Consider the following 60413-nt stretch of genomic DNA (forward strand, 5'->3'; position numbering starts at 1 on the left):
TTAGCAGCTGAAAAGGTGAGCATGACATTTTCCCCTTTTGGTTATCTCTTTGCCCATAGGCAAAGATTCTCTTCTACTCAGGCAGGGCTCTTTGTTTTCCTGTAGTTGCTGAAGTGTTTTGTTTTGGTTTTTACTGGGTCAGGGATTCTTTTCACTGGTAGGTTTCCATTGTGCTTTTTGTTTTAAATTTATGTTTATTTTTTCCCTTTTTAATTAGACATGCATTTTATCTTTATTCAGATTCTAATGAGCCTGTCTTGCCGGCTGTTTCTGACAGAAAGGTGAGATCTACACCATGAATAAATTGGCAAACCCAGCTGAGATGGAGCTGCTCCAGGCTGTTGTTTTGAAAACCTGAAAGGGGAGAAGAAAAACAGGGCTGAATCACTGGCAACTGAAAGCAGTGGGTGAGTCAGTATTTGGAGCTGAGTCAAACCTAAGTATCGAGGAACCAAATTCATATGATGACATGTTTGTTCGCAGAGTCACCAGAAGCTTGACAAATTATGGAAAGGCTGGCTGGCATACCCCGTCATGCAACATGGATACTATTTTGTCTGTGACGGAAACCGCAAACAAGGAACGTATCAGAATCTGAGACAGTTCCAGAGTGAAGAAAGGAGAGGTGATTGACTTCATCTCAGGTACCTTTGGGCAAAATGTGTGACAGCAAGAGATTGCTTAAACCATTGATCCTGGCCATTTTTCTTCCCAATATGACCCCAGCTATTTTTTCCTCATCCAATGTGGAACTAGACTACTAGTCGAAAGATGCTAAGATATGTATCTTTGTGTGCTGGTTGACCTTGACTGGATTCACAAAACACACTCTACTACAGTGCAGGTTGTTTGAGGTCCCTTTCACACAGCCACTGGCCTTGCCCCTCACATCCTCAGCAGTAATTCAGTAATGCTGTGTTAGCGGTCCACTGCCCCCTCTCCACTCATGGAGCTGCTAGTAGGAATGGACAAAACTGGCGGCCGATCAACACTCCAATCTTGTTCTTCAAAAACTGCTTTTACTTTCTGTGAGCAAGAATGAATTACTGTATTTCATACTTATTAAATTATGCAAAATTACTGCTTGGTGTAATTTTTTTTTTAGTATTTATGTATAGGGTTGTTTTATAGTCTGATTTTGATTGATTAATTAATTTTAACTATTTATATGATATCATTTTTTAATGGTTCTTGGGTCTTTGGTTTTAATTGTGAGCTGCCCAGAGTCACCCGTTGGGGGAGATGGGCGACATACAAATTTAATAAATAAATAAATAAATAAATAAATAAATAAATAAATTTGGGAGGATGGTGGGAAGATGGCAAGGCACCATGGCATTGTTGGAAACATGAGAAGGGAAGACCCAAGGCCAAGTGGGGGCTCTCACTTATGGGGAGCAGCTCATCCTGCAACTATAGAGGAAATGCTGGAAAACTGTCTTTGGGTATTTCCTTGGGAGCAGGAATTTAGTCAATAGTGAATTGTCTCAGCTTCCTGAACACCACACAGGATTCATGGTGTTGAGGGAATGCAGAGGGCACCAGTGATCTGCACTGATCAGTGCCTCCCTTCTGCATGTAAAGGGACTGGTTTTGGCTTTGTGAAATCCCTGTGGCCTGTCAGCTCTACTTTACAGCTTAGATATAAATGTGTTGTGCAAACCCAACCAATTGTGAGTGGGCCGTAGCATACTGTGACATGTGAACTCAGTCCAAACATGTGTAAAGGGAGAGGTTGCCCAAACATCAGTTGGCCTTCAGCAACTGCTGTAGTTTATCTTGCAATGCCTAACATCTGACCCTGGACTCTCATGGTTATATTATAGGATTAAAACAGGTTGGCTGACCAGTACTAATCAGTGTTTGTCCAGAGTCGGTCCCTCTAGGGGAAAGGGGGAATAAGGAGGCTAATTCTGGCAAGGTTAGAACCAATCATCCTGGTGGCCACTGTTTCTCCTCCTGTTTCCAGTGAGACCTCCAATCTAGTCTGCTGTGGGCAAAAAAAAGAAGAAAAAGGCACAAAATTTGAACCTCTCTACTATAAATAGGGTCTGCATGTTGATAGTTGCTAGAATTCTTCTTAACACTTTTAGTTCTTGCAATAAAGCATACTTACCAGACAGCTGTGTCTTTGAAACATAGCTTTTAAGACTTCTAGTACCAATATGGCTGAGTGAAGCCTGAAGGGGTGAACCCCTGACCGTAAGGATACAAATAATGCGGGCACCCAAGCAAACTCTTGGACCCGAAGCATGAGTGAGTGTGCCTCAGCAATTCCATATGCTGGATACTAATGCTAGATCTTCCAGTTCCTTTGCATGTAGGTGGTAGGTTGAGTTCGCACATTTCATAATGCCATAACAAGGCAGTATATGACTGGTTTTGTCCTATATTGAGACTCATAAGACATACATAGCCCAATCTTATTCTATGGGGTTCAAACCCTCTATAGGTAGTCCTCATTTAACAACCACAACTGGAACCGGCATCTCCATCATTAAGCGACATGGTCATTAAGTGAGACATTATGTGACCGTGACAGACGTACAACCTCACTTCCATTGTGGTTGTTAAGTGAATCACCAGCAGTTGTTAAGCAAGACATTACATGACCACAATTTGTGATTTTACTGTGGGCTTCTCCATTGACTCTGCTTGTTGGAAGCTGGCTGTGAAGCATGCAAATGGTGATCACGTGACCACAGGATGCTGCGATGGTCGTTAACACCCGCCAGTTGTGAAATGCCCAAATCTCAATCACATGACCATGGGGGGGGGGCGCTACGATAGTTGTAAGTGTAAGGACCGGTTGTAAAGTTATTTTTTCAGTGCTGTGTAATTTCAGATGGTTGCTAAACAGGACAGTCATTAAGCAAGGACTACCTGCATTGGGAATTGAATTAATGGACCATCGCACATTAGATGACTATATATACTTGCAGGAAGGGATCTATAGGACCTATCAGAATGATATATACAGTCCACCCTCCCTTAGGCTCTCAGAGAAATAGATCTATAAAATATATGTTACAGAGATGTAAAACCTCATACTCGGGAACATTACATAATGCAACATCTTTCTCTCTCTCTGAGAGCTTTAAGGGAAGGCGGATGTATATACCGTTCTAAGAGATTCTAGGTGTAGCATGTCTGTGTGAATTCAGCTATTGTGGCTTATAAATTATGGCTTATGATTTAGTGTGTTAAGTGAACCAGCCAACTGTCCTTTACCAAACCATGGCTAGTGCAATATGGGAATTCAGCAGTAGTTTGCCTTCTGTACGCACCCAATATGTTCCTTGAGTCATTTAGCTGAGAATTACTCTTCTGGGGAGATAGTTGTATGTGTTCGTGGATGTTTGATCTATACTAATTTTTCCACTGGAGCATATTATCTTGGAATGAAATCTGCATCCAGGAACTGCTTGTTCCTTGGCTGGAATCCTTCAAAGAACCTCAGTGCAGCTTTGTGTTTGGTCAGCAGTGCTGACAAGCGAGTATTCGCAGCCCCCTTGTGCCAATGGCTTCTTCCACAGCATTTCTGAGTGCGTGGTGGGGGTCTTACAGAGAGGTTAGAAAGCCCCTCTTCTAAGGAGGAGTGCTTGCTAGTGCTACAATTGCACTGGAATAAAGTTGTCACTCCCTCTTGTCCTTTTTTCACACAAAGTAAACAGCATGCATTCTGTGCAAATATGTTAGCACTGTTGTTAATGTGGCACCAGAGAACAATAGGGCTGGCAATCCTCTTCCTCTTCCTCCTCCTCCATTTATTTGGACACACTACATAGACAAAAAAAATCCTCCTCCTAAAAAGTGGTGACTAGCAGAGAAATAGTTTTATTGGTCTGTCCCTGAAAAAAAACAAAAGGATCTTGTGGCACCTTAAAGACCAACAATTTTGTCATGGTGTGAACTCTTGTGGTCCAGCTGCCCCCAACTGCTGGATTCACATACACTATGCTATATTGAATAAACCACATTATGGCTTAGAGCATGTGGGAATCCAGCCTGAGTGGGGTTTGTGTGTGCGTGCGTGTGTGTGTGTGTGTGTGTGTGAAGAATCTGGATAAAGAGGGAGTGCATGAGGGAATGTAATAAGCAACCCAACTTAATATACCCCAGTTATATTGGACTTCAACTTTGATGAGCCTTTAGTGAACATTCAGCAGTGGGAATTTATTGAAGTTGAATTCTAGTACAAGGGCACCAGACTGAGGAAGGCTGAAGTAGGTTGTATCCTGGTACAAAGCATGATTGATTGGCTAGCAGGTACTTGGAAGAAGGTGCACCCTGTGCTCCAGGATTTTGTTGCAAATGTTTCTGGCTTTGTTACAATGACATGTCTATCCATGGAGCACTTAACAATACAGGTAGTCCTTGACTTACGACCATTCAACTGTTTAAAGTTGTGACAGCACTGAAAAAAGTGACTTATGACTGGTCCTCAGGCTTACAACCATCACAGTGTCCCCATGGTCACGTGATCACGATTTGGGTGCTTGGCAAACTGTTATGATGGTTGCAGCATCCTGCGGTCATATGATTGCCATTTGTGACCTTCCCAATTAGCTTCTGACAAGCAAAGTCAATGGGGAAGTCGACAGGGAAGATCGCAAGTCGTGGTCACATGATGTCTTGCTTAACGACCTCACCGCTTAATTACAATGTTCCTGTCCCTATTGTGGACATAAGTTGAGAACTGTAGTTTACTCTAGGACCAGGCAAACTTTTGCTGTTGGGGATGCAGGGTAGGGGGGGACAGACCCCAAGAATTAAAATGAGTGAGGCCAGGATATCAAATGGATGGAGCAGATATTTGGTCTGGTGGAGGTGTAGGGTTTTTTATTTTATTAAGCTTGCATTTGTTTCTAAATTACATTTTATTAAGCTTTAATATGTTTCCTGTCTCAGAATGGTGAGCAGTCGTGCCACTGATTTCTAGTAATAGTGGTTGAGGAGATCCAGGGGGTGGGGGTGGACATAAAGCAGGGCCTTTGGGGACATCAGTTGCCCATCCTGGTTTATTCAACCTAGGTGTTTGGTGTCACACAACAGACTGAAATATAAACTGATAAAGCACAGTGGCTGGATATTTGGTTAATTTATGGTTTGGTATGTCCTGCCAACTCATCTGCCAAATACAGGTTGTTCAGAAGCAATAGTTAGGACTTACAAACTTCCTGCAAGTGTCTGGTTGGCTTCTCTGAGAAGTTCAGTTCTGCACTAAGGGAGACTTTAATCTGATCTTACACCTTGAAGGACAGCCCATGCCAGGAACTGAGAATTGAAGTTGGCAGAATTTGGCATGGCAAGGGACTGACAGGGTAAGTTTCACCCTTTTAAGTCCTAGGTTTCAGGCTGCTCTTGAAAGCATCAAGGAAACAGCTGCTGGAAACAATTGCCTATTTCAAGGAAGGATATGGTGATGCCATTCCTGTTTTTTGGCACGGAAGCAACATAAAGACTGGTGCTAATTATGGGATGGCAGACCTGTAAAACTGAGGAGACTTCTATTTTTGTTCTATCATGCCCCCTTCTGGATTTGAGACTGTTACACAGCTCCATAACGCTTGCCCTGAAGCAATCCGGTAGAGTGCTTAGATACTGAAGAGGTATCAACATGAATTGTGTATAGATAGGAGTTCTGTAAAAGTTAAAAGATAAAACAGACGCTCAGCATGAAGAACTTTAGGTCTGTCAGACAATGGTGATTGTGTGGCTGTGTATGCGTGTGTGTCTCTCCATGCTATTTTGAATTGAGCCAGAATGTGGCATAAGAAAGGAGTTTCTTTTTATTCTTCTTGCTATTGATTGTTCCACTGAAGCTAAATACTTAAAATCTGATGAGCTGACTGGTGTTTTAGGAAATATCCTGAGCCTTGCAGAGTATGCTGTTGGAAATTAAGACCAACATATGCCTAACCTTCCTATAAGGAAGATGAATTCTGGGCACCCTATCTCAGAAGAATATTCGCAGGTTCAGGGGAGGGACTGAGGGAGAGATGAGATGATACAGAACTGAGGGAAGACATGATATTGGCATTCAGGTACATAGATGGGTTCAGTAGGAAAGATAGTCAGATAATATTTTCCACTGCCACAGAAACTATAAACTAGAAATAATGGGTAGGTACAAGTTGGACCTTCCCATCTTTTGCTTAAATGAAATAAAAACATCCTAACAATCTACAGTACCTATGGAAACTGTGGGTCCTCAATCTATGGAGGACTTTAAGAAGAGGTTGTATAGCCACCTCTCAAGGAGCGTTTAATTGTTCTTCCTGCACATTCCAGAGGGTTGGATTGGATAGTCCAGGTAGTCCCTTCCAACTCCACAATTCTCTGATTCTATGAATTTAGAGCCCATCTGTTAACTTTTTATCTATCTATCTATCTATCTATCTATCTATCTATCTATCTATCTATCTATCTATCTACCTACCTACCTACCTACCTACCTACCTACCTACCTACCTACCTACCTACCTACCTATATATCTGGGAATAACAAGAATCTTTTCTAATTTAATTTAGGAATCCAAACTCAGTATCTAATATTGTGGGTTGCAAAGTAGCAGGACCTTCCTAAGGTCACAGTGGGAATGGAAATGGAGGAACCACACAAAGATTATTTTTTGTCAACAGCATATATCAAGGCATATCATTTTGGAGAGGATGAAGGTGAACGTTTAGGCTTGTTTTAATTGGATTGGTGGCTATGTTTGCATTAACAATGGCCAGGCAGTTCTGCTGAAGTTGTTCAGACTTCAAGAGCTCCTTGATTTGAGAGTTCAAATAAGAAGGCTGTTAACCCAGATGTTAGTGAAAAATCATTATATTACTCACATTCCTCCGTGTAGGAAGGCCATGTTCTGTATAATCATAGGAGGTTATGCAAAGTTATTTTCTTGTTTTCTAGAACCGCTTCCAAGATTTTGGTAACTACATTTCCCAGTCAAGAGCAACTATTTGTCATTAGTTACTGCTTCCTTGTCTGACTTCTTATGATAGCTTGATTCTCACAGGAAATATCTTAAATCTTATATGAAAATATGTTTCTGTGAAAAAGCATCTCCCCTTCAGACTGTTTATGGGCATCACATAGACACACACTTAACCATGCTGGAAAGTGTGCAGTAGACTACTGTATATAAAGACTGCATTCTCATATCTTGCTAAACTATGCTTTGCCCAGCAATAGTTCATTAAACCACTTGTTCAGCACTGAGCAGGAAGTAAGAAGATGTGTGATGTCCCTTGGTTGATTAATATGTTTATGTATAAATGTATTGGAAATGCTTGTAGTGAGATAAGAGGTGCATTGCCTGAGAACATGAATGTCCACGTACTTTTATATTCAAACAATGCCTTATTGGCTGAGGACCCAAAAGATTTGCAGTAAATGTCTGATAGATTGTATCATGCAACATAGACCTGAAAATTAATGTATCAAAATCAGGATTGCTGATAGGAAACACAAGTGAACAGTTGCAAGTTGTACATAAGTGGCAATAAATTAGAACATGTAGATGAATTTGTATATGGTAAAATGTTTCTTTAAAATATATGGAGAAATTTTATAACCTTCAACTGTTGGTGGAAAGGTAGTAGATAATATGTGGCCTGGTGCAAGAAATAATGTGAAAACGAGAAAAATGTGCATAATGCTGTGGAAGTGAGAGCTGTGTATGTACGGAGAAACATAAAATTAAGTTGAATGTAGTGGGAATGGTTTACTTAAGTGTGTATGGTAAAACAAGAAGAAACAGAGTCAGAAACAGGTAATGAATATAAAAGTGAGTGGCCAACATGAAAGAAGTACATTGAAGTTTTTGGTCATATAGAAAGAATAAAAGGGGATCAAATCACAAAACAAATACATGAAGAAAGAATGAATGGATCAAGACGAAAGGGGAGATGGTATGGAGTTGATAATATCCTCAAAAAGAGACAGGGGAGTTTTTAAGAATAGAAAGCAATGTATTAATCAGCACATTGATATGATGGATAGAAAGGCATGGAGAGCTGTAGTGAATGGTGTTGACATAAACTAGATTTTATTAGATTTTCTTTCTTTTTTTCTTACCGCATGGTTTTTCTTCTGCTTACTATCAATTGCTTACTCCAAAGAGAAATGTGGAAAAGCATACCTAGATGAATGGTTTGTGAAATAATTTTTGTTACACACCAGGCCATAAACCACAATAATTTTATTTATTATTAAATGTGTATGCTGCCTGACTTCCAAGGACTAATATAGATTGTAATGGCTTGATTCACAAAATATGCTAAGTTTTTTTTGAGCCCCAAAGCCTCCCATCAAGATGAGACTCAAGAAACTGGGCTATTTTAATTTCTCAATTCAGAGATAATATTAAGGAGCAAAATGAATACCTTAAGGCTTACAGAGTTAAGCTATTGAGTGCCTTAACTTATTCAGACTGTCCAACCCCTTTATAAAGCCATCCAAGTTGGTAGCTTGGAGTAGCTGGGCCTTTGATTCTGTAGAGTTCTTATCTGAGACCTTAACCTGTCCCCATTTGGTTCTCAACAGATGAATGGGACTACAGTTCCCAGCAATTTTAGCTTTATGGCCAATGGACTGGGATGAGAAGATTGTCCAAACTAGAACAAAATATAGATGTCTGAGAATGGGACAAATTAAAATCCATGATGCAATGCAAATGGTACATACTGTCCCTGCAATTTAAGCCTCACTGGACTCAGTGGAGTTGATTTCAAGGTATAGAATCAGCTGCCAGAATAAATACACTTGAGTGCACCTATGCATTTATGCAACATTAAGCACACAAACCCCACACCAATGCACAAATGGACTGGTTGTCGTTCAGTTAAAAAGGTCTTGGGTTTTTGTGTAGAAATATGAATTAGAAATGGAAGTCCCCACTAACTTCCGTATATTTTCTTCAGTTTTTACTTTTCAATCTCATCATCTTAACCATTTCTTCACTGGCTCAATATGACAATGCTTCCTGTGTTTCTTCTTGCATTATGCATTCCAAACTGTTGGAAATGTCACTTCTGAGGAATGACAGTGGAGGTTTCATTTCCACACAAAAGCACTTTTCTCCAGAACCTATCAGTCTATGACTTGGTTCACAATTTATTTTGATTAATGGTAATTCAGTTGATTCAGTCCAGTGCTAACTGGGTGATATTAAGTGAGACAGACATCACCCTAAATCATAATAAGGTTTCTCTGATTTTGATTTAGCATGTTATCGGAATCCTGCCAACTGTGTGTTTTTTACCCCATATATCATAGTTAAGGAAACCATAGTTTAATATGATGTGTGAACTCAGTCACTGAAAGAATAGCCATTTACTCTTCTTCTCTTATTCAAAATCCAGGTATAAACACAAATATAGTACCAAATTGCCTGGTGGAAATGTGCAAAATAGTAGATAAATTCATTCAGGGAAGTGGCTTGTAGGATGTTTTATATTAAAGTGGAGAAGTTGCCTCTGGGACCCTACTTGCCTTGAATGTCCTAGAAATACCTTCACAATTATCTGTTTTATACCAAAGGAACCTTTTAAAACAATCTGCAGATCTGTTACTTGGAAGATAGCCAATCAGCTGATTTGTGAGATTTTAACTTGCTGGTATGTTTCTGGAATGCATTCAATCCTTCCTCCTATTGTATAATTGGGTTTCAATTATACCTATTTAGTTTCAGCAAGTTTAATATGTGGCCAATTTTAGTAGATATAGGAATGTGTTTATAAGAGCACCTCAAACATGACCTGCAATTAATCTTATCCCCCTCCTCCTCAGTACAGTTCTCCATTGCCACATTGTTCAGCCCTGATGAGTCATTAATTTGCATTGGAGCTGTGCCTTCCCAGAGGGCAGATTTTACAGGGATTGTTCTTTTTTCTATGCATGCCCCATAAGGTCTAATTTCCCCCCCCCCTTTTTGGGGGGGATTTTTTTATCCCACCTTTCTTATTTTTATAAATAACTCAAGGCAGCGAACATACCTAATACTCCTTCCTCCTCTTATTTTCCCCACAACAACCCTGTGAGGTGAGTTGGGCCGAAAGAGTGACTGGCCCACAGTCATCCAGCCGGCTTTCAGGCCTAAGGCGGGACTAGAACTCACCATCTTCCACTTTCTAGCCTGGTGCCTTGGCCACTAGACCAAACTGGCTTCCTATGAATATCTACTGAAACTGCCGAAGACAGTGTCTTGGAGATACCAACTTTTTCCTTTTCTTCAAGTATGATATTCACTTTCCCGGGTGAGTGCCTGACATCAGTTTGTTTGTAAATAAATAGAAACAAATTCTCACAACTGGGTGTATTTGCATGATAAACCAATCACAAAGGAGCCACACATGATAACGGGGCATGTAAACATGGCCTGTGTGGTTTGTTAATAGTTCAGCGTACCACACAATTCCATAAAATTGAGCAAACCATGAGCCAGGCTAAGCATGTCAGTTTAATTATGGTTGGGTCAGTATTACATTATGCCATAAATTGATTTTGTTTGGTGATAGCAGGTAGTATCAACACAGTAGCTTGAAAATGGTGGTTTATTCAGTAAATCATGAGTTAGCACGCATGAATTATTGTGGTGTGACTGAACTACTGTCCCACTTTTGGACTTATTTCTAGTTCCACCATTCAGATTTTTCATTTGGCCTGACAACTCTTGGGTGGCTTGGAGCATTTCGATGTGCTAAAGTTGAGGGGTATGTGGGAGCTCAGGAAAGCCTAAATTAATTTTCTATCAACAGAGGAAATTAAATTTTACAGGAGGTCAACTTGCATTTTGCCCATTCTGAGTAATGCAGTTTTTAAAAATGAATCCTGCCACCTTCTTCCGTTGAAGCCAACGCACCACGTCGTGAAACAGAAGATAGCAGGCTTTCACAAAATGGCAGGCACGTGCATGACGGGAAAGCATAAGCAGCGCGGCTATCACTTAATCCGCCCTCTGCAGTGCTACGGCAGATTCTTAAAAAGTTTTCCATTGGGCTTTCCGGGGAAGTCTCTCTAGGAAAACAATTTACTGCCTTTTCATTTACTGAGGAGGGAAGTTCGCAATACCAACTGGAACGTGTAGTCCGCCTCTAAAAGATATTGGTGCGACAGCTACGACAGAAAAGTCATGCCTGAACTACAATTCCCAGCATCTTCGAAAACACATGATTACAGGAACAGCGTTTGAGGAACGTAGACACGATGCACATGTCCTCCGGCCTAAAGTTCTCGCGAGATTTACTCTCCCCTTCAACACTAATTTGGGAGAACGCGGTGGCTGACGGGAGGGACGGATATTTACAACCCTTTTTCCCTCCTCCAACCCCCGCGACTGGAGCTGTATTTCCCGAAGTGTACTGCGCGTTCGTCTGATGGTGGTGAAAAAAAGACAGAGAGAGAGGCTGAAAGGGAAGTGAGGAGAAACCGAGAAAATTCGGTCCAGAGACACCCTTCTCGCCTCCCCCAGAACGCTTTAGGAAATGGCGGCCGACCTTCGTGCTGCCTGCGAGGCATCTCGGGACGGGTAGTCTTTATTCTCGTCCTCTGTGGGCAGGGAGCCCCTGGCAGCCGGCGCGCGAACTCCACTTCCCATAAGCCAACGGGCGGAGGGGGTACCAGGCGAGAGCGAATTGGAGGGGACGGGGGGAGGTTCCAGGCTACCTCCTCCCCCCCTCCCCTTCCCCTCACCCTCCGCCTGCGCCGCGGCGGCTGCTGCTGCGTCGGGTGAGGGAGCGCGAGCGAACGGCGCAGGCAGAAGCAAGAGGCGGGGGCGGGGAGCGCGGGGCTGCGTGGGGAGAGGGAGGCGGAGGAGCAGTAGCTTGGAGGCGGGGGTGGCGCGGCAGGCCTGGGGAGGTGGGGGGCTGGACGGCGCCACGGGCTCGGTGTGTATGTACGTGGGGTGGCCTTTGGGGGTGCTGAGGTAAGAGGCAAGCGAGATTTGCCCTTCGTGTGTTGGGAGGATAGGGAGGACCTCGAAGCGAGTGCAAGGGTGGATCGCAGGCTTCAGCAGGCCTTGAGGGAGGAGGCCTAATGGGCTGGGGTGATTTCCAGGGAGGGAGGTTGGGCCTAAGGTGGCAGGGGATTGGAATAGGGGGCTGCCCAGGCCTTACTGGTCGGTAGGGTGGGGGCTTTTTTGGAAGGGTAGGTAAGGAGTATATGTCACAGCAGATGGCAGCACCTACCCAACCTTGGCTGATGTCAAAAAAAAAAAAAAAAAAAAAGCAAAGCAGGTTTGGGCCTGATTAATGTGTGTAGATGGGGGACCACCATGCAAGTCCCAGACGGTAGGTTAGGCTAGGAAATTTTTTAAAAAGCCAGACACTGAGCAAGCTATTTCAGCTATGCTGTTGCTAGAGAACATGATATGGAAATGTTTGTGTAGTTATCAGTTTATTTATTTATGTACTTTGTGGGTTGAGCTGGACTTGAGGAAATCTTGCTTTTAAGGAGGAGAAGGCATAGAGTGGCAGTGGGCCTATTTGGTTCTTGAAAAGGGAGCCTGTAAAGGAAGGAGGATAAGACAGTATAAATCAGTACTATTAAAGGGTAGGGATCTAGTGGGTAGGTGGTAGCTATGTAGAGATGTTCAGCCTTGTAAAGGAAAGGGTACAGTGATAGATAAGCTTGTAAAAAGGTAAGAGGACGGGTTGTGCAGGCCAATCCTTACTCAAAAATAAGTCCCAGTAAGTTTCCATGTTAATGTATGTAGGATTGCCCCCTCATTGGGAAGGAGATTTTAAACTGGGACCATGGGGAAGAAACCAGAAGTGTATATAATATAAAAAAAGAGGGGGCTTAATAGATCTGTGCTTGGAGCACAGGATGTATATTAAGGTAAAACAACTCTGAATGCAAGTGTTGAAATCTTGAGAATTGAGGCAAGAACTGTGGACTGAATAATTTTGATAATGGATTACAGCTTTTGGTTGGGTTTTGGTTGGGTTGGAAGAATGAGTAGCTGGGACTGGTTGCAGTAGTGTGGAGAATAAAAATTTATGCAGTAGTAGAGTTCCTCTAGAGAGCATGTACTTGGGCCCAATAGATTCTGATCCACTGTCAAGAGAAAAAATAGACACTGTTCAGGAAAAATAGGGAATGATAAAATGTGTAGTTGTCTGGGACAAGGGATGGATTTAAGAATAAGGAGCTTTTAACAAAAAGGGAAAGTAGTCAGTTCATGGAAAAAATACTGTAGCCATTTTCTTGATTGCAGGCAGTGGAAGATATACCCATCTGGGGATATGGAAAATGTTTGGTAAAACTGCAGCTGTTCTTGTTGCTTTTGCCTCTTCTCATACTGTCTTTAGGTATCAGAGGCACCAGAGGTGCTAGTCTGTGAGAGCCATGTACAATGGGATAGGACTCCCCACTCCCCGGGGCAGTGGCACCAACGGTTACGTGCAACGGAACCTCTCGGCTGTGCGCCACAAGAAGGATCGGACTGACTACAAGTCAGAAGAGGAGCTGAGGAAACTGGAGTCATCTCTGGTTAAAAAGCCCAACCAGGACATCCTGGATCACGAGCGCAAGAGGAAGGTTGAACTGAAATGCTTAGAACTGGCTGAGCTCATGGAAGAGCAAGGGTGAGTTGTTACAGGATGGTCGAGGCTAAGATGTTTTCAAGATGTAATGGTGATTGAGAAGACTAGTGAGAATAGTAATGGGCAGCTGAAAGGAGCAGATAAACCCAACACTGTTAATTAGAGAATATATAGATTTGGGAATGAGATGATCAGTATGTTTTGCATCCATAATTTCTCATTTCAGGTCCTTGGCACTCAGATTTTGCAAAAGGTCTCCTTTATTTTTTGTTTGGAATGATTAGCAGGCAAATCTTTTAAGTATAACATCTATATCCTGGGTAAATGAACACAATGAGTGTTCAGTATTAGCTGTGTGCTTTTTCCATGCTGAGTTGTCAGTTTGAGTTACTTTCAGTGGAACTTGTTCAGAAGCATTTCTTTAATAATCACCTAAACTTAAGAATAAGATTTTTATATACTTAGTAGAACTTTGGTTATTCTTGCAAGATTTTTAAAATTGGGTAACCATATTTGGGATACTAGAAATGAAAGTGGTTAAAAATAATATCTTCTATAGCACCAATAATGCCTAGGCATTTTTGAATATTATATAGAAATTATCTTGGTAGTAATATACAATAATAATACATATAATCTGGTAAGGTAGGCTAGTATTTCAGAGTAGCTTTCAGAGAATAATGGCCGGCTGCTTAAGAGACTAAATGGTTTGTGAAGATGTAAAACATTTATAGTAGAAGCAGAATTTGAACTAAAACTCTTTTTGTTTACATTTTGGTTTTAGCCAGTATACTGTGCTAAGGAAAAGTTATATACTTTCTGTAGGGTGAATTCTTGGATCTCTTACAATCCATGCATTTTGTTACCTTATTTGAGTGAAATAGTTTTTATATGGGATGCCTCTTGCAAGTCCACTAAACTCCATTCTGATGCATACAATAGGTATGGCGAAGGAGAGATTCAGGAGAAAGTAGCCACTTTTCGGATGATGCTCCTAGAAAAAGATGTAGCTGTTGTCAAAGAGGGGGAACAGCAGCAGAAGTCAACGTAAGTAAGGCATTGGTGGATTTTGTGTTGATGTTTTGGTAGGACAGCTACTTTTCATCTCTAAGAGAGGCTGTTGTTCCATAAAATGTGCCATGCTTCAATCTGTTTACTGGCTAGATCCTCTTTGTGATATTTTTCCTGTTCTGTTAACTATTCCTTTTCTTCTCCAGTATTACAGAGACCCATCAGCTGGCTGAGGCCAATGAGAAGAAGAATGAGAGGCTGCGAGCTGCTTTTGGGATCAGTGATAGTTATGTGGATGGCAGTTCTTTTGACCCCAACCGCAGAGCCAAGGAAGCAGCAACAGCTGCAGTGGCCAAACAACAACAGGAGCAGCAAAAGCAGTACAGGTATGAGGGGATCCCTACTGGAAGGAAATAAACAGGAATTGATGAAGAAGTAACTAGTTATGTCTACCTCAGTAAAGAAATGGAGTGAGATTTTCAGTTGTACTAGGAGACTTAAAAAAAAAAAAGACATTCAAATTAAAGTACCTGAAATGTAGGAAATATTAAGCAAGCATTGCATATGGGCAGTAAGATTTCATCTTAATGAGACCCCTGTAACATGTATTATTTTATGAGATACTTCACGATTGTTATCCATTCTTGATTAGAATTTGTGCATAATTGACTTTATTGCCTGTACCCTTGAGAGAGGTTATTTTTTGTAAGGAAAAGTTACTGAAAGATAGGGTTCTTAGTAGGCAGTGGCTTATGTAGAGGATTGTGGATTGAATTCAGGAAGAGACTGTATTTATGATCCTGTTTGGGATTTGGCTTATTATTTGGTCTTTGTCTCCTCAGTCTTGTCAAAGAGTCCAGCAGCTCCCGCTCACCATCCCCAAAACAAAAGAAGAAGAAAAAGAAGAAAGACAGAGGCAGGTGGGTGGGTGAGCCAAAGCACTGGAGTCCTCCTTGCAGACTCGTTAGAGTTAGAGAGAGGGGGCAAGATTTAGAAGTAGAAAAAGAACTTCCAAATGTTGAAGTTTCTCAGAAAATGTATCCTGCCCTTTTGACTTATCTTTTCAAGGTCTGAGAGCAGATCACCTTCTCGAAGAGAAAGGAAAAAAAGCTCAAAGAAAAAGAAACACAGGTAAGGCAATTGTATGAGGTAAAAGTGACTGGCCTAGTGTGGGGATTGGATTTTAGGGATATCATAACTTGATCATCATGTGATGATTTACTAAGTCCTTTGAGGTTCTGTGTTCAAGTATGTCTGAGAACAGGACTTTTTCTTTCTCTTAAGAAAGCATCAATCCTCTTTTTTTTCCCTCTGTGGTAAAAAGTGGTTGTATAATAATTAGGGGCATGCTATCTGTTAGGCTTGCATTTCTCACTCTGTATGCTGCATTTACTTTTCCAGAAATCTGCTTACAAGCATCCTTGATGGGATTTGTGGGCAGAATTCATATTTCTAATCCAACATCAATTTTGAACATCAGCCTTGCCCAGCTAAAGTTATCAGGCATGACATCAGTTTTCTGGTAACTTGGGAATAAAGTCTAATACTGGAACAGGAAACCTGGTGCTTTTTTAATGACATGAACACAAATTCTATAATCCCCGTTCATTAAATATATTGGATCCAACTGATGGAAGTTGTAATTTAAAATATCTGCAAGCATCAGATCACCAACTCCTACTCCGTTCTTTTTTTCTAGATCAGAATCAAAGAAAAGGAAGCACAGGTGAGTCTTCAATAATCATTAGCCATTTTAAAAATGTTTGGATGTAGAAGGTAGTGGTTCTTTCAGCTTACTTATTCTCAGAATCACCTAAGCTAGGATGAATTAAGTTTGATAATTTGTATCTAGTAGGGCTCTACAGTGCTTAGATCTGATTTCCAAAAGGTGCATTGGAGTGTGTGAGAGTTGTAAATGTAGCACTTGTTTCCAACATCTTAAAGCAGCTGTGCCTTTTCATGGGATCCTTATCCTAGAGAAAAGAGAGAGCTGCTTTAAGGTTTTGCAGAGAACGGCTGTGTTTGTGATCCTGTGCACCGGAAAGTGCTTTCAAAAGCTGTATATCTACATCTAAACTTTGTTAATGATTCTGTTACAGTGGTCTCCCGGCTGTGAATTTGGAGGTGGTATATTAGGGATCAGCTGTTCTTGGGTATTGCTAGATTTGTGGATGTCCTGTGAAGGACATGAAAAGAACAGAGGGAGAAACAGTCACTGCATACATTGCTGTTCAAGAATGATTCAAAACAAACTTCTTTTCACAGATCTCCAAGTCCCAAAAGCAAACACAAATCCAAGGAAAAGAAACGAAAGAGGTAAAAACCAGCTATTCTACCTGTGCTATGCAATTAAAGTTGATCTTTTTTTGGCATGCATCTAATTATCGTTTATAACTCTTTCTTAGGTCCACCAGTGAGTCTGCATCTCAGAAAGGCCGTCGGGATCGCTCTTCCTCCCCAGATGGCTCTTCCTCGTCAGATGCTTCCCACAGCAGGTATGGCTTGAATGGCGAATCAAGCACTATGTCTTATAACTAGTTATTAAACTTGGACAGAGTCTTGTGGATTAAGCTTTTGATCATTACTTGTTTACAGATCAGGCAGCCCTGTTATTCAAAAAAGGAGCTTCCTTAGACGGCAGAGCAAGTCTCCCTTGCCAAGTTCACGAAAACCAGAAGCTGAAGTGGTTTCTAAGAATCTGGGAGAGAAGGAGCGTTCATCTTCTGCTGAGCCTGCCCGGCGAGGCAGGAGCACAAGTCCTCGAGAAAGCAGAGAAAAACGGGAGGTAAAGAATAATATACATATGCATTAGGAAAGTGAGAAATAGTTACATAAATAAAGTGACTTAGAACATAATGGCTTAGGAATACTGATAGGTTCATTAAAATTGGAGAGGAGAAATAGCGGATTCCAAGCTGTTCTTTTAATGTATTAAAGCATTTATCACCTGCTTTTCAACAAGAAAAATTCTCAGACTGATTTTCAGATGAATAAAAGCAAAGTAATGTCTTCCTCAGACTTATAATCTAATGATATTTTGTTGAATATTTTTTCCCAACCAGGACACTTTTGTGATGTCTGGACTTCAACCCCCAGAATTCTCCAGTGAATATGCCATTGCTAAGAATTCTGGGAGTTGAAGTTCACACAAAATTCCCCAGATTGGGAAATGCTGTTGTAGAATGACAACCAGCTTCCCTGTGAGAAAGAGCAACAGGACCACTTGCTGAAGAGGTGATAGTATTATCTGGACCTCCCTGAGCTATTTTCATTATACCTGCTTATTTCTATTGTAGCTGCCCATTATGATAGTTTAGAAATTGGTATTTCTAATTACTTTGTCTTTTTCCGTCTTCCTTCCTTTTTCCATTGATGTAATTAAGATTAAAAACAACAAATCCCAGAGAATTGTTTTTACCATTTGTGGTTTTTGTAATGGCCACCTGGGGTGTAAATGGGCTGCTTAGAGTTAAACAAGTATCCTAGTGACCTGTCCATCTACAAAATGGCTTTAATATATTTGGGGGCTGGCTGCTGTACTTTTTTTTTTTTTTCCAAAGGACGGTTTTAATTATTTTTTTTAATACTCCTGTTTAGAAAACTTCCAAGCATTCTCCAGTATGTGAGACCCTTCAGCGTTCTCCAAGTCCTTCATCTCCTGCCAAAGAGAAAGAAAGAGACAAGGAGAGAAAGTCTGCTCGGCATGGGGGTCGAAAATCCACCCCCTCATTTGAGCGTGATCCAAAGTGCAAGCATCATTCTCCTATGCCGAATGATCTTTCTCGAGAAAAGCGTCCCCCTTCTAAAGAGAACAGGTCTCCAGCCTGTTCCTCTCCATCTGCTAAGAAACAGTCAGAGGATCGTAATGGGACTCTTCCACCATCCAAGGCTAAGATTTCTCCTGACCACAAGGAGGAGCCTACAGCTTCCTCATCAGCTTCTAAGGCTGTTGAGACCAAGTTGAGGAAAATGTCTCGTGAGGACTCAACACCCCAGAACTCACCTTCTCCTTCAGAGAGTGGTAGTTGCTCCTCTTCTTCCTCCTCTTCTCCTTCCCCAGCAACCAAGGCTGTCCCAGTTTCTCGTAACTGTTCTCCAGAGGATCCTCCCAAAAGGCAAGACAAAGAGAAGAGCTCTACCCAGAGAGAGAAATCTAGCTCATCCCCTGAAATCTCTCATTCTGGACAAAAGCAATCTTCCAAGACATCTCGACGTGAACGATCCAGCACGCCTCCAGCTAAAGGCTCCAAATCAAGGGCCAGTCGGAGGGACAAATCTCTCTCTCAAACACCCACTACTCGTAGAGGTAGATCTCGGTCCCGGACCCCACCTAAGAGAGGTAGATCACGCACACGTACCCCACCAAGGAGAGGCAGGTCTCGCTCTCAGAGACGTGCTCGATCCCGTTCACGCACTCCTTTGCGAAGGGCACGATCTCGAAGTCCCCAGTGGCGAGGTCGATCAAGAACACCTCAGCGGTGGGGTAGGTCACGTTCACGTACACCTCCCAGATGGGGTCGATCCCGTACACCTCAGAGGCGTGGCTGGTCTCGTTCTAGAACTCCCCAAAGGCATGGATGGTCTAGAAGCAGAAATAGTGGAAGATGGGGCAGGTCAAGAACACCACCAAGAAGGGGGAGGTCACGTTCAAGAACACCAAGAAGAGGCAGGTCTAGATCAAGAACGCCACCCAGGCGAGCAAGGTCCCGTTCCAGAACGCAACCTAGAAGAGGCCGATCTAGAACTAGGACCCCTCCTAGGAGAGGAAGATCAAGTTCCTCCCCAAGAAGAGAGAAATCCTTGATTTCAGCCAGACGAAGCAGATCGGTGTCATCTCCAGATCGGAAAGTCTCCAGAATTTCTTCTAGGAGAAGTCGATCTGATTCGTCTCCAAGAATGAGGGAAAGGTCCAGGAAAGTGCTAAGACGTAGCCCTTCTGGTTCCTCTCCTGAATCAAGAAGGTTAAAAGCATCTCCCAGACGTAGCCGATCTGGATCACTTCCGAAAGCTAAAAAGAAAACTCAGTTGTCTCCAAGAAGAAGTCGTTCAGGCTCATCTCCAAGGTCAAGGAAGAAAAGATCAAGAACACCTCCAAGGCGTAGTCGTTCTAGTTCTTCTCCAAGAGTGAAAAAGAAATCGAGGTTATGCCTCAGACGAAGTAGATCTGGTTCTTCTCCTACACCAAAAAAGAAATCCAGATCACCTACTAGGCGTAGCCAGTCCAGGTCACCTTCTGCCCTAAAAAGTAAACCCAGAATGTCCCCTCAGAGCAGTTCTGGTTCATCTCCAAGGCTCACAAGGAAGTCTGATGTTTCTTCAGTAGCTGAAGAAAAAACTAAAATCACTTCAAAAAGAAGTCGATCTGGTTCATCTCCAGCACTGCGAAGGAAATCAAAGTCTCCTTCAAGACATAGCAAATCTGGGTCCTCTCCAGAACCAGAGAAGAGATTGCCAAGAAGGCGAAACAGATCTGAGTCTTCTCCAGAAGTGAAAACAAAGCCAAGGGCAGGATCATCCCCAGGGCTGAAGAAGGAAATGAGATCATCTCCAAGGCGAAGTCGGTCTAGTTCCACTCAGTCATCAGCAAAGGAAAACTCCTTATCACCAATAAGGCGAGCAGCTTCTTCAGAATCAAAGTCTGCATCTCCACTGCAGCAGAGCAGATCTGGAAGGTCTGTAGCAACAAAAGAAAAACCTAGATCGCCACACCGAAGGCAGAGCAGATCTAGATCACCTCTGGCTTTGAGAGAGACATCTCTTTCTCCTCTAAGACCAGTTGTATCTGGATCTTCATTAGAAATAAAGAAGAAATCTTCTTCACCATTGGATAAATGCAAAAATGATTCTTTGGAGTTAAAAAAGGCTAGGTCATCTCCAAGGCGAAGCACATCTGGTTCTTCTCCAGTGACCAAAGAGCAGTCTAGATCACCTCCCAGGACCAAGTCAAGATACTCTCCTGAGATGAAGAAATCTTCACCTTTGAAGCAAGTCAGATGTGGGCTGTCCCCTCAGGCAGTGAAAGAGAAATCTCCCTCCAGGAGAAGTGAATCCAGATCATCTCCTGAACTAAATGGCAAAGCTAAAACTCCTCCAAAGCAAAATAAATTCCAAGAAGTGAAGGCAAAATCTGGATCTTCTCCAGGACACAACAAATCTAGTTCCATGGCAGTAATGGAGAGTGCTTCACCTCCATGCCAAAAGAGTAAATCAGGCTCATCTCTCTCTGGAAAAGAGAAATTGCAATCACCCTTAAGACAAATGCCATCTGAGTCATCACCACTACTTAAAAAGACAGATATCCCATTGAGGCGGAGTAGATCTGGATCTTCCTCTTCCTCCTCCTCTTCCTCCTCCTCTTCTTCTTCCTCCTCTTCCTCTTCCTCTACTTCATCATCATCATCTCCAGAAGATGATAAATCTCGGTCACCACCCAGACTGAGCCGCTCTGCATTGCTGTCAGTCAACAAGAGTAAATCAATTTCATCCCCAGTGCATAGCAAATCATATTCTTCTCCAGAACCAGAGAACAGCACATTTGCAACTGTTACAAAGCACAGTAGACCTGGAGCTTCTCCAGAAACAAGAGAGACTTCTAAAGCTGCAGTGATGGGGCCTAGATCACCTTTAGAGAAGAAAGGGGCATTCAGAGATGCATCTCGAAGGAGTAGATCAGGTTCTTATTCTGGAACTAAAGAGAAGCCAAAAATGCACTCTAGTGAGAGCAGTTCAGAATCCTCCCCAGAATGGAAAGAGAAATCTGAGAGCAGATCTGTGTCACCGCTCAGACCAAGAGTAAAATCAAAAACACCTCCAAGACGCAGAACATCAAGGTCACCACCCAGATCTAGACCAAAATCCAGAACTCCACCAAAACGTGGCAGGTCTGGGTCTCCACCAAGACCTAAAGTGAAGTCCAGAACACCTCCAAGACGACGTAGGTCTGGCTCATCTCCTAGAGCCAGAATAAAGTCCAGAACACCACCCAGACGACGTAGATCTGGGTCATCCCCAAGGTCCCAGATGAAATCCAGAACACCACCCCGACGCCACTGCAGAGCCGGATCATCTCCGAGACCGAGAAAGAAATCTAGAACCCCTCCACGACGGCGTAGGTCTGGATCACGAGCAAGAGAAAAGTCTAGAACACCAGTTGCAAGAAGACGGAGATCTGTGTCACCGGTGAGCCCTAGACGCAAATCTCGAACACCTCCAAGACGTGGAAGGTCTAGATCGCTCTCCAGAGAAAAATCAAGCACCAGCACACATCCGCATCGGTCTCAGTCATCATCCTATTGTGACAGACCTAGAACTTCTTTGCGACAAGGAAGATCTGGATCTCCCTCGTGGAGGAGTCGCTCCCGTTCACTCTCCAGGCGACGAGATAAATCTCGGGGTTCATTACGGAGGGAAAGGTCAATTTCCTCTCCAGGTAGAAGCCGCTCAAGGTCCTCTTCTCGTCAGGAGAAATCTAAACTACCGCACAGAGGTCATTCCCATTCACCAGTACAGATGTTGCAGTTGTCCCCAGAGAGGACTGCAACAAGTCGGAATGCATCCCGCTCACCTCCCAGATTAGATGCTTCACGTGTAACAGCATCATATAAAGGCACTGGGTCCAGAGTATCCCCTGATTGTCAGTCATCTCCTGTGAGGAAGCATTCCAGATCAGGCTCCCAGGAAGCCTGCACCTCTCCAGGAAGGAAATCTCGCTCCCCTCCTGTTCTAGAGAGATACCCCAAGTCTGATCTCCAAGAGAAGCCAGCAAGCTCCTCTCTTTGGCACAGCAAAAACAACATTGCTATTCCTTGTGCTCTAACCCCACCTTGTGAGGAATCTCCTAAATTGCGAAAAGCGCTCTCTCCTGATCCATCTGTGCTACATGAGTTGCCTCCAGTGTCAAAGAATGGTGACTCCACAGCCATCCGAGACAGCCCAGGAGATAGGAATCAGACCATGCACCAGGTTACAGTTAAAGATGATACAGGAGTTGGTGCACCTCTGTCAGGGAGAAGCAGTTCTCATGCAGGCTCTCTTTCTCCTGTAAAAGCTAGGTTGTCATCCCACTCATCTTCCTCCTCATCTTCCTCCTCCTCCTCTGCTTCCTCCAGCCCCTTACCAGCATTGATTTCTGTGCTAGTGCCATCCCCCAAAGAAGAGGAGATTGTATCTGAAGGAAAAGTGGCAGACAGGTCTGAGGTGCACTTACCGACCCTTGAGGCTGAGCCACAGTTGGCTTCTGTCACCATGGAGGATGACACCAGGAGCAGCTGTCCCACAGTCCTACAGCTTGCTCTTCCCTCCCCTCCACCCTCTGCCCCTTCAAAGGCAAAGAGAAGTTCATCTGCTTCATCTACCAGTTCATCATCGTCCTCGTCTTCCTCCTCATCCTCGTCCTCTTCAACTTCTGATTCTGAGTCCAGCTCATCTGAGTCCAGTCCCCATGATCAGGCAGCAAAGGATCTTGAGGCTGAGATTGAACTGAAACAGTAAGAGCCTTTCTTCTTAGTAATCCCTTTCCTCCATGTCTTTTAAGCTGTTGGCAGTCACTGCCTGGTGATACCCTACATCTAGTTTCTTCTTGGTCACAAGAATATCCACATTCATTCATTTTATCACTGTCCTTGTCTTACATATCTAGTCATGAAATGCAAGCGATACTTTGTAATGTTTCTGTGTAAGTATATAAAATAGGTACAGGCATGTATAGGATAAACACAACCGATAATGTTTTTGTATCTAGCACTGCTATGTAGACACAAGTTACTGAATTCTTATGTCAGTTGAACCCTAATCTAGCCTTCTATATAAGCAAATACAAATAGGCCAGTAAGCTATACAGGTAATCCCTGGGTTAAGAACGCCTGGTTTAAGGATGACCCATAGTTAAGAACAGAACTTACTGCAGCAAAATTCGAGTTAAATACACAAATTCAAGTTAATTACACAGTGCTACTTAATAGTATACAATAATACTGTTCTGGCTTGCGTACAGCTTAAGACCTTGAGAATGGAACTTGTTCTTAAACTGGGAACTACCTGTATTTCTATGCTTGGCTGTGATATGGGGGAAACAGACTCCCTTCCTCTGTAGGGAAACCAAATGAACTCAAGGGGCAACAAAGTCTTACCTGATTCCAAGAGAAATTCTGGTGAGAGGTGATTCCAGAGGAGCCAGGTGAGAAAAAGGTCTCTGTTGCAACATGGTTACTCTAGTATGAGGGATAACCAGTTGATCCTGGCTCAATAGTTAGGTCAACTGCATGGGCGCGCATGAGTCACTGGCAGGTCTTTCAAATAACTAGAAGTGTCCATGCACAAAATGGTCGCTGTGTATACCTTTCAGCATCTGTATTTTTATCTGTTCTCATATTAATTGTGCCAGTTGAAAACTTAAGTTTCCACACATCTCTTTGCATATTCAGTATGTTTTTTGTGTAGGCCTAATATTGTTACCCTTCTGAAATGCTTCTCCATTCTTCCTAATGCGTTTGAAACACTGTAATAATAGCCTGTGTCCACCAGAGGCTGCCCTTGCTTGTGTTACTGGCTACTACTAGTAGATACTCCCATGGAACAGAATTTTGTCTCTGTATTATCTGTATCGAGTTTCATGCAAGCATTATACTGCATCAAAGTATGTCTGCAGAAAATGGATGGTAGTCTTTCTTGAAGGATATGTACTTACAGAATTTAAATGCAGCCTTAGTTTAGGTACCTTCTATAATTCTGCTTTCAAGATTCTAGTGTGGAGTACTAAGGTGTTTTTTTGGAGAAGAATGGCAGAGCAAGGAAATGAGGGTAGAGAATTAATGGGGTGGCAAGAGGTAGCTTGATGGAATTTGTAATTAAAATATTGTTCCATTTTGAGTCATTGGCCGTTCGAGACCCTGTTTAGTCATTACTTTTTGTTTGTGAGAGCACCCTGAATCTTCAACTCACGATGTTTATATTCTGGATCTATTAAGCAACAATGCAAGTGACTCATCTCTGGTCCCTAGAAAATGAGGTCTCCATGAGGTAGCAATAGCCTTTGTCAGTGGAAAACCTACGCTTTTGAGTTCTCAACATGGTACTAGGTATCAGTGTGCCTATCAGTGCCTCCCTTCGTATCCTCCAGGTTTTCTTTCCCATATGATTTTCTTCAGATTCTTTTAATTAAAAAAAAAAGAAAAGGAAAGCAGTGTGTTGCAAAATATCATCAGTTTCAATTTTAATTATTTCCAGCAATGTCTCTCAGTTCTCATGAACCTCAGAAACATATCTGGAAGGTGGCTGCAATCGGGTTTGTTTTGAAATATACGTAGGGTAGAAAGAAAAGTAAAATGAAGTGGGAGGCTAGTGTGGTAAGGAGCCAACCAATCAGTTTTCTTTGTGGTATTTTCAGACTGGTTATGCTCACCACTGCTATCATTTTGTGAGGGTGCCCATAATATGCATTCAAAATTCCATCTGCTTAAAAAGTTTGGGGATCCCTATCTTTACTGTTTTTTTGACTGATGGTAGGGTGAATATGCTTCTAAGAAGAATTTCAAAAAGACTCAAGTCAGCTGTTTCCCTAGACTTTTCCCATAAACAGCATGAGCTGGAGTTTGTGGGTCTATTCACAAATTTGAGTTTCTTGAGTTAACCCATCTGAACCTTGTTTCCTCTGTTGCAGCCATCCAGTCTTTAATTATACCCTCTCCCCTTTACTCTCCTTGTAAAGGCCACCAAGCCCAGTGCTGAAAGAGAGCAACCGTGATGAGCGGCCTCTGGAAATGGGCAAACGTAAGTGCCGTTCTCGAAGCTCAAGCAGTTCAAGCAGCAGCTCTTCCTCTTCTTCGTCCTCCTCCTCGTCTTCAGCCTCTTCCTCTTCGTCATCTTCCTCCTCTTCGTCATCTTCCTCTTCCTCAACGTCATTGCCTAAAACAGGACTCCAGGCAGTGATGAAGGGCCCCCCGAAGAAGAAACCATCTCCAGAGAAGAGAAAGTAAGTATTTCGTTAATGAAAAAGTATAGTTTACACCTGAGAATCAGTGTGATACCTTATTGGCAATGTTCTTGAAGTGTGGAGGTGAACCAGCTCTTCCCTTCCTTGGCTTGACTTGGCACTCTAAGAGGATACCTTGTCCTGTTTGCTGAATATTTAAGGTAGCTTCTAGCATCACATGCCTAGTGAAAATGTCATGAGAATTTGGGGAAATAGCCCAAGAAGACTGCCAGGTGGTAAAAGATCTGCAGAAGGTTTGTGGCACCAGTTTTTGGGGGGAGGGAGAGGTGTATCAGTTACAGTAGGACTTCACATAGAAGGCTCTGCCTAGAGTACTTTAAAAATGCAAAAACAACAAAAGCATTTGCTAAGAATGTTGTGGCTTATATCTGATGGTATTTTCATTAGCTTGTTTTGCCATGTTCTCTTCTAGACACAGAGGAATGAAGAGCACTAAAGTTCTTTGTATCAGAAATCTGGCTTAGCCTGCATCCAGTTCTGGTTTTGATACTTTACCAGATATTTCCTATGGAGATTGGAACAAAATTCACTTCCGTGGTTGGCAAGTCATGCCTTGAAAAGAGACGGGTTTTTTTGCTTAGACCCCACTGATGCTTTTCCTTCTATTTTCTTGCTATTTCCTGTTCCTCCCAGGCCTGCCTAGATGGATTGGGAAGTGATGGCAACTAATTTGAAGAAAAGCAACTAGTGCTGCCCGCTCTATTTAATCGTTCTCTTTCTTTTAGAGCAGTATTTCTCAGCCTTGGCAACTTTAAGATGTGTGGACTTCAATTCCCTGAATTCCCCAGCCAGCATGCTGTTGAGAAGCACTGTAGAGGCAGTGATGAAGACAAGACTTTCTGGGAAAGTTTTGCCTGAGAATGTACTTGAAGCTGGCATGGGCTTAGAAATTTTTTTTTTTAAAACAACTTTGTGTGAATACCGGATGTGATGCTCAGAGATTCCACTATCCAGGGATACGCATATCTTTGTATTCATCTTTTTGTTTGACTATATATATCTTAACTTTTTTCTTCAATAGTTGAAGGGGTTTGCATTGCTTAGTCAAAATGCAGAAAATGCCATTTGTTTTACCATTGGCATACCCTTCCTGCCTGTAGGTCACGCAGCCCTAGAAAACCAATCGACTCATTGCGAGACTCGCGCTCTCTCAGCTACTCTCCAGCAGAACGGCGTCAGATTTCCCCTCCTGCCCAGCCACCCTCTGCTCCAAGGGATCGACGTAGGTAGGTCTCTTTAGCAAGTCTGACTTTCCATGGCTGCGGTGCTGGCTAGGGGTTATCTCCAGAATGAGAACAAATTTAACATTGAACTCAAGTCAATTTCATATCCTATTCTCTATCCAGAGACAGGTCTAGGGATAGGTCCCTGCAGAGAAATAGACGAAGCATCAGCAGGTCTCCAGGACGAAAACGGCGACGCAAATCCCCCAGTCCCCGAGCTCCTCGCCGTAGAACTTCAAGGTAACAAGTATGTGATTTGCTAGTTTTAGAAATGTCTAACAATTGCTAAAGGTCCTGTTAAGTGTAAGTATTAGTGATTCAACCGACTTGACTGTACTTAACCAATATAGTTTTGTTATTTCTGAAACAGTTGGTGTGTTCTTACTCATTTCCTGAAGGCATAGTGAAATTGTGGTAATGTCTTTAATCCTAAAGTCTCCAGCTTGAAGTCTCTGGATTCTTCCCATTTACATCTAGGTGCAAATCAATGGGAAGTTGGCTTGCTCCAAATAAATTGCCAGCATACCAGTATCATCTTTATTTCCATGAGTGTCACTGGGCGTTATTTGTTTAGTGGGCTTGTCTGCCCACAAAAAAAAAAAAAGAAGACATAGCCAAGCTGAGATAATGATGGTATGGAATGTCCTGGCTAGACTAGAGGTCAGAGAAGATTATCCTCGCTAATCTCTCTTCTGGTAAATGGGTATTTTGTGACTAGCTACTTGCCTACCCAAAACAGCTGGGGACTCTATTAATCTCAAAGTGAGAGTTGTTAGGTTGAACATACCCCATTTTCAGAAAATGCTCTGTTCCATTTTCCTGCTGATTTTGAAGTGTGAGATCCAGAGAGCTATAGATGAAGCATTTACTAATTCCTTCTCCTGAAACTTTATCAGGGCTGACTTCTTCAACTCTGTAAGCCTTGACCACTATTCTTTTTTATTTAAACTGTTTATGCTATATTATTTAGCCTAAAAAGCTCCCATAAACACCACTCATCTTCTGCCCTCGCACTTGCAATCTAAAAATACATACACAACATAGAGAGAAAAGGAGATGAGAAGCAAAAATGAAAAGTCAATTTATACAAAAGTTGTAATATTTTATGGTTGTTAGAATAGTCTGGTCTGATGAAAATGGATTGTTCAGAGGGCCTCAAGGATGCTTTCTTCCTCTCACTCTACAGAATGTTCTTGTTGTTCTTTCCTGCAGGGTAGTTGATTCTAAAACCCTTTGTAAGGAGGGCATCCAAAGCCCAGCAATTAGTGGCAGCAGTGGGTGAAGGTGGCAGTTTCTGGTATTCGTTGCTGCTTTAGTAATACCGGTTACCTTTCCTCAACTTGGAGGAGTGGAGGGATAGACCTCCCTTTTAATAACTGTTGGTGGGGAATTTTGCTGTATTTATAACTCATTTCTAAGCAAAAACAGTTTCTGTTTGTGTGCATTTCCATTGTGTGTATATGGAAGTCATTACACTATTTTGGTCCTTAGTGCATTGCAAATACATCGGGTCCTTGAAGTTGTTCCAGTTGGCATTATAAACTTCAGTGTCTTCCTTTTCTCCTCTCTTTGCATTTCCTCTACTCTCCTCAGTCATAATTATCCCTGTACCAGTAGTATTTCAGTGGTCATGTTTCTTAACACAATGTACTTAAAAATATTTGTATGTGTTTATACTGATCACCTCTGGGCAAAGAAGTCAGATTGCCATCTTGTTTTGCATTTCTTAATTTTTTCTCCTCCCTTTTCTCCCCAAGGTCCCCATAAGCCTTGTGGAGAGTGGAAAGTCCTTGTCCTCGCAACCACAGACTGCGCCACCCCCAGCCTCCAACAGTGCTGTCCCAGGTGGGAGTCCCCCGCCTCCTGATGTCCACTGGAAACCAGTGTGTTTGCATGGGGGGGGTGGAGGGCTCTTCATTTGCCATCACCTTTTTATTCTCATTAGTTTTTTCCTTTACTGTCCCTGTCTTTATTGCCCATCATTTGTCGGCAGCTACATTCCCCTTGTCCCTGGACATTTCTGCTCAACACTCACCAGGATCCGCCGCCTCTGCGCTCCTCTTCCTCTTCTTCCAACAGTTGGTGATGTTCATTTGATTTTTTTTTCCTCTCTCCTGTGAGCATTTTTTTTTCCTGTGCGTTTTGCAGCTAAAATCTTTACTTCTGTGTTTTGAGAGAGCTGTCTCCTTTTTGTTGATTTAGACATAAAAGGTTTTAAAAAAAACACAAATGGGTGGGTGGGGAAGTAGAGGGATATGTGACCTAATCTGTTTGATTTAGTGTTTCTCAGGCCCCCCTCTTTGAAATGGTGGAGGGTTGTAATAAAAAGTTGGAGTGCATATTGGCAACCTAGAATTTGATGGAAGGGCAGTGCTGTTTAGTAGCTCCTTCCTTTGTTGACCACTGTTTCTATCAAGCTTTTTTGAAGAAAAACAGGCAGTTTCTTTCAGTAGCCTGCAACAGTGGGGGTTGATTCTTGGTGGTGGCAAAATTGAGGGTTAAACTATTCCTGCTCCTCCCCCAGAACAAAAAAATAAATATGCAGTGCTCTTTTTCCTTTTTATCACTCAAAGGAGACTCTTTCCTATTGATCAGCTGAGCCAGGTCATGAGGGGTTAAGTTTGGAACTGGAACAGGGGCATTCAGGCATTTTAAGGGGGAAGGTGACTGAACTTTTGCTGAGAAGAAGCTGAGAAACCCTAAATCAGGGAGGATGGGAACAGAAGTTTCTTCATATTTCTTAAAAGCATTTAATTTTTTTTGATATGTACAGCAAGGAGATTTTTTCTGTCAAATAAAAAACTTATGAAATGCAGAAACTGTTGCTGAGTCATTAAGAATTTTCTCCAAGCCTGGTCAAAGGAGGTATTAACTATATAGGCTTTTCAGCATTACTGTTGCTTCTTACTCTGTTTAGAAAGGTACTCTGTGCTTTCTGTATGTTTGAAGGGGGAACGAATAGCAAGAATAAAAATACTTAAGTCCCTTCCATTTTTAAACACATGCACGCACACATTTCTCTATTCAGTCTGCTAAAGATAAAATCTAAACTTTTGAGTTAGCCTTGTTTGGGCAGTAGAAGTAGTGTCCAAACTACTTCCCTTTCAAATAGAAAAGAAAGAAGCTTTCAAGCAGGCCCTTTGCAATAGACTTCATTTGGATCTGTGGTATGTGATTTGATGTACAGAGAGGAGAAATCTCATTTTTCTTTAAAAAGTCACTGATTTTCGTGAATTGAAAACATCACATTAAAGGAGAGCAAATTCAGACTGGAAGAAGTTCTGAAACGGCTGATCGAAACAAGATTCTCTGTTCCAGCTGAGAACAAAAGAAATAAAGGAACTATAATGGCTCTGACTTTTAAAAACTACTCAAACCAATATTTTGTCTGTCCATCAGTTTAAACACAACTTCCTGCCAGTTGTATTTATCGTCCTTGCAGCTGCCTGCTGTTGGCATTTGGTTACTTGTCTACATGGTGTTCTGTGTTAAAGCCATTCTGGTTTGCCTTTTGCCCCTTTCACTTCCCTAACTGAAGTATGAGTAAATATTATAGGATTTTTCTGTGAGTTAGTGTTCTGGGTGGGCAGGAGGAGGCAGTAATTGATCCTACCCATCTTGTCAACTAATACATGTTAGAGCCTGCTCTTGCCAATAGTGTTTGTTTCGTTTTTGGTCTTGCTTTACAAAGGAAAATATACCCCTTGCCAGAGCAGTGCACAGATTGTGAACCTCCTTTTTTCACACACTTCCCCTCATGTCAAATCACAAACATGAAACTCTTGGCATGGAATTTCACATTTTATTGTTTGGGATGCCTGAGCCAAAGACATCTTAGATTCATGGAGCTAAATGTATAATACTGATATAGGAAAAATTACATTGCAACATAATCAAAAATACACATTTTTGCCTGTTGTCATTCCGTGTCCCACCCTTGTTTTCTGTGCCATTCAGTTTCTGTTACTATCTTTATGTATGTGTTAGGTGCTAGTGGAATTCAGAATGGTCTGCTTCTCAGCATGAAAAAGAATGCAACATGTCTTATCCTGAAATTATGGGCTTAGAAATGATATCACAAACAAACAGAAAACATGACGTCATGAGCATATACTAGCTATGTGACTTTTAAAAATAGGTATAAAGAATGTGTAAATATATTTGGCATTACATTATTGGATGAAGGCAAATCTTTTAATTAATTACATTTATCTAGATCTTTCCTATTTAGTAAAGTACTAAAATAACACATGGACACCTTTTGAATGGCCTGGAACTGGCAATCTTTTTGCCCTTGAGGATAGCATGAATAGTAGGTGGCAACAGATGTGGTGCGGCACTGGGAAACACTGAAGCGGTCCGGGGCTGCAATTCAGAGGGTTTCAGAGATGGCACTGGTGGGGTTGTCATGTCACAGGTTAAACTTTTCCATCCTTTTTGGGTGGATGTTTGGATAAGGATGGGAATGGAAACGGGAGATCTCTGTGAAACAAGTAATTGCTATTTATACTCTTAACCGGCTCAACCCTGAAAAAAGCCTTAAGTTTACTTTTGGCTGATTTCAGCCTGATTTGAGGGCTTTAAAGCAAACCACTCTGATTCCCACTTGTAAACCCTGAAGAGGAGGGAAAACTGACCTGAAAAACATTTGTGTGAGTGTGTGTGTGAAAGGGTGGCGGGGAAGGGTGGCAATGGGAACAGGAGGCCACTTAGAAGCTTCTTGTCCCATTTCTAACCCTTTTACATCCCTGAAATGTAGCCATTTTTTGGCTGTATTTCAGCTTGATTTTTCAAGGTGCTGGGAGAGCCATGTATAGCCCATGGACTGCCTACCCCTGATCTAAATGCGCACATGCTACTCATGCACGCTGTGTTTTTCCTCCTGGCCACCTTGTCATGCATAGATGGGGAATTTTAAGCCTCTTTCTAAATGCTGATATCATGTACCTTCATTCCAGGAGAGAAGCTCATGTTTTTGATTTTAATGAATAAGATGACATCTCATGTTGTGACAGCCCACAAGAACACAATTTCCTTGTGTGCCCCTTTTCTGTAAACAGCTGTTTGGAATACACAATATGGGGAATAGTAATTCAGACAGCAGAACCAAGGTGGATAGCCATGATGGGCACTTGGGAAAGCCCTTAAATCTACATTTCAGTTGTCTGATGAGTACTTTAATCCTTGAGAAAGATACGGATCTGGAAGTGATGCTCTAAAAGTATTCTCAGGTAAACTGATAGCAAGTGCACTTCGGTCTTCCCATTTGGCATGCAGACCTTAAGACAAGGAGAGTTGGGGTGTATAAAAATAAATCAGGGCTTCAAGATGGAGTAAAATGCACTTCCCCTTTTCATGTTATTAAAAAAAGCACAACTCTCTACTTCCCCTTTTCTGCACGTCTTTACTAGTTACTGTCAGCTCTTGAGGCTAGGAGTGTTTTAAATGAACAATTTTTCCACACAAGATTCAGAGGAACAGCAGAATAGTTCCTGTTCTCTGACACTGTTACTTGATTCATTATGCATTCATGGGGTTGGATGTAATGGTGCTGGAGATTTACTTTGTGTGTGTGTGTACGCACCTTTGATTCCTGGTGACTGCCTGAACAAGTCCCTGAAATTGGCAACATTTTGGGAAGTGGTTTGCCATTTCCTTCTTCCCAAGGCTGAGGTTAATATATTATTTCACATTTTATCCAGTGGGACCTAATGCAACTAACTTTCTTTGTATCTAACCAGCAACCTGTGGTTGAGAACACTAGAACTGATTTTGAATGACTTTTAAAAATGCCTGTGTTCATTAAGCCCTCAAGCTATTTTGTCCCATCTTTGTAAATAAATACAACATACATTTGTGCTAATATTTTATTTATTTTCATTAGATTAATGGACATGAAATATATTCAGTATTAGCAAGCCCCCCCATGTACATAGCCACTAGCTTATTCTGTCATCACCACCACCACCACCACCACCACCACCACCACCACCATCATCATCATCATCATCATCATCATCATCATCACATTTCAGCCAACCTCTTTCCTAAATGGCAAAAGTAATTTAGGTTTGGAGGGAACTATCATGAGTTTCTAAATGTAACAAGCAAGAGAAATAAAACTTAATGAATTCTGAATTTGGCTTTGCTCAACTAAATATGTTTCTAGTTTTTTTGATTCTTCAAAAAACATGAACATATTGGAATGTAGCAGAGGGGAGAATATGACTCACGGAAGGAGAATGAGGAAATAGTAAAATGAAGTACAGGCCAAATATATTTGGAATATCTTTGCCATATTGTTAGGTTTTCTTCCTTACTTTATTGTACTTAAATGCAGAAATATGTAACCTAAGTCATAAATGTGGCTTGGAGAATTTTGAGTCCAAATGCTGGAAAATGGGGATGAATATAGTAGCAATACATCAGAAGGAATCTGTACTTAAATGTTGTGCAATATAATCTGTGGGCAATCCCACAACTTACATGTTACGTTGCCTCTTCCCTTTTCCATCCTTGTTCTTGATTGTGCTGTTCCTTGTTGCCTCCGTTGCTCACAGTACACTCATCCATAAAGTAGGAAACACTACACTTGGACACAAGCGTTTAGTAGTGCTTTCTACTTTATGGATGAGTCCACTGTCCTTAAAATGTAGCTGTAATCTGTGACAGGCTTTCACTGTTGTCTTCATCCAGAATTACTTTCTGAGCTGGCCTCCTATTTAGTCTCCCCTACCCCACCCGCTGACAGCTCCCTGGCTGCTGATAAAACAGGGAGACGCTAGCAGGAGGGGAGGTTTGACAGTCTGTTTTGTGGGCTAGGAGTGAGATAGCACTTTTACTGGTATTAAAAGTACTCTTGCTGCTCAGATAGGTTCACAGCCTACATAGGCTTCGCAGCTTACATAGGGTTTCAGCTGCTTCTAACAACAGAGGGTAAAATAGCAAATAAACTAAATCTTTATGTGTTACAGCTTTACTAGATACACATGGCAAAATCGTGTAGAAAACAAGGACTACAAATTCTCTGAGGGTGGCTATTTTTTTTTTTTCTTGGTATTTTTCTCTTCCCTATATGTTTCCTTCTATCTGAATATCTCCCCACCCTGTCCCTTCCCCAGTTGTAGAAAGACTAAGTAACTTCTGTATTAGGTTATAAACATAAAAATACTTAGAAAAGGAAAAACTAGTGGTTGTCGTACCACTTTTTAGATAGCCACTGCATGTGACTCCTTTGACCAGTTCATGTGGCGAATTGTAGAGACTATATGAGTATGTGTGGCCTACCCTTCAGTAGTGTGTTCCAAGTCCAATGTAGAAAGTCAACGGTCATTTTGTATCCCAAATTCTTTTTATGCAACTCTAGCGAGAATCTCTTGCTATCTTAACTTGCTTTTCCCTGTACGCTCCTTACTTCTGGAATGTCTTTCCCAAATGTCTTTGTGTGTAGTGGGGAGAGGAGAAGATTTCCCAGTTGTTCTCATTCTCCCTTAAAATACACATTTTTGGTGAATGTGCAAAACCAAAACCTAATTATGTGAAACTAAACTAAATTCATCTTTTTCACTCCTACTTCCCCGCCCTCTTTTTTTTTTAAAGTGCTAGGCATATTGGTTATTCATATATAGATTTCACTAATAATGGCAGAATTATTTTTAAAAAATGTGGAACAGAAGATCTGACTCCTGATGTCTTCAGTGTCATTGGTCCTGGAGTAAGTGGTAAAACCTGGCTTATCCAGTGCATGTTTAACTAAAGAAACTCCTTTCCCCAAATTGGCAGCCATTGCTCCTCAGCTTGCTTAACCTCCCAGAATTATTTATGTTGTATGTTTAACTCAAGAGGCTATCCAGTGACAGAGACGTAATACTGGAGTAGAGGTAGGCAAATTGGTGCATCCCAGTTATTTTGCACATCAATTCCACCAGCCTCAAATAGCACTGGGAGTTGCAAGAGACTATGGAAATTGTAGTCCAAAACTTTGAAAGGACACAGAATTACTCTATATGACATATTACAGATAATTGTCTGTGCTGGAGGTTTTAGCAGAATGCCTTATAAATATTCAACAAATTGAATATTCAATAAATTGAAAAAGAAATACATTATCTGAATGAAAGCTGTTGAATGATGTTTCTTTGATACTTCATTTCTCAATCCTTAACTTCTCACCTTGAAATCTCTTATTTTCTTTGACGGAATTAGGTGTTTTACAGATTGTGGAGATGGAAGCATGCAGCTCAGGTTTTGGTGTAGAAAGCAAGTATCTCTGTCGAGCATTAAAAGAGGTGAACAATTAGCTTTGAAAACCAATATAATTCTAGCAGTCTGGTAACTCTACTGCATATTAACAAGTTGATTTTATGTTTTTTAAAGTCAGGGCTGAACTTTTAAAAGCACCTTAATTTAGTTTTACTTAATGAAAAATATTTTTGGAAAAATAAAGAACTAGCACACTGATCCTGTTTGAAAATTCTGCCCTTCCCACTCAGTTTAGAAAAACAGTAACACTTGTATTGTCAGAAAGGACAGTATTAGTTTGGTGTATCTTGGACTATTGCCCCAAGTTCCATTGCTAGCCATGGAAACTTACAGGTCAGCTTTCAGTCAATCACAGCCTCATAAAGTTTTGGGGGAGATAAAATCAATTTATCCAACATAAATAGATTTAGTACAGATAAGAGGTGACCTCTGAGAAAAGCAGCCACCTACACTGACCAGCTCCAGTTTCTCCTTTACTATCATCTTTAAACAATACAGTATTGGTGTGAATAGCATACTTGTTTCACAATGCCCAGTCAGACAAGCAAGGCAAAACAAACCATGTATTAGCTTTTTTAACAGGTAAATGTAACTTTATTGGGCAGCAATAGGTAAACAGGTTTAGTGTGATGTCACATGTGGCCTGCCAGGGATGAATGTTGTGTAGACCTATCTTAATTATATTTTGGGGTTGGGGAATGAGACATTTAACTAGAATAAAGAAAATTTCTTTAGAGAGTATTTTTTGTTTTAATTTCAAAAGTGATAGGCAATTTACCAGAATTAAATTTGATTAATTAGGGTAAATGTGTGGTTTTTCAATCACCATACTGTAGTAAGATATATGATGCCATTAATGTATTGCCTAGTAGCTTTACAGAGATCAAAAAATTAAAAATATATCCATTGACTCAGAGAAGATCTAGTTTTGAATTTAGGTCTGATGAGATTTTCTTGAATGTAACCTTTACAGTTATCAGCTGGACTTATTTTTAAATAATATCATAGTATATAGTAAGCAGAGCTATAGAGGAGCAGCCCAAGAATTTATGGCTGTTGTATGTGCCTAGGTTATCAGTAAACTTTTTTGAAATGCAGTGCAAAGAACCTTTTGGCTTGTTCTTAGGTGAAATCCAAGTCTCCAATCACTTGGAATTAAGCCCCAATAAATGCAATGGAACTTACTTTTGAATAAGTCTGATTGCCCTATTAAATATTTTCCAAAATGATTCAAAGGGTGTTACAAAGTGGTTAGTTCACGGATATGTTATTAATGTGATTTTAAAACAGTGGAGATAAATTGAGGAAATTTCTTCTTTCCCCTAATTGTTCTATTAAATTAAATTTTTGTCAAAATATTGACATTTAAAGAATATTATTATAGCTAATTTATCTAGAGGTCCCATACCTGTCTCTTTGCTTTTTTTCGCTGTCTTAAAGCAGCAGTTTCCCACTTTTCTGTTATAAGATCATTGCATTGTGATTGAAAGCTTTAGGGTGCTACTACAGAAGCACCATACTATATATGACCACTGAACCTCAACTAAATTAATTTTTTTTAATACCAAAATTTTTGAGAACACAAAATCTCATAGATTATTTGGTACTTCTGCCTAAAATCTTATGAGTTTTGGGAGGGAAAGCCAGAATTTTAAACAAGAATACTAAAAATCTTGGAGACTTGTATTCTCTTCGAGTTTCGGCCATTTTAAGAAAGATATTTATTTCGGCACCCATGCTAGAGGCCACCCGCAGTACTCTTGCAAACCATTAGTGGCCTCTGAACCACATGTTGAGAATTATTGAACTAGATCCTTTGTGCATTAACTCAGACAATTTCTCCATTACCTTCAATGATTTTTGAAAAATGCCCTCAATCTTGCCTTTTCAAGTACTATTGTTAAGTATGGATCAGCATGACTCTGAGCCGCTCAGTCACCCGTTGGGGGAGATGGGCGGCATACAAATTTAATAATAAACAAAATAAATAAATAAATCAGGCACTACAGCAGGTCCCTTTCCCCACAAAATAGTTTCATGTACTCTTGAATCTGAAAGGATCACTTACGCTGCCTCCTATCTTGGACAGTTACACTTCACTGTGATTCCAAAAATGGAGGAAAAAAAAAGTTATGCATATCTTACCGGCTAGTCTTGGTCCAGAGGCAGGATTCATGAAGGAAGTATGATTGTATCCTGAGACAAAAGGGAGTTTTCAGATCAAAGTTCTGTGCAAAGGTGCAGGGATTTCCTTACACCCAAACAGCATAGGTTTCTATACAGAAAGAAAGTGCCCTAGAACAAGTGAAAAATGGAACTGAAGGTAAAGAATTCCTTTAAAATACTATTAACACTTTTTGGGGGGTTGGTTTGAAAAGGATTTTGATTTTCTTTCCCAACACTAGAGGGCACATGCATTAAATTTCCAAGATCCCTTACACAGTGCCTGAAGAAGTGTGCACCCACTGGCGCCTCCGCCATATTTCCTCTTGTTTAAGTCACGGTATGACTTATGTAACTTCCCCATTTTTGCTTCCTGTCCTAAATATGCTTAGAGTAGGATAATATGAGGAATAGGGATTTAATAGACTTAAGGACAATGACCCCATTCTCTATTCCACCTGTCTCTTGTAAAAATATGGACCTTAAAGCACTCCTCTCTCTATTTTCCCTTTAGACAATTTTTCCCCAGTTCTTGCCCAGAATATTTGACTGACACGCTGGTATGCGAGGCTCTCAAGAAGCCCGTAGATCCACTCTCCTCCATTAGACAAATGTTTCTTCTACGCTCATCGCTGGTGCTAGAAGCTGGAGCAACTAGCCATGTAGCCCCACCCTACCACTTAACAGCCCATAGCAATTGTGTAAAGCTACCTGTTGGTTGTTCGCAATCTTTCCGGACCATGGGGGAGACCAGCTGCCAGATGAAGTAGAGAGATGGAGGCAGTGGTGCTTGGCCCATTTATAGAAGATGCCTCGTCACATCTGCCCGCCTAGTTTCTCCTCCCATTTGAGAAGCTAATCACATGACTCTTGCTATCTCTCCCTTCCCTCCCAGGCCCAAACCACAGGAAATGTCAAGAGGCCTCTCCTCTCTTAAGTAGAGCAGGAAATTATATCTACTCACCCCAATGTCTCAGGGTTTTGCCTACCCTCCCCCCATATATCAAGGAGCTGTGGTTAAATCTATTTGTGGGGTAGCTCTCAGCTATGTTAAGCTGTAGCAAGGAGGACAGGGCAAACGATTCTTGGCAGGGCTTTGCCACCTGCAGCCATTGAACATGATGTGGTCCTGAAGCTACAGCAGCTCTAAGTACAGTTAGACTTAGCAAAGGCTGTTGAAATATGTGGTAGTCAAATAGTCCCACTCAGCCATGTTGTATTCAAATGTAGGATGGTGCAAACATGCTCTTAGGGCACGTGGAATGAAGCCTTTTCTGCAGTGGAAGACATTGTACTAGACTCTTTTTCAAGAGAAGGTTGCGTGGTCCCTTCTGTATTCCAACAATTCGTTCTCTATTCCCACCTTTGATAAATCAGTAGTTCGTGTTTTGGAAAACCTCTGCATGTTAATGATGAAATCTGACCAGCTGTTACTGGCTTTACAAATCTGTTCCTTGTCAGCTTGATTACATATTTTATCTTGTTTGTTTTGCAGTTGGGGCATCTTTTTGGCATTGTGTTTATCCTCATTTAGTAATTTACCTTGCATAGACATATGTCCGTGAGTAAGCATCTGACATATACATCTGAATCTGGGTATGGACAGACTAAATGAGCAAAATCTAGCTCCATATTTCTCTGGAAGCATCTCTCTCAGTGTGTGACCACCACACTGGATGGTCATTCCAAAGCTGGTCCTGAATTAGGACTGGTGATATTTTGATTTTAGTTCCAGGGTATAATGATATACTTAGGCCTTGGCCTTGGATTGAGATAAGAGTACCTTGTGGTATTGCAGATTTTTTGGGGCTACAATTCAATTGATATAGGAAAACTGCCGGATGCTTTTGTAATTGGGCAATCTTATATGCTATTCTCTATCTTCCTATCTTTCCCATTCCACCTGCCTGGAACTAGTGATAACTTTTGGTGGTATTTCTAGGTCCCTTCTTCACAGCTTCTCTTGCAATGTCTATATCATTCCTGATGGATTTTGTGTTCTGCTTTATGTTTTCTCTGAGGACTTTGGGGCATGTTTGAAATTTTGAGGACATGCTACTGGCAGTTTCACAAAATGGCTCCCATGGAGAATGCAGCAAGTCATTAAATCCATATTTACTTGAAGGTAAACTGCCAAGCTTGTTCCCATCAGATCTTCTAGGTCTCTACTGCTTGAGCTTGATTATTTTCTAGGCAACTGGACACACTCCCAAGCAAAGTCTGGCTTTTTATTTTCTAAGAATATCTGTGGGAATCTTGAGGAACCCAGGAGCATTCTTGGAAATAAAGATAATGCCCAAAGCTGGTGCTTTGCTTTACAGCATGCTAGTTTCTAATGCATTTATTTTTAATGAAAATAATAGAAATCAAATAAAATGAAACCTGCTAGACACTGGTGGGCTCCTAGGAATATGTCACTGAGCATGTTGGCACCCCTGGGTGCCATAATGGGGATCCAGGAGTAATCAGTATTGACTAGGCACACCACTAATCCTTGTTAAAGTGTTTTTCTGTATAGACTCTGTTGAATTTAGGCTGCCGTTAACACTATGACAATTTTGAGTATCTTGTTTACCAGTGCTAATTGAAAGAATCTGAAGGTATCTAGGTAGAAAGTGTAGAGAACAAGCTAAGGAATGATTTAACAGGACTTTCATATTTTTAACCTTGAAAATTAAAATGTAAATAGGAGTCAGGAGTTAGATTGCAAAGAATGACATTTCCCAGCTTCTAAGAAAAGCTAGCTGTAATTCATCATGGAGCCATAACATTAATATATACTGTGTGTACAGTTCATGTGTATTACAGGTAGTCCCCGGTATAAGAACACCCAATTTACAGATGACCCATGGTTAAGAACGGAGCCTATTGTAGCAAAATTTGTGTTAAATACACAATGGTTCGAGTTAATTACACAATACTACTTATACAATATTATACAATAATACTGTTCTGGTTTACATACAAATTTGACTTAAGGACAGACCTTGGGAACAGAACTCATTCTTAAACTGGGAACTACCTGTATTTTATTACCCTTTCAACTACCTCTTAAAATAATACTCCAAAGGGTGCAATCCAAGAGCTCTACCCAGCCTGTCATCATCCCTTTTGTGGTCCTCAGACCTCTCTGAGAGGTGGGGATCCTTATTTTTTTTCTTAAGAGTTTCTCAAAGGTTTTAAAGGGCAAAGTGGATGCTGGAGGTCTTGCAGATGCTTAAGACATCTATTTCAGCCTTTAAGATGCCTAAACTGATGCTTAAAGCTTGGTGTGATTCTGAAACTGATAGAAATTGAAGACCTTTGCCATAAAGTAATGGGTGTTATTAGTCTTACCTAGAGGGCTCATGGCAAAAGAGGTGAAATTTGAAGTGGAGACTTCCCTGATAATCTCTTAGGCATTATAATAGCTCAGTTCTTTTTTAAATAAACCACATAGAATTCCTTACATTTTCCACAAAGTATAAAAGATGGTCAGTCTGTAATGTAGCAAGATTTTAGAAAGGTATGTCTGAAAAGACCAGGAGCAAGAAAGCTTCTGGGGTCAATATTTTTTATTAGAATCTTGAGGTCAAGCAATGGCATAAAGATGCAAAATAATAGCTGAGAATAGAGGGAGTAAAACTGATAATCTGCTGCAACCCACAATCTTTATTCTGAGAAAATGTCCACACACACACACACACACACACACACACACGTATACACAAATGGGGACTTTGTGGTTGGTTTTTCCTATTGGCAAGAGTGCTGTTATTTTGTATGATCTTTAGACAGCTATGTTTTCCACCCATATCTGAGGGCTGATTTAGGTGGGATCTGATTTTCTGTGTTTTTGGTCAAAAAGTAAGAACCTCCTGTACACTATGAAAAAGTTTTGAATCTGCCCTCCCAGTAATATCACTGCCTTACCAGCTAAAGTTCCAGCTGCCTTCTCTGTCTCACACTCAAACACACACACGTATCATGATGTTCTTCAGTCAGAAAAGAAAACCATTCAGATTTTTTCCCTCTGCTCCTCTAAGCATCAGTATTCCCAGAGGGACACTCTTGTTCTTTTATTTCTTGGTGGCCTTACTTTGGCCACCAAAATATTAGAACCATTGTCTGGATTTGCCATTAGAAGGAATTTTATCAACACTGGAATCCCTACAGATTAGACTTTTTAACACCTTAATTTGGGAAAGAGGAGAAACTTTTCTACCATTACATAGCAGTCGATATTGTCAAGGAATTGGAAATTGGCTGATCTGCATCTGTCGATCCTTGCGTAAATGAGCCAATTACCCAACATGCCACAAGCCAGCATCTTGATATGCAATGATTCTTCAGATTTCTTTGAAGCTCTTGGATTCCATATTGTACTTCATAATTAATGCCAGTTTCTAGAGATAGTTTCCAGTGGATTCAAAGCACTTATAGACATGATGCAGGACCTCTTTCTAGAATACCAGCATAAAGATTATTTTGGGAGTATTCTTGTTTCTCTGAAAGAAGCAGGAATAGTTGTGGTGTCTCTAGACCTCCTTTGCCGAAACAGTTTGAACCAAACAATGTTTGGAGAAAAGATGCTTATTAAACGACATAAAAACATATTTTGAGATTGTCTATGGATTTTAGGGTAGGCTGGTTTCTATTCTCATGGAGATTGGCACAAGTAATTTCCTTTCTCTGAAAGACACTTTACTATACAGTATTGTACTTAAATACAGTTATTATAAATGCAATTACTATTATGTTGATTTGTTTACAATATTGTATTTTATGTTTACTATGAATACAATGACTGCAAAAATATTATATTTAGTTTTTTATACAAAACCCACACCGACATATAACGTTCTACATTTTTAAAAGTCTTTAAAAAATTGAAAGGTAAAATGGGGCTGAGAACTTACTGGTTACCCTGGCTTTAGATGATCCATCCCTAATACAATTTAACTTCTATTCTCACTCATGAAATAGATTAAAGCATAGTATGCCAGGGACTGACTCCTGAATTGCAGATGTATGTGTATATTATTATGGGGTGTTTCAGGTATTGTATTTATCTGTTGCATTTTTACTCTCATAACAATCCTGTATCTCGAGTCTGTGTATGACTGCTTTGGAGCCCGTGAGTTTCATGGCTGAATAGGGCTCTGAACTCTGATTCTTCCCACTCCTAGTCCAAACAGTTGCCCTCCTCCCACAATCGTGGAGAAAGGGTTAAGCTTCCACGTTCATGAGATCATGTCACACAATTCCAAGTTCTCATTTCTTGTGTGTTTTTAGGAGGAAGTGTTCCCATGTGTTGTAAATGTGGGCAGTAGGGAGGGTTGAAACAGGCCAGACTAATATTCACATAAATCTGCAGTTCAGGAATCAGTCCCTCTCACACTATGCTTTAACTCATTTTATGAGTGTGAACAGAAGTTAAATTGCACAAGGGATGGATCATCTCAAGCCAGGGTACCTAACAGGGCCTCAGGCCCTCTGCCCCATTTTAGTATGTATATATGTGTGTGTACACACACACACACACACACATTTTAGTGTGTGTGTGTGTGTGTACAATTTTAAAATGAAAAGGGAAGCTGGCATGCTGCAGAGGAAAACATGAGCTTGCAGAACCATCTTTATTTCCCAGAATGCTCTTAGATTCCACATAGTCTTTACAGATATTCCTAGGAAATAAAAAATGGCAAAAGGGTGCGGCCTAGTTCTTGCTTTGCAAACATAAGCTTCTGCCTGTGGGGGTGGGGGGTGAGGGGAAGGCAAACTGGGTTGATAGTGAATATCTGGTGAGGCACGGGCAGGAAATGGCATTGTTAGTTTGCCTTCTATTATGTTTTGTTTTGTGACAGACTACACTACTCTAGAAGCCATTTTGTGATTGGCAAGGCTCTTCATGGCAGCCATTTTCTTAGCACCCGTGTTAGGCTGCCAGAATACCCAAGGTGCCCATTGGCCTCCCCAAGTTAGAGACTCTGATTTAAGAAAACTGTAGTCTGTACTTGTCTCATTTCATTCTCTGGGATTCTTGTTATGAATATGTTAAGATTGAAGCAAGAAGGTGGCTTAGGGAAAGGATGGATGATATCAGATGGTGCACGCTAGAACCTTTTCTAGGCCCTTATTTTGCTGCTTTGGTGAAACCAGCATATTGCTCAGCCTTCTCCCAACTGACTAAATTAGGATACAACTCATCCTATCCCAGGCCAGTGTGGATGGCCATAAGGGCTGGAGGGCATGATGGAACCAGTCTGGAGAACACTGAGCTAGACTTCTTTGTTTTCTTTTTCCTCTCTCCTTCTCTCATCCCCAAGCAACATAACATTATTCAGTTTTCCCTTGTGGTTTCCTGAACGTACAAGAACATCTTATCTGATGAGGCAAGAGTGCTTTTTATCTTTTAAGGAAAGCAGGCAATGGTGTTTACAGCTAAGATACTAGCGTCTCAGCTAATGCTCTGTTACGGCTTTTTGATGATGGGGCAGTTGTATGACCGTTGCCTTGGGGCACCTGCTTGTGCATTTCCCAAAGGCGTCCAGATGGCCAATATGGGAAGCTGAACGCTGGACAAGATGGGCCTTTGGTCTGATCTATCAGGACTCTCCTTTCATTCTTAGGAGAGGCAGTTTGGGAGCTACAGGCAGAATTCCTCTCTTGTGACTTACTTTTATTTTTTGGTAATCTGTTTTTTTTTTCCTCTTTGCAGAAGTAAGGTTCGGTCTAAGGGAAAAGGAAGTTAATAGTATGCGGGCAGTCTGATAGATAGATTCTTTAGCACTAGAACGTAGGAAATTACTTTCTGGTATGTCAGACTATTCGTCTAGATTGGGAGAAATTCTTCAGTGTTACAGACACAGAAAAGCTCTTCCTGTCATCTGGACTTGTCATTTTTAAACCAAGGAGGCAATGGGTCGAATCGAGGACTACTTCTGAACACAAAATACGTATTCTGAATATGTTATGGTTTCTTTCCTTTTAATTCAGAGGCATGAATTGTAACCAAGTTTAGTGTCACCTGCTTTAGAGGAGCTAACTGGAAGTTCTTCAGTACCTATGTATCTTCTGGTTGATTTAATGAATTTGGCAGTTCCCTAAGCAGAAGAGAAGCTCTATTTAACATCTTGATTAATTGATAACCCAACCATAGAGATCCCACCTCCGTCGGTAATGGGTTACACTGTTCTAATATTCAACTGAATTCTGCCTTCCTTGAGACTATTGTTCTGTGTCCCACAATGTATAAAAACACTGCAGAAAAAACAGGTCTTCTACGTGATACCTTTTCAGATATTTAAAATATATTGTCATATTCTTCTCAGTCATCATTTCTCAGCACTTAAACATACACAATTCCATCAATATCTCCTCATAAGACTTAGTTTTCAATTCTCTGATCATCCTTATTGACCTTCCTTTTGCCTGTTTCAGTTCCTCTGAATCTTTCCTAAAGTATGCTGCCCAGAACTGGAGATAGTAGGTCAGATAGGTCTCACCAACTGAGAATATAGTGGAACGGCTACATTCTGATTTGAAATTCTGTATTTCTGTAGTCTAAAATTTTGTTTGCCTTTTTAATAGCTATGTCATACCGCTGCTTCATATTTCACTTGTGATCAACTTCAGAATCCTTTTCATACATATTATTGCAGTGTGATATGCATTTGATTTCTTTTTCCCAACTAAATCTGCATTTATCTCTGTTAAGTTACATTTTTTAAAACTGTTCCCTACTCTATCAGGATCATTTGAATTTTGTTTGTATCTTCTAGAGTAGTAGCTATCCTACCTACATTTGTATCATCGGCAAATTTGATAAGTGTTCCTGCCACCATCCAAGTCATTAGTGAAAAAGTTGAAAAGAACTGGGCCCTTGATACATTGCTCTAGTTTGATGAAGAACTATTAATGAGAACTCTTTGAGTACAATTTTCAAGCCAAATTTTGATTGTATAGGTTCAGCCTCTACATAACTGAATTGGTAATCAGAATGTCATGAGAGACTTTGTCAAATACTTTTCTGAAGTGAAGAAATCTACAGCATTTCCTTAATCTATTAAGGAGGTTAATAAAAAAATGAAACAAGATTAGTCTGCTAAGACTTGTTCTTAACAACTCCATACTGACTTCTGATAATTACTTCATTGTTTTCAAGGTTCTTATATGATGAATTTTCACAGATGTCAACGTCACAATGACTTCTTGTAGTTCCCTGGGCCTTCCTTTCCCCCTTTTTGAAAACAGGAATAACAATTTCCCTCGTTCAGTCATCTGTTAATTTAAATTTATTTATTTATGCATGCCTTTGAGTCAGACTTGACTCCTGGTCACTGGACAAGTCCATGCAATTTTCTAGGCAATATTTTCAGAAGTAGTTTGTCACTGTCTTCTTCCTAGGGCTGAGAGAATGACAGGCCCCAAGTTACCCAGTAGACTTCTGTACTTAAAACAGGACTAGAATTCAGGTTACCCTGTTCCTAGTCCAGCACCTTAACCACTAGACCAAACTGGCTCTCCATCTGGTAATTTAGGATTTCTCAAAAGATTTCTCTAGGATTTCTAAATTAGAAATAGAAATAGAGAGCCAATTTGGTGTAGTGGTTAAGGCATTAGGCTAGAAACTGGGAGACTGAGTTCTAATCCCACTTTAGGCACAAAGCCAGCTGGGTCTTTCTCAGCTCTAGGAAGCAGGCAATGCCAAACCACTTCTAAAACCTTACCAAGAAAACTGCAGGTACTTGTCAGCCAGGCAGCAAAAAAAGAAAAAAAGAAAAAAGAAAAAGAAAAAAATGGATACAGGTTTGGTCAGACAATCAACAAGTTGCCTTAATAATAATAAGAATTAAATGTAGAAGAATGCAGTCCATCTGGCCTTGGAGATTTGAACTCAATAACAGTGGGTATTCCAAATCACGTTTCTTTTAAGCTCAGGCTGAAGTTCTCAGGTTTCAGCCTGGTCCTCAGTTAATTGATGGAATGAATATTTACTTTCTTAGAAGACTACACTAGAAGAGGATGCCAGTAATTCTACTTTTTTATTTTGTTATTTGTTATATCTAGTTATTTGCTAGATTTATACCTTGTCTTTCCTCCAGGAGCTCAAGGCAGCATATATGGCTTTTTTCCTCCCAACGATAACCCTGTGAGAGAGGTTAAACTGAGAAAGTGTGACTTACCCAAAGTCACTCAGTGAACATCCATTGCTGAAAATGGACTTGAACCCAGGTGTTCCTAGGTTATTTGTCATCTTTGCTGAACACCTGTTTATTTTCTTTTCCTTCATTTTGAACATTTCTGATGCAGCTTTTTATTCTTCACGTTTTGCCTTTGTTCATTATGACCTTTAATGTGCCTGAGGACATTGCTACAATATTGAACTTCTTGTCAGTATTCTTCCTTGGTGACCTGTCCCTCTTTCCATCCCCTGCTTATTAAAATATGCCTTTTTGAACTCCAGGATATGCACAGTTAACTCAGCAGCTGCCATTGAATATCAGGTAATTTGGAACCCCAGTGGCCAAAGGCTGGTCCCTTCTGTCTCCTTCACAAATGCTCCACTGGAGAGGCCTATAGTCTGTCGTTCATATGGCATTACTGAATCACCTTGTTCTGCTCTTATTTTTTTTTCTCATTTCCTGGGCTAGGACTACTTAATTCAGTATTTGCAGCCAAGAGAGGTGGGAACTGCTGAGACTCGGCAAAGAAGATGAGGCAACCACATCCTGCCCAGAGCCTGAGAGCAAACCTGAAAGCACTCATGTGCTGGTCTGCGCTTTGTTTATTGCTCCCTCCCTCCAGTTCGCAGCCTCCCTTGCTCAATTGGCCTCCTGTGCCCTTACTGCAAGAGCCGAGGATGGAGGTGGAGGGAGGGGGAATAGAAACAAAAAAGACATTGCTGGGAAGTTGGGAGCCAAAACAAGAAAAATGTTCTAGAGAAGGCATTGTACTTTTTGATTATGTGCCATCAAGTCAGTGTTGACTCTTAGTGACCACATAGATACAGAGGTGCTTAAAAGCTTGTGAGCCCTTTTGAATTTTCAATATTTCTGCTGATCTGTTCTCCACAGAAGTCCTAAAAGTAAATAAAGAGAACCCAATTAAACAAATGTGTCAAAAACACTAAACTTGTTCATTTATTTATTGAGAAAAGGATCCAAAGCTACATATTTGTGTGTGGTAAAAGTATGTAAACCTCTAGGATTATCAGTTCATTTGAAGGGGAAATTAGAGTCAGGTGTTTTAATCAATGGGATAATTAGGTGTAAATGTGGGAGGTCCTTATTTAAAGAATAGAATTCTGGGTTTTAACTATCAAAGTCTGATCTTTGCAACACAGGGATGTGGAAGTGTGTCATGGCTTTAACAAAGGAGATTTCTAGAACCTCTGAAAAACAGTTGTTGATGTTCACCAGGCTGGAAAGGGTTACAAAACTATTTCCAAAGAGTTTTGACTCCAGTAGTCCACTGTCAGGCAGATGGTGTACAAATGGAGGCAATTCAATATCATTGTTACCCTCCCCAGGAGGGTCGACCAATCAAGACCACACTAAGAGCAAGGCATTTAATACTTCAGGAGATCTTGAAGAAACCCAGGGTAATGTCTAAGGAACTAAAGGCCTCTCTTGCAATGTCAGTGTTCATGAGACCACCATCAGAAGAACTCTGAACAACAATGGTATGCATGGCAGGGTTGCAAAGAGAAAGCCACTACTCTCCGAACAGAACATTGCTGCCTGTATGCAGTTTGCAAAAGACCATGCGGATAAGGCAGAAGGCTATTGGAAGAATATTCTGTAGACAGATGACACCAAAATAGAACTTTTTGGCTTGAATGAAAATCATTGTTTGGCAAAAGCCAAACACTGCATTCCAGCATAAGAACCTTATCCCATCTGTGAAACATGGTATCATGGTTTGGGCCAGCTTTGCTGCCTCTGGACCAGGACGACTTGCCATCACTGATGGAACTATGAACTCTGAATTGTACCAAATTCTACAGGAAAAGGTCAGGGTATCTGTCCATGAACTGAAGCTCAAGAGAAAGTGGGTCATGCAGCAAGATAATGACCCAAAGCGTGCAAGTTGTACAACCAAAGAATGGTTAAAGCAGAAGAAAGTTAATGTTCTGGAATGGCCGAGTCAAAGTCCTTATGTTAATCCTATAGAAATGTTGTGGAAGGACCTGAAGCGGGCAGTTCATGCAAGGAATCCCACCAACATTCCTGAGTTGAAGCTGTTCTGCAAGGAGGGATGGGCTAAAATTCCTCCAAGCTGATCAACAGTTATTGGAAATGTATAATTGCAGTTATTGCTGCCCAAGAGGGGCATACCAGTTACTGAAAGCAAAGGTCCACATACTTTTGCCACACACAAATATGTAGCTTTGGATAATTTTCCTCAATAAATAAATGAACAAGTATAATGTTTGAGACTCATTTGTTGAACTGGATTCTCTTTATCTAGTTTTAGGGCTTGTGCAAAAACCAATCACATTTTGGGTTGTATTTATGTAGAAATACTGAAAATTCAAGAGAGTTCACAAACTTTTAAGTGCCACTGTAGATTTCCTCCATGACGATCTATCCCTAACTTGGCCTTTCAGGTCTTCTGTTGGTGCACCCATTGCCACTGTAACTGAGTCCATCCATCTTGCTGCTAGTCATCCTCTTCTCTTTCCTTCCACCTTTCCCATCATTACAGCATTTTCCAGAGAGCTACTGTAGGTCTTTGCATAATGTATCCAAAGTACTGTAGGATAATTTGAGCCTGGTGTGCCTCTAGTGAGAATTTTGAGTTGATTTGTTCGATGATCCATTTGTTGGTTTTCTTGGCTCTCCACAGTATTCTCAGGAGTCTTCTCCAACACCAACGTTCAAAAGTGTCCATACTCTTCTTATCCTGCTTCTTCAGAGCCCAACTTTTGCTTGTGTAGTGTCACAGGTTTGCATGATTCTGATCTTTAGGTATAGACACGTTACAGCATCTGAATATCTTTTCCAGCCCTTCCTCTCTAGCTCATAGTATTTTAGCAGGAGGGGACCTAAATCCTTGAGTGCAAACGAATGTAGCCTGGAGTGCTTGCTAATATTTCTGTGGAATTTTTTTGTGGAGATTAACTCTACTTCTTTGGATTAAAGTACAGATGATTTAATATTTAGTATTGCAGGTGAAGGCTAGGTGGATGTACAGTTGAGAAATACTTTACTTCCCTTGGAAAACTGTTGCATGGTGCTACCACTAATAAGGCCCTGCTACTAGTCACTCCACTGCACTGTACCACAATGGAGGGGTTATTCTGAGCCAAATTAAAGCTAATAACTCATTTGTCCTGCTGGGCTCTTAATGCTGTTGCTCTTGCCATCACCAAATCAGTCCACCAGAATCCACTAATGCATAGGTAGGCAACCTGTGGCCCCAGAACCCATTTTTGCTTAAGACTCATTAATATGCTGTAATCCAAAGGTGCAACTGCCAACATAGCAGTTTCCTTCTAATTTGAGAAAGCATGAAAGCAGTAATGTATATCCTAAAGCAGGCTTAACATAGTTGTTTGTTTAAATTCCCCAAACAGCAAAATAAATAAATAAAATCCAACCTCACCTATGTATTTAAGAACTCACGGTTCACCTATTGCAGCCCCCATGCCTCTCTAAAAGTTCAGTCTCCTGCCAAAAGGTTTGCCATTCTATTCAGGGAGGCCATCAGAGACCCCTTTGCTCAGAAATCCCTCAGCCTGGGGACCAGTCTGCTATTTATTATATGTCTGATCTGCTCACTAACTGAGTACACCTAATGAAAACAATAAACATGCAAATAAAGTATATCAGTCATGATTCCAGAAATGCAGGCACTTAACATTCAGTTCTCAAGAACCAAAGTCTAAAATGCCTGAGAGAATAAAAGTGCTTTACCCTGGAACTGGAAAAATAGCATGTAGGTGCAAGGCCCTGCAACTATGAACACATTTTCTTTTACAGCTATCCTAATTTACTTAGCAATGGCATTTAAAGGTAGCCTCTTCAGAGGGCTGAAATTTTCAGAGGCTTCTTGCATGAAAGTAAAATTTGTCTAATGATCCTTCACAGCGAGCTATGATGGGTCTGTCACGGCTTAAGGTAGGGTAACTTCCCTTGTTTGAAGAGGCTTAGACATATCCCTCTAGATGGACAAACAGCTGGTTGCCATGATCACTTCTTCCTCTATCCAGTTCTTGGTTGACAATTTATATTTCTCAAAGGACTGGATTTACTCTGGAGTGGGGACAGGCTTCTAGTTTCTCATCTCTGCTCTTGTTCTAAGGTGGGGTTGTGTAGGACTCCATTACTCCCATTATTCTTCTGCAATGGGCCCCGGCATTACTCTCTTCCTCTGTGGCTTCCTTAGCATCTTAGCAACCTTCTTTCCTTAAAATAATGCTAATTTTTGTAGCACCGGCCCACCACAAAAGCTCACAGAAATGACATGCCCCTTGTTACTCCCCCTCTGCCATAGTACGAACCTCCCATATGATTTGTTTCATTCCTTTTGTGGCTTACTGATTCTCGGAACGTGATTGGGAGATGGCCTTTCAGTTGGACAGATCTGTCCATCTTCTTTATGACTTGTGCTTCAAGCAAGAACCTGCCTATAGCTCAAGGAAGCACTAATGTCAGGTTTGGCACTGTTGAATACAGTGGAATTACAAGCGAAGAGGTTGTACAGAGTGTTAGTGCTTTGCTTGTGGTCAGTGTCATGAATTTGTATTTCTTCCCTGTGGACTTAGACCTGTTCACGTATCATTAAAGCGTAGCATGAAATGTTACAAGTGTAAATTTTCTTTATCTATGCACGAGGTGGTAGAAAAAGTACACTTTTGCTAACATTTAAGTTTTGGGAAAGAAAAACTTTGACATTACCACCATGACTTTCAATCAGCTGTGGTAAAGCTATTTGAAACCTGCAATACTGGCTAAGAATTGTGAGTTTGTGATTCCCGGACATCTGGAGGACTCCAGATTGGGGGCATCTGGTTTAAAAAGTTGGGCTGACATAGGAATTCCACACAGCCTTTTTCCTAAACAAATTGAAGTGGCCATGTGAGTCAACGATCTGACAAAACTCACATTGATTTAATAGATTGAATCTGAGTAAACTAGCATATGAACTAAACCCCTTTCCCCCTTGAACATAGTGTACTTTGTATGTGTGAACACAGAGGAAGCTATGTAGCTTATTTATTACAAACATTTCCTGTGGTGGTGAAGAGGAGGAAGTTGTCTGATAGGGATTTTATACACATAGTTAACACTGAAACCAAACCTGTTACCTAATTAATCAGGACATTAAAAAAAATTGTTAAAATGCTGCATTGAATTGTACTAACTGGTTCATTTAGAGGCTACTACATAGTTATGGGTTCAGCCCCCTCCCCCCACCCCAGGTGGAAGATATCATGTGTACCTAAACCTCATACTTTTAATTTCTACTTTTACTGACTGGGCTAAAAAAAGACCTAGTTAGCAGCTTCCCTTTCCCTCACCGAACAGCCCACCTGCTTCCTCTCCAATTATACTGTTCTCCTCACTTCCCCATTCTGGGGGCATGTGTGACTGTGGGGGAAGAGCAGAAGTGGGTTTAAAACTTGTAAAAGTAAGTCAACATTGTTGGAAGGATCCTTGTTCATTGTCCCCTCTACAATTATTCCTTGGATCCTCACCAAGGACTCATCTGCATTTCATGGTTTTTCAGCAGTATAGGGTTTGGAAAAAGGGAGAAAAGGAAAAATATTAAGGCAATTTTATCTAGGTTATTTCTGAGAAAGGAATGATGGAGAAGGTCATATGTACGATGCCAAAGAATACCAGTCAATAGAGAATTGGGTCTAGATTTAATTATCCTTAGTGTAGATTGTTTGAAATCATTAGTATTTAAGTAAGTCATGATTAATTTGATTTCAGCCAATTACTCTTAAGGATGAGTAAATTATATTAATTTGGACAATTGAGCTTAGCTCTGAGGTAAAGCTTACTAAAGTTTCCTCTCTGCCATGGATGCATACTGTAGTATTGGGCCAGTTGCTTTCAGGGTTCACACATTGCACTAAACCATGATGTGTTGAATTAACCTGGTGGACTAGTTCATGCTTATTCCCAAGCCATGAACTATGTTTTCTGTACCACAGTGCTTGGATTTACACATTACAGTTAGATGAAACCAAACAGAACACATTATAACAGTGCAGAGGTGAGTATCTAGTGGGTTCAATATAGCCTCTAAAGCAGCCTTCGGTAGCACAGTTAAAAAAAACAACCCCTACCTGTTTAATTTAAAACAAGTAGACTTTATAAATGTCTGCTAGACTTAATTCACTTAAAAAAAAAACAGTCCCCCAAAAATATGCATGTCGGGGAAATTGAGTTGAAGCGTTAAGCTCTTTTGATGATGCCACTGTCATTTATTTAAATGTATTTATATAAAGCTTTTGCCCCACCCTTCAAATGCATATATATTATATGGGTTATAGCATTTAAAATCAATACTTGTTAAATTCTAAAAGACCTGTCCCCCACTAAGCCAAACAAAATTTTAAAAGCGAATAAAATACAAAGCTTGTATTTCTTGTCTTTTAAATGCCTTTTTAAAAAGGAAGGTCTTTGGTGAAATATCAGCCCAGAGGGTACCTATTTGGCAAGAAAGGGAATTTCAGAAAGCCAGATACAGTGAGTGAGGAAGGCCTTTCTCTCCCAGTGAAACATACCTCTGCCACAATTGGGATCTAGAGAAAGTTCTCCTTCAGAACTTAGGAAATAGACATGCTCGTACAGGAAGAGATGGTCCTTAAGGTATATTGGATCTAATGCATTTAGAGCTTAAAATATCACCTGTGCTCTAAATGGTCTAAGAGCAAAATGGTCACCAGTGTGGTCCTTGTAGATCTTGCCTGCAAACACCAATCCACACTGTCACTGCTGCATTCTGGACCAGTTGTAGTTTGTGAAGACTCTTCAAAAGTAACCCCATCAGATATGGTTCAGTAATCTAATCTACATGTCACTGAGGCATGTGTTACTGTAGTCTGGTCTGATCTCATCAGGAGTGAATGTTGTTGGCATGCTTGCTTAAGCTGGCAAAAAGTACTCTTAATTGTAGTCACCACCTGAGCCACCCAGACATAAAGCTGAAATCCAAGACACCAATAGATTGTAAACTTGATTCTTCAGTGAGGGCATCATGCTTCTCAAAACAAGTTTAATTCCTATTCCTGAGTCTGTCTGCTTTCTAACCATGGGCTCCTCTGTCTTGGTCAGGATTGTCTTTCAATTCATTAACCCTACCCAGCCTATTGTCGCCATCAGACACCGATTCTGAGCATCAACAATTACCCTGGTACTAAATGAAAATGAGAAATAGAGCTGCATATCTCATGCATGTTGATGATAAGGCACTGCAAATTTGATAATATCTTTCAGTGGTTTCATATAAGCATACAATAATACAGGGGACAAAATAAAACTCTGAGAACATGGTGCATTTGTGTCCAAAAGGCTGCCCATGAGTCCTCCAACAGTAATGTATAATGGTACCTCCTAAGCCCACTTTGGGGGGTCAGCAGAGTCATACCCCCCTCTGGCTCCTGGTGTGGATAATCTACAAGGATAACCAATGTGGTCTCACTGTTCAATCCAGGCCTTCATTCAGATTAAAATAGAGCTAGGTGATGTTTCTCATCTAAGAACGACTGGAGCTGAGATGCTATAAGGCCTTCGAGCACCTTATACAGGAATGTTACATTGGAGTTTGGTTGCAAATTATTCAACAAGGTGTATTCCAGAGTGGACTTCTTCATCAGAGGTTTCCCAAAAGCCACATTAAATCTGGATAGTACAGTTTCTTCTCCCAGTGAAGCATTGACCAGTCTGGGTATTTGATCAACCAACCTTCCCTTGGTTATCTTAATCAGCCAGGAAGGGTCAAAGATTAAACATGCATGTAGCTGGTTGTGTACTGTAGAATTTTATCTACCTCCTCTGCAGGTCTTGCTGTCTGGGGGGGAAAAAAGGGCAAAAAATTTCCCATCTCTAGCTTAGTGCAGGGTGTGACTTTTTAAGCTTTCAGCTTCAGTTTCTATCTCATCTGTAAAATGGACTTAGTAATGAAGCTGGTGAGGCTATTAAAAAAGAGCTGCGCTGAAAAGGCCTGAAGGTTATTCACAAAAAATCAGTTATGACCAGGATATTAAATGCCACATTTGTGGACTTTATGTTTTTGATTATCAAATTCAAGAGAGAAGCACAGTGGAGAGCTGTTGCTTTTTTGATAGTCTGACTTTTTAGACAATGTTTTCTCTTCTTGTACTAAATACTAACTGGGCTGAAAGAAAAAGTTGGAGAAAAAAATCTCCAGCTGTCGGTACAGAATTCTCATACAACACTCTTAGCTATGGTTAATTGAACCATGGCTACTCACCCTGCTTTTGGGAATTTGCACAACATTCTTAATCTTAAATTAATTATGTAGGCTTGGTTTACATAACACACTAGGCTAAAATGTGATTGTCTGATTTATGGTTCAGCATCACACAAACCTACACAGAATGTTCAAATGCAGAGGGGTGAAAAATTCTTTTCTTCTTCTTTTTGTCCCCAGTTTTTATTTGGATAATAGTTCACTGAGTATGTGAAAGCATATTTACTGCCACTGCGGTAGTTGAGTGCGTCCACTGAGGGGTTTGGAGTTTTCTTTTGTAACCTCATGATTGATATGAAACAGGAAGGACCCCTGCTTTGTGTGATGGAACCAGTGTTTCTAATGTGATAATGGGCAGAAGGAAAGCAGGAGAGCCAGGTTTTGATAAGAACATGGGTATGGGGGCAAAGGAAACCGGCATCTTGTGTCATTCACTGTTGTCATTTGTGTCATTGTGTCATTCATCCAGTCCTTCTCTAACATTTAGAGCTGTTCCTCCTTTTCACCCTTGTATGTAAGCTCCAACATCTGGTTCCTTCTTTCCTTCTTATTCTGCAACCTCTTCCCCCCCTCGTCTTTCTTGCTCCATTTCTCTGCCCAGAGGACCTTGCTTCTCAAGTCCTCCTGACTATTTATCCCTCCCCAAACCCATGTATTTTTTTAGTGGTGAACCTGTAAGTCCTGGTTTTCAGATCCCCTTCCTGTTCCTCATTGCAACCTGCTAGATGCTTCCTCCCCTCCCTTTGCTTGCCCACTCAGATTGGAGTATGTGTGTGTCTGAGACTTCTTGCTTGGGTGCTGCACTTAGACTTCCGATGATTGGATGAGGGATGAGCTTAGCGCTAAGTGCTGATTGCCTTATATGGGCAGAAACTGCAGAGAAGAACCAGGCAAGGCTTTTGCCGCCATTTTATGAGACAGGATGTGGTTGGCTTGCGGTCTCTACTAGCAGAAAGACGTTTACTTGTGTGTTCGGTGAGGGGGAAGGGGAATTGTCACCTGCAAGGGCTGTAGGCTCAGTGACCTGTTCCGAAACCTTCCTAGCATGTTTCCCGCTGTACATTTCCATTGCCCTCCTCCCTCCTTCTATGCCCGTAGCCTGCACAAAATTACTCACAAGAAAATTGCAGCTTGAGCTACCCTAGTAATTTGTTAATCAACAGAAAGTGATGGTCTATCATTTGCCGAAAAAGACATGTGTGGTCATGAGTCCTGATCATATTGAGAAATCGGCCCCATGAAAACAGATGGCAGCCAGACTTGCTGTTGGAGGCAATCTTACCCAGAATTATAACTGAAGAGCTATGAATTCATAAAACTACAACCTGGAAGAACACCCTGACTTTGCACTGATTTTCATAGAAGTGTAATCATCTGCAACTAATGCAGCATGCCTTGTCATGGGTGACTACTACATCCAGAAGTTTGGTTTAGAACAATAATTTTTCATAGCATGATTTGGCACTAAAATGGCTTTGGTTTTCCTGATCAGTGATCTCTTGTCAAGAGAGAGAAAGGGGGAAGATGACCTTGTGGATTCTTCTTGATCAGTTAAGAACCTTCAATACTGCTGACCGTGATATCTTAATAGACTGGCTCTGTGGGTAAAAGGCACAATGGTACACTGGTACTGTTTCTATCTGTGCAAAGCTTTGGATGATTTCTACTCACCCCTTGGCACTTGTGGCCCATCTTATCTCCTAAGCTTTTTATATATCTATGAAGCTGCTGGGTGGAAGTCAATGGGAAATGTAAAGTGTTACTGATGACCCCTTGCTGTGCTTCTCCACATTATTTGAATTGAGTGAGACTGTACAGATGCTGAATTTGTATCTGGATTTAGTGACGGCTGTGATGAATTCCAGTGAATTGAGTTTGAATGTGAGAGAGATGGAAGTGTTGTAGATATGGTTCCTGCATCAAGTCATTGAGTCGGGTCTTCTAAAACAGCTGAGGAAATAACATCTTAATCTGTATTTTTTCTGATATCAAAAAGCTAAGCAGGGATCAGTCTGATTAGTACTTGGATGGGAGATGACCAGAAAATAACAGGACTGTAGATGAGGCTGAGGAGTTAGAAAAACATCCTCAAAGAAGGCAGTGGCAAACCACTTCTGCTAAGAAAACCACATAGAGGTATCTGTGAAATCATCAGGAATTGAGTGTTACCTTACTCCAATCTCCCTAATAGATTACTCTTGACACACTGGAAGTGGGGCTGACTTAGAAGCTTCCATTGTGGAATGTATTAGCCAGAACTGTTATCTGTACCTAGAGGCGGAATCGTATGAATACTGATTCTAAAAGGTTTGTGCTATGTCTGCTTACTTCTGAGGTTACTTCAAGGTGCTGGTGCTTATATTTAAAAGTAAATGACTAGAAACCCAGATAGCTTCAGGGATGAAGTTCTGAAGTTCTAGTCCAGGGATGATCTTCTCTAGCTGTTGCTGGTAGACTATGGGACAAGGAGAAAAAGCCTTCTGCTGTAGCACTGATTGTGGAGTGGTGTCATTCTAGGAATGTAGCTGACAGCTTCCATCAGAGTGAGAATGACAGTTTACACTGAAGGATTCCCAGCCAGGTGCACCTGGAGACACTAAAAAAACCCTGAGTTTGGGGCAGGAAGGCACAGCATTGTGTGATCTTGTTCTTAACGAAGTTATAAAAAGATCACATTCTCCTTTATAACACATAAGCATGCCATCATCTTCAGTTATCATTTTGCCCCATTGTCAGGTGAGACCTTGTCCTTATTAAAATATATAGAACGGCTGTCAAGACAAAGGACAACCCGAGTGAATGCTTGTGTCCTAAAAGATGAGGCTGTATCTGTTTGCTTCTCACCTCCCTTTGTTAGACCTATGAGTACATGAACATTTGCTATAGGATACATTGAACAAACACCCCACAGCCTGTCTGGATAACACAAATGTACACTTATGGATAAATGAAAAGGCATAGTATCTTTTCAAAATCTTGTTGGTACAGCAATCAGCACTTTCTAAACTTGAACAGGTAAATAAATGGGTAACTTCTGCTGAAATACAAAAATGCTTTTCTGTAGTTATGGGGTTCAGTTTCCATATTTGCTTGTCTTCATTGTGCTTCCTCCCTGTCTCACTTCAGTGGTAAGTGGAATTATACTATGCCAAACAAATACAACTTTAGCTGTTTACAAAGGTTCTCTCTGTTTTTTTTTAACCACATAATACTTACCTGGACAAGCCCCTGTATGCAATGCAGTGTTAGATGTTTTGAGAGCTTGCTTGTTGGTTGGCAAAATATGTCAGTTTTTCCAAGCTCGTATACTATGTGGTAGTTTGCACAAAAATACCAGAAATAGACAATGCTAGACAAGGTTGTGGGGGAAAGGCAGATGCTAGTAGAGGATGTAACCTCATTATTTTATAACTAGTGGAAATCCTTATGGCTCGGACTTCAGATAATATCATAACCTTCAAAATGGATCTTCACAGTTTAATAAATACGATGCTCTCTTAAAAATTAGTTGCAGTCTGAACTGAGAACAAAATCATGTTTTCAGAATACAATTCTGGAGTCAGAGGATGATCTACATAAAGAAGCTGCTTGACTCAATCCTACACGCGCTAAACGTGACAAAATAAAGTTTACTGCTAAGGAAGTAGGCATAGGCTGAGTTCATACAACATGCTTAAGCCACTGGTTTGTTGGCTTTGAGTTAATATGTGGGAACCCAGGGTTTTATACTAAGCAAGTTGTGGTGTATTTAGTAAACCATGGCTTAATGCAATGTGTGAACCAAGTCATAAGTCTTAAGAAATCATTATACAACAATTTCAATTACTGTTTGGAGAAAAGGTTGCACAAATTATGGCCACGTAGCTGAGATTCTTAAGCACAAATCTCATTATACAGACATAGCTCATCATAATAAATTGTAGCCATCCAATCAGACTATGGCTCCAAATGACTTAGGGAATGTCATTTGAAAACAAACTGTTTTCTACCAACGTGGACTGTCACTGAAGCCAACCACATGGTCTCCCATTGGACAATAGGCTGTGAGAGACTGTCAGCTCCAGTACATAAAATGTTGGAGATACCAGCAGTGAACATTATAAAAACAATTTTGCGGTGCAATTAACTATAATATGAAAAAATTGCCTTTGTGGGCACACACAGAATCAATCTCTAGATGAGAAATAGAAGCTAAAACATATTTAAGGAAGAAATTCTCAGTCCTCTTTCACTATAAAGATGTATACATGTAAAGAGAGAGAGGTCTAGTAAGCAATCCAAGGGCAAAAATGTAGCCCCATTATGATTCTCACAAGCTATCAGATTGTCCTTGGGTTTCAATAGGCTGATGCCTGTTGACAGCAGTAGAGTTTACTGCAACGTTCACCTGGCTGGTTCCTACACTGATGCTGGACTACATTTCAGATAGGTCAAGGGATTCAGGAATTGTAGTCCAACACACTGGATGAATATCAGCTTGTGGAAAATCGGTTCATTGTTTATACTGAGTTCAGACACTCCGGCCTGGAGGTCATAGAGATGATGCAAATAGCTCTGAGTGTAGTTTTAACTAAAATGGCCACTGCAAAGATTTTAAGGAGGGAGAAGCAGTATATGTGCTGCCTGATTTCTTTGTAAAAATGGTAGTGGGTTAAAAAACAAAAAACAAAACACTCCCAGCTCATATGGTGTCCGAAAGATGGGAGATTTAATAAGCATGACTTTTTCTGAGCTACGTTTTTAGTACTCCCCAATGCAAGTAAAATTTTGAAAGGGGCATTCCCCTTTCCTCTCCCCACCTCATGAAAAGGAAGCCTATGAGACCTTGACCACAGAGTTAGGTAGCATGAAGGGAAAAAAAAGGTAAGTTTCATTCTCTGTATTCCAGATTACATTTGGTCTTTCCCATCGGTCCTTGGTCCTTAATTTTAATGTGATAAACAACATACCTGGGGTTATCCTGTTTAATCTTTAACAAAGCTGTGGAATGAGCTAAATTAGTTGCTTGCTTGATCAGAGAGCTAGCATAGGATCACAGAGTAAGTGAGCGGAGAACTTGAAGGGTACCTCCGTCGTTCCACACTGTTAGCTCTTCCAACTACCTTGTTTGTAAAAACATTTAGTGCCCCCTGGTGGCCGGCTTCTTGCATTTATGAATTCTGCCCCCCCTCTGCTTACGTAGTTAAAGTGAAGAGAGGGTGGATAAAACTAGGAGAGCATAAACCATCCCATTGTCTCTTCACCCTCCCTTTTCATTTTTGGCACTGCCTTTTTCAGTGACACAGGACTGTTGGTGGCACACAGGAGATGGTTATTTTAAACTACACAGCTTCTCTCCCGGGTCAAATCTGAAGCCTATTTATTTTGCATTGTCTCATGGATACGGGTACTCTTATTCAAGCAAAACATAACCAGTTTTTAAAATTATTTCTCACAGGCCTTGGCTATCTTTTTGAGAACCTAGATATCATAGCCCAAGGAAACTTGGATTTCTCCAAGCAACTTTAGGCAACAGTTTCTAAGTTTCTTTAAGAATGACAGAGACATGGCCATAAAAATGGTTAATGCTTTCACTTCAGATCATCATCTACTTCTTACTTCGCATCTAGACAGTGACACCACAGGAAACTGCTGCTGCCTTTTGGTAGAGTCATCAGCTTTGGTGTCACAGACTAAGGGCTCAACTTGCGATCTAGATTCAGCGGTTAACAAAAAAGTCAGGAGAGCGAGTGAGCAATAATACAGCAATAAAGTAGGACAGGGTAGGCAACTGG

At 41.0% G+C, this 60413-nt stretch overlaps 1 protein-coding gene and 1 long non-coding RNA gene across 6 annotated transcripts; one reads left to right on the plus strand and one right to left on the minus strand.

Moving 5' to 3' along the window:
* The first annotated feature begins 11324 nt into the window (after window positions 1–11324).
* Window positions 11325–29577, plus strand: SRRM2 (serine/arginine repetitive matrix 2). Of its 3 annotated transcripts, none has more exons than XM_025163970.2 (15): window positions 11325–11737; window positions 13321–13596; window positions 14497–14601; window positions 14772–14951; window positions 15408–15485; window positions 15634–15696; window positions 16265–16291; window positions 16831–16881; window positions 16971–17060; window positions 17161–17350; window positions 18163–23051; window positions 25271–25534; window positions 26656–26781; window positions 26902–27025; window positions 28536–29577. In XM_025163970.2, exons 2-14 carry the CDS (start codon window positions 13358–13360, stop codon window positions 27020–27022), a joined length of 6423 nt encoding a protein of 2140 aa, XP_025019738.1. In that variant the 5' UTR covers window positions 11325–11737; window positions 13321–13357; the 3' UTR covers window positions 27023–27025; window positions 28536–29577. The 3 variants fall into 3 exon arrangements, with proteins under 3 accessions (XP_025019738.1, XP_007424067.1, XP_007424069.1); XM_007424005.4 differs by having other exon boundaries at window positions 11326–11737; window positions 26902–27018; XM_007424007.4 differs by lacking the exon at window positions 11325–11737 and adding an exon at window positions 11834–11933 and having other exon boundaries at window positions 26902–27018.
* Window positions 29578–29665: 88 nt separating this feature from the next.
* Window positions 29666–37965, minus strand: LOC112540173 (uncharacterized). Of its 3 annotated transcripts, XR_003084241.2 has the most exons (5): window positions 37915–37965; window positions 37186–37335; window positions 34951–35047; window positions 31976–32057; window positions 30141–30626 (listed from the first exon to the last, which is right to left on the minus strand). It is a non-coding gene; the product is annotated as an uncharacterized LOC112540173 (long non-coding RNA). The 3 variants fall into 3 exon arrangements; XR_003084239.2 differs by lacking the exons at window positions 30141–30626; window positions 31976–32057 and adding an exon at window positions 29666–30096; XR_003084240.2 differs by having other exon boundaries at window positions 30138–32057.
* Between the last annotated feature and the right edge of the window lie 22448 nt (window positions 37966–60413).

This window comes from Python bivittatus, unplaced genomic scaffold (genome assembly GCF_059951505.1).
Source record: "Python bivittatus isolate LINGU-HERP-01145 unplaced genomic scaffold, Pbiv_v1 ctg000440_np1212, whole genome shotgun sequence".
Classification (NCBI taxonomy): Eukaryota; Metazoa; Chordata; class Lepidosauria; order Squamata; family Pythonidae; genus Python; species Python bivittatus.

Bases quoted from the DNA above. Each gene is read 5' to 3' on its own strand.
- SRRM2 (XM_007424005.4), top strand. From the start codon at position 13,358: ATGTACAATGGGATAGGACTCCCCACTCCCCGGGGCAGTGGCACCAAC. The intron at 16,292-16,830 runs GTGAGTCTTCAA...TTCTTTTCACAG, and splicing joins TCAAAGAAAAGGAAGCACAG to ATCTCCAAGTCCCAAAAGCA. The intron at 25,535-26,655 runs GTAAGTATTTCG...TCCTGCCTGTAG, and splicing joins CCATCTCCAGAGAAGAGAAA to GTCACGCAGCCCTAGAAAAC.